Genomic DNA, 72,089 nt, shown 5'->3' with positions numbered 1-72,089 from the left:
ATTACAGAAAATACTAAGGCCAGAGATCATATGTCAATAAAGGAAGGAAAGAATACATGCCCCCCAAAAAATAAAAATAAATAAATAAAAAAAAAACATGCCCAGTATGTGAAACTCTTTTACTTCTACCCCAACTCCAGAAAGACTCACTTTAATGGTGATAACCATCATCATAACTACCATAACAGGCTCTCCTGCTTTCTTCAGTTTTTCCTCCGCTACTTGCGAAAGCTTCTTAATTTGACCCCAAGTCCTTGTGATGTTTGGCGTGTTCTCCTTGTGGGAACAGTACTCCACCTTGATGTTAGTCTCACCATCTCTGTGACTGGGGGGTCCTCTGCAAGTCTCTTTTAATTCCATTGTGAAAATATGGGAGCAATGTCCTTTTTCTAATTGTTCAGTAACTGAATTTTCCAAAGCCTCCAGTTTTTCTGTTAGTAGCCATTGCCCTATCCATATAGATTTATTTGTCATCCATTTCAAAGCGATAGGCTCTGGAGGCTTAACAATGGCCATCATCAAAAAGAATATCCTAAGTCCTGATAAGAATTTTGTCCTTTAATTTCTAAAGATTCCCTTGGACTCTTCTAATTTTTTTCCAATCCCATCCCAGAGGCACATAGCCCTTATCCTGCATCATTTGGTGGCCTGAGGGACTATATGATTTTTCAGGTATTAAAACCTGAGCTTCCCATTGCTGTAACAAATCTCTTCCCCATAAATTAACAGGGGTTTGCATTACAACAGGCTGAATAGTTCCAGGCTGGCCCTCAGGCCCCTCAAAGGTTAAAATGCAACTGCTTTGATGTACTTCAGAGGCCTGTCCTACTCCAAGCACATTGAACTGAGCATTTTCCATGGGTGAAGAAAGTGGCCAACATTCCCTGAATCGTAATCTCACATGTAGGACGTTTACCAGTAATTTGATTTACACAATATACTGCTCTGTCTTATCTGGTTGTACCTCCAAGTCCTCTTGTTCTTTCAGTTTCACTTTTTCCTATTTTCTCATATGGTATAACTAAAAGCTGTGCTATGCGTTCCCCAGGCTCAGCATTCCAAGGAATGGAGGAAGACACTACAATTTGAATTACCCCTATAAAGTTCGCACCAATAACTCCTGTATGAATTCTAACTCCTTGAGCAGTAAGACTAGATCTTCCTAGAAGTAAACCTATGATTCCAGGGGGTAAAGGGCCACAAACTCCTGTATATATTTTTTGCAGTTGCTCTCCTGGCAAGGTGCTTACTTTTTGAGAGCTGCGCAAATCTGCTGTGCTCCCAGCTGTGACGGGGAACAAGCATTGTATAGGGGTGAGGAAATAGCTCATACTGGACAGACCCCAGTTTGGATCGGGGCCTGAGATGGACCCCTCAACCTGTTTCCCTACATCAGATTTCATTCCTTGTTGAATTTTGAATGACATTGATTTGCCCAATGTCTTCCTTTTCTAGATCTGGGACACACCCCAGGCTCAGTACCCTTTTGCTTTAAAATATAAAGGCCTTGTTTTTTGTCCTTTTCTACATTCCTTTCCTGTATGACCTTTTTTCCCCCGACAATTGTAACACTCTCCTGGAAAAACCACATCCTTTTTAAGTCCAGCCATAGCTTGTGCCAGCAAAGTAGCTTTATGCAAATTTCCCCCTATTCCATCACATGCCTTGATGTAATCTACCAAGTGAACTTTCCCTTTAAGTGGCTGCAAAACAGCCTGGCACTCAGAATTAGCATTGTCAAATGCTAAGAAGCATAAAACAATATCCTGAGCCTCTGTGTCTGATACGGCCTTTCTCACGGCTTCTTGCAATCAAGCTATAAAGTCGGCATATGGTTCTTTTGGCCCCTGCTTAACAGCTCTAAAGGAAGGGTTTCTTTCCCCCACTTCCTGATGTAGTTTTCTCCCAAGCCCTTAAACATACTTTCCTAATTTGCTCTATAACTAAATCGGCCATAGTAGCTTGTGCCTGCAAAGAAGCCCCTGCACGAGTCCCTGTAAGCTGTTCCATGGCAATATTAATCACAGGCTAAACATTAACATCCATATTAGCTTGAATATTAGCTTCGTCAGTCCACCAGGTCTTAAACTGTAAAAACTGAAAAGGCAATAAACAAGTTTGGGTTAGAGAATCCCAGTCTATTGGAATCAGCTGGTAAGAAGTAGCTATGCTCTTTAATAATCCTGGCACAAACAGAGACCCAGGCACATACTGGCTGACGGCCTGTTTAAACTCCTTCAGCAATTTGAAGGGAAAGGACTCAAAAGCAACCCATACTTGCCCCTGCTGATCTTGACAGTGTACAACAACTGGAAATTGCTTTGCCTCCAAATCTCCCTCTTTTCTCACTTGTTGAATTCTGGCTTGAGGAAACCAGTTACCGTATTAGGAGCAACAGGAGCAGCCAATTTCATTTTTGGGGTAGCTTCCAACTCCTTTAATGGAGAAATATCAGGAGGATCTGGCTGTCCTTCAACAAGATACTGAGTAGGGGGCTGAGAGGCACACCCTTTCCTCATTTGACTTCTCATTTTTTTGCTCTATAATTTCTTTACATACTTCCTCACACTCCCTTTCCTATCCTGAATCCTTCTCCTCATCTTTTGTCTGAAACAGCTCCAGGGCAGAACTCACCAAAGCCCAAACAGACCACACTGGAATATAAATATCCTTTACTCCTTCTCTTTGTACCTTCCTTAAAGTAGTACCCACTTTTCCCCATTCTTCTACGCTCAATGCTCCCGGCTCAGGGAACCAGGGACAAAATTCCACAACCACATCAAAAAACTGTGTTAAGCTGTCAGTACCAGCTTTAATTCCTCCTCTTATAAGCAGCTGACAAAGCAAACCAGAACAAGCTTCTCGCTTGCTCAACCCTTGTCCCATGTTACCCCAATATTACCAAGCTCCCCCAGCTCACCCTGGGAGATTTTTTCAAGAGCTCTCTGGCTAATTCCAAGCTCCCCCAACTAACCCTGGGAGATTTTTTCAAGAGTTCTCAGGCTAATTCCAAACTCCCCAACTTACCCTGGGGATTTTTTCCAGGAGTACTCAGGATACCTTCAGCTTAGCCTCTCCTCTCTCCATTGCTCAGGCAACTCTTCATCCCAGGTTCGAGCCTCACGTCTGGGTCCACATACCAAGTACCAGCTCGGCCTGGAGACCACCACCCAGGCGACACTGAAGGCAATGAGAGGCAGACACCCAGATAGAACAGCAGAGTGGGTCTATCTGGGGTGCCAGCAGCCTATCGAGCTGAGAGCCTCAGTGGCTGACAGCATTCCAGGTTGAAGGCCCCCGAGCACATTCTGACCCACGTATTTATTCTCTCTTAACAGGTTATCATTATTAATAAACAGGTGTTCTGTATTTACTCATAACTCAAAAATGTTCCAAGTAGACCGCTGTTACCTGCTTACCACTAATTACAAACTAAAAGGTATTCTCCACAAGGCAGCCATGGGGCAGGGTAAACTTAATGTTTCTCAACAGGAGATTTTAACACCCCACTATCAATATTAGACAGATCGAGACAGAAAATTAACAAGGATATTCAGGACTTGAACTCAGCTCTGGACCAAGAGGACCTAATAGACATCTACAGACCTCTCCACCCCAAATCAACAGAATATACATTCTTCTCAGCACCACATCGCCCTTATTCTAAAATCAACCACATAATTGGAAGTAAAACACTCCTCAGCAAATGAAAAAGAACAGAAATCATAACAAACAGCCTCTCAGACTACAGTGCAATCAAATTAGAACTCAGAATTTAAAAACTCACTCGAAACCACACAATTACATGGAAACTGAACAATCTGCTCCTGAATCACTACTTGGTAAATACCGAAATTAAAGCAGAAATAAATAACTTTCTTGAAACCAATGAGAACAAAGATACAATGTACCAGAATACATGGGACACAGCTAAAACAATGTTTAGAGGGAAATTTGTAGCACTAAATGCCCACAGGAGAAAGCAAAGGGTATCTAAAATTGACATTTTAACATCACAATTAAAAGAACTAGAGAAGCGAGTTCCCCTGCCGGAGAGGAAAAGGAGCGGGCGCGCGGGGAGTAGAGGCGGTGGCGGGCAACGGCGGCACTTAGAGCCGCCGAGTGACCCTCCCCGCCCCTTCGGACCCCCACCCACCTACCCGCCCGTGGCCCACGCCCATGGCCGCGCGCGCCCGGCACAGCTCCCCGGACTCCGCGCCTCGAGTCGCCGACCAGTTCGCAGCTCCGCGCCACCGCGGCCAGTCTCACCTGGCGGCACCGCCCGCCCACCGCCCCGGCCACAGCCCCTGCGCCCACGGCAGCACCCGAGGCGACTGCGACAGCGGTGGAGGACGCTGCTGAGTGAAAGAGAGCACAGCTCGGCCACCGGACCTACTTACTCGCCTTGCTGATTGTCTATTTTTATGAGTTTACAACTTTTCTAAGAACTTTCGTATACAAAGGAGCTTTTTTAAAAGGACGCTTCCGATTTATATTTAAACCAAAGAAGAAGGATCTCGGGCAATTTGGGGTTTTGGATTTTGGCTTCGTTTCTAAGTCTTCTCTTCGTTGATTTTGGGGCTCGGATGCCCCAGCTGCTTCGGGCTCCCGAGGACCTTCTGGGCCCCCACATTAATGAGGCAGCCACCTGGCGAGTCTGACATGGCTGTCAGCGACGCGCTGCTCCCATCTTTCTCCACGTTCGCGTCTGGCCCCGCAGGAAGGGAGAAGACACTGCGTCAAGCAGGTGCTCCGAATAACCGCTGGCGGGAGGAGCTCTCCCACATGAAGCGACTTCCCCAGGTGCTTCCTGGCCGCCCCTACGAACTGGCGGCGGCGACTGTGGTCACAGACCTGGAGAGCGACGGAGCCGGTGCAGCTTGCGGCGTTAGCAACCTGGCGCCCCTACCCCGGAGAGAGACGGAGGAGTTCAACGATCTCCTGGACCTGGACTTTATCCTCTCCAATTCACTGTCCCATCTGGAGTCTGTGGCCGCCACCGTGTCCTCCTCAGCATCAGCGTCTTCCTCGTCGTCCCCGACGAGCAGCGGCCCTGCCAGCGGGCCCTCCACCTGCAGCTTCAGCTACCCGATCCGGGCCGGGAGCGACCCGGGCGTGGCGCCGGGCAGCACGGGTGGAGGCCTCCTCTATGGCAGGGAGTCCGCTCCCCCTCCGACGGCTCCCTTCAAACTGGCGGACATCAACGACGTGAGCCCCTCGGGTGGCTTCGTGGCCGAGCTCCTGCAGCCGGAGTTGGACCCGGTGTACATTCCCCCGCAGCAGCCGCAGCCGCCAGGTGGCGGGCTGATGGGCAAGTTCGTGCTGAAGGCGTCTCTGCCCCCTGGCAGCGAGTACGGCAGCCCGTCGGTCATCAGCGCCAGCAAAGGCAGCCCTGACGGCAGCCACCCGGTGGTGGTGGCGCCCTACAACGGCGGGCCGCCGCGCATGTGCCCCAAGATCAAGCAGGAGGCGGTCTCCTCGTGCACCCACTTGGGCGCTGGACCCCCTCTCAGCAATGGCCACCGGCCGGCTGCACACGACTTCCCCCTGGGGCGGCAGCTCCGCAGCAGGACTACCCCGACTCTGCGTCCTGAGGAACTGCTGAGCAGCAGGGACTGTCACCCTGCCTTGCCGCTTCCCCCTGGCTTCCATCCCCACCCGGGGCCCAATTACCCATCCTTCCTGCCTGACCAGATGCAGCCGCAAGTCCCACCGCTCCATTACCAAGAGCTCATGCCACCCGGTTCCTGCATGCCGGAGGAGCCCAAGCCAAAGAGGGGAAGACGATCTTGGCCCCGGAAAAGGACCGCCACCCACACTTGTGATTATGCGGGCTGCGGCAAAACCTACACAAAGAGTTCCCATCTCAAGGCACACCTGCGAACCCACACAGGTGAGAAACCTTACCACTGTGACTGGGACGGCTGTGGATGGAAATTCGCCCGCTCAGATGAACTGACCAGGCACTACCGTAAACACACTGGGCACCGCCCGTTCCAGTGCCAGAAATGCGACCGAGCATTTTCCAGGTCGGACCACCTCGCCTTACACATGAAGAGGCATTTTTAAATCCCAGACAGTGGATATGACCCACACTGCCAGAAGAGAATTCAGTATTTTTGACCTTTCACACTGTCTTCCCAAGGAGGGGAGGAGCCCAGCCAGAAAGCACTACAATCATGGTCAAGTTCCCAGCTGAGTCAACTTGTGAGTGGATAATCAGGAAAAATGACGAATCTAAGACAAAAATCAAAGAACCGATGGGGTCTGTGACTGGATTTTCTATCATTCCAATTCTAATTCCGACTTGAATATTCCTGGACTTACAAAATGCCAAGGGGGTGACTGGAAGTTGTGGATATCAGGGTATAAATTATATCCGTGAGTTGGGGGAGGGGAGACCAGAATTCCCTTGAATTGTGTATTGATGCAATATAAGCATAAAAGATCGCCTTGTATTCTCTTTACCTTCTAAAAGCCATTATTATGATAGAAGAAGAGGAAGAAATTCAGGTACAGAAAACATGTTTAAATAGCCTAAATGATGGTGCTTGGTGAGTCTTGGTTCTAAAGGTACCAAACGAGGAAGCCAAAGTTTTCAAACTGCTGCATACTTTGACAAGGAAAATCTATATTTGTCTTCCGATCTACATTTATGACCTAAGTCAGGTAATGCACCTGGTTTACTTCTTTAGCATTTTTATGCAGACAGTCTGTTATGCACTGTGGTTTCAGATGTGCAATAATTTGTACAATGGTTTATTCCCAAGTATGCCTTAAGCAGAACAAATGTTTTTTTCTATAGTTCCTTGCCTTAATAAATATGTAATATAAATTTAAGCAAATGTCTATTTTGTATATTTGTAAACTACAAAGTAAAATGAACATTTTGTGGAGTTTGTACTTTGCATACTCGAGGTGAGAATTAAGTTTTAAATAAACCTATAATATTTTATCTGAAAAAAAAAAAGAACTAGAGAAGCAACAGCAAACAAATTCAAAATCTATCAGAAGACAAGAAATAACTAAGATCAGAGGAGAAATGAAGGAGATAGAGACATGATAAACCCTTCAAAAAATCAATTAATTCAGGAGGTGTTTTTTTGAAAACATTAACAAAACAGATCGACTGCTAGCCAGACTAATAAAGAAAAGAAGAGAGAAGAATCAATTAGACACAATAAAAAATAATAAAGGGGCTATCACCACTGATCCCACAGAAATACAAACTACTATCAGAGAATACTATAAACACCTCTATGCAAATAAACTTGAAAATTTAAAAGAAATTGATACATGCCGGACACATACATCCACCCATGATTAAACCAGAAAAAAGTCAAATCCCAGAATACACCAATAATAAGTTCTGAATTTGAGGCAGTAATTAATAGCCTACCAACCAAAAACAGCCCAGGACCAGATAAATTCACAGCTGAATTCTACCAAATGTAAAAAGAGTAGCTGTTACTATTTCTTCTGAAACTATTCCAAACAATAGAAAAAGAGGGACTCCTCTCTACCTCATTTTATGAGTCCACCATTATCATGATACCAAAACCTGGCAGAGACACAACAAAAAAAGAAAATTTCAGGCCGATATCCCTGATGAACATCGATGCAAAAATTCTCAATAAAATACTGGCAAACCAAATCCAGCACCACATTAAAAAGCTTATCCACCACAATCAAGTCAGCTTCATCCCTGGGATGCAAGGCTGGTTCAACATATGCAAATCAATACATGTAATCCATCACATAAACAGAACCACTGACAAAAACCACGTGATCATCTCAATAGATGAAGAAAAGGCTTTTGATAAAATTCAACACCCCTTCATGATAAAAACTCTCAATAAATTAGGTATTGATGGAACATATCTCAGAATAAAAAGTGCTAGTTATGACAAATCAACAGCCAATATCATACTGAATGGGCAAAAGCTGGAAGCTTTCCCTTTGAAAGACAAGGATGCCCTCTCTCACCACTCCTATTCAACATAGTATTGAAAGATCTGTCCAGGGCAATCAGACAAGAGAAAGAAATGAAGTGTATTCAAATAGAAGGAGAGGAAGTCAAATAGTCTCTGTTTGCAGATGACATGATTGTATATTTAGAAAACCCCATCATCTCAGCCCAAAATCTCCTTAAGCTGATCAGCAACTTCAGCAAAGTCTCAGGATACAAAATCAACATGCAAAAATCACAAGCATTCCTATACACCAATAATAGACAAACAGAGAGCCAAATCATGAGTGAACTCCCATTCACAATTGCTACAAAGAGAATAAAATACCTAGGAATACAACTTACAAGGGATGTGAAGGACCTCTTCAAGGAGAACTACAAACTACTGCTCAAGGAAATAAGAGAACAGAGAACACAAACAAATGAAAAAAAAATTCCATGCTCATGGATAGGAAGAATCAATATCGTGAAAATGGCCATACTGCCCAAAGTAATTTATACATTCAATTCTATCCCCATCAAGCTACCATTGACTTTCTTCATATAATTAGAAAAAAACTACCTTAAATTTCATATGGGACCAAAAAAGAGCCTGTATGGCCAAGACATCCTAAGCAAAAATAACATAGCTGGAGGCATCACATTAACTGACTTCAAACTATATTACAAGGTTACAGTAACAAAAACAGCATGGTACTAATACCAAAACAGATACATAGACCAGTGGAACAGAACAGAGGCCTCAGAAATAATGCCACACATCTAAAATCATTTGATCTTTGACAAACCTGATAAATACAAGCAATGGGGAAAGGAATCCCTATTTAATAAATGGTGTTGGGAAAACTGGCTAGTCATATGCATAAAACTGAAACTGGACCCCAGCTTTACATCTTATACAAAAATTAACTCAAAATGGAATAAAGACTTAAATGTAATACCTAAAACCATAAAAACCCTAGAAGAAAACCTAGGCAACACCATTCAAGACACAGACATGGGCAAAGACTTCATGACTAAAACACCAAAAGCAAATGGCAACAAAAGCCAAACTTGACAAGTAGGATCTAATTAAACTAAAGAGCTTCTGCACAGCAAAAGAAATTATCATCAGAGTGAACAGGAAACCTACAGAATGGGAGAAAAATTTTTCATTCTATCCATCTGACAAAGGTTTAATATCCAGAATCTACAAAGAACTTAAACAAATTTACAAGAAAAAACAACCCCATCAAAAAGTGGGTGAAGCATATGAACAGACATTTCTCAAAAGAAGACACTTATGTGGCCAACAAATATGAAAAAGCTCATCATCACTGGTAATTAGAGAAATGCAAATCAAAACCACAATGAGATACCATCTCATGCCAGTTAGAATGCTGATCATTAAAAAGTCAGGAAACAACAGATGCTTGAGAGGATGTGGAGAAATAGGAATGCTTTTACACTGTTGGTGGGAGTGTAAATTAGTTCAACCATTGTGGAAGACAGTGCAGTAATTCCTCAAGGATCTAGAACCATAAAATAGTATTTGACCCAGCAATCCCATTACTGTGCATATACCCAAAGGATTATAAATCATTCTGTTATAAAGACACGTGCACATGTATGTTTACTGCAGCACTGTTCACAATAGCAAAGACTTGGAACCAACCCAAATGCCCATCAATGATAGACTGGCTAAAGAAAATGTGACACATATACACCATGAAATACTATGCATAAAAAAGAATAAGTTAAGGTCCTTTGCAGGGACATGGATGAAGCTGCAAACTATCACTCTCAGCAAACTAACACAGGAACAGAAAAACAAACACCGCATATTCTCACTCATAACTTGGAGTTGAACAATGAGAAAACACATGGACACAGGGAGCAGAGCATCACACACCAGGGCCTGTCAGGGATTGGAGGATAGGGAAAGGATAGCATTAGGAGAAATACCTACTGTAGATGACTGGTTGAGGGGTGCAGGAAACAACCATGACACATGTATACCTATGTACAAACCTGCACATTCTGCACATGTATCCCAGAACATAAAGTATAATAAAAAATTTAAAAAGGCAAACAAAATCCTAGAAATAAAAAATTGAAGCAATTACAAAATAGTTGAAAACTCTAACCATAGACTAGACCAAGCAGAAGAAAGGATCTCAGCATGAATATAGATCTTTCGAATTAATCGAGTCTGGCAAAAGTGAAGCAAAATATATTCTAAAACTGAATAAAGCCTTTGAGAAGTACAATGTCCAAACCAGTCACTCATAAGTGTTCCTGAGAGACAACTGAAAGTAAAAAGTTTGGAAACCCTATTTGAGGAAATAATTAGGGAAAATGTTCCTAGTCTTCCTAGAGACTTAGACTTCCAGATGCAACAGAATCACAGAACTCAAGGAAGATATATTGCAAGACAAATGTCACCAAGCCATGTGGTCATCAGACTACCTGAAATCACTATAAAGAAAAACATCTTAAAATCACCAACAGAAAAATGTCTAATTATCTATAAAGGAAGTCCCTTCAGACTAACAGTGGGCTTCTCAGGAGAAGCCTTATAAGGCAAAAGAGATTAGGGTCCTATGTTCTGATTTCTTAAAGAAAAAGAAAATTATCAAAAAATGAATTGAGATTAAGGTCCTATTTTCTGAATTCTTAAAGAAAAAAAATTTTTTTAAATAAATTTGTATCCTACTAAACTGAGTTAATAAATGAAGAAGTAATGTTTTTCCCAGACGTGCAAACACTAAAAGAATTTATCACCACTAGACTGGCCCTACAAGCACAGCTCAAAGAAGGTCTAAACATGGAAATGAAAGGTCAATCCTCACCATCATAAAAACACACAAAAATATAAATTTCAGTGTATTAGTCCATTCTTGTACAGCCATAAAAAAATATCTGAGATTGGGTAATTTATAAAGAAAAGAGGCTTAATTGGCTCACAGCTCTGCAGGCTTTACAGGAAGCATGCTGCAGGCATCTGCTCAGTTTCTGGGGAGGCCACAAGCAACTTACAATCATGGTAGAAAGTGAAGCAGGAGCTGCTGCTTCACGTGGCTGGAGCAGGAGAAAGAGAGAAGACAGAGGTGTCACACATTTTTAAACAACCAGATCTCACAAGAACTTACTATTACAGTAACAGCATCAAAGCAGATGGTGCTATGCTATAAGAAATCACCCCCATGATCAAATCACCTCCCAACAGGCTGCACCTCCAACATTGGGGATTATAATTGCACATGAGATTTAAGTGGGAACACAGATCCAAGCCATACCGCTCATAGATATTACAAAACAGTTACACACTTGAAACTAAAAAGCAACTAGGTGACAACTGCTATTAAGTTGGGAACAACCTTAACATTTAATGTAAATAGATTAAATGTTCTACTTAAAATACATAGATTGGTGGAATGGATTAAAACATAATCCAACCATATTCTGTTTACAGAAAACTCACCTATACTTATATAAAACAGACTTTATATCAACAACAGTAAACAAAGGCAAAGAAAGTCATTATATGATGATAAAGGAATCAATTTAACAAATATATAATCCTAAATATGTACATGTCAAACCAGAGCACTCATATTAAAAAACAAATGCTACTAGACCTATGAAAGAATATAATGAGAAATATATTCATGAAGGGGGGTCTTAAACACCCTGTTGACAGCACTGTACAGATCACTGAGACAGAAAATATGAAAGAAACACTGGACATAATCGTGTGACCAAAGGGACCTAACAGATATTTATAGAACATTCTTCACAACTGCAGAATAAACATACTTCTCTTCAGTGTATGGAATATTTTCTAAAATACACTATATGTTAAGCCAGAAAGCAAGTCTCAATAAATGTTTAAAATACACTGGGGTCTGTTGCGGGGGAGAGGGGGGATAGAGGGGGGTGGGGAGTTGGGGAGGGATAGCATGGGGAGAAATGCCAGATATAGGTGAAGGGGAGGAAGGCAGCAAATCACATTGCCACATATGTACCTATGCAACAATCTTGCATGTTTTTCACATGTACCCCAAAACCTAAAATGCAATAAAAAAAAAGAAAAGAAAAAAAAAAAATCAAAATCCTATCTTGTGGGATTACATCAAACTCAAAAGCTTCTGCAAAGCAAAGAAACAATAAAAAATAAAAATAAGGCTGGGTGCAGTGGCTTATGCCTGTAATCCCAGCACTCTGGGAGGCTGAGGCAGGCAGATCACCTGAGGTCAGGAGTTCGAGACCATCCTGACCAACACAGTGAAACCCCATCTCTACTAAAAATACAAAAATTAGCTAGGCATGGTGGCATATACCTGTAATCGCAGCTACTCGGGAGGCTGAGGCATGAGAATCCCTTGAACCCGGGAGGTGGAGGTTGCAGTGAGCCAAGATCATGCCACTGCACTCCAGCCTGGGTGACAGAGTGAGACTCCATCTCAAAAACAAACAAACAAACAACAACAACAACAAAAAAACCCAGTAACCTTAATTGATCCCTCAAATATCCATTCTATCCTTTCTGGTGTTTTTTCTCCTAAATGTCTTTGTAGACCTTCATGCAGTGCAGATTATCTACTTACTTTTTAATGCAAAGAACTCAGAACTGAATACATTCTCCCAAGTATTTGATCAGTAAGAAAGAGGTCACATTTATTACTCCCTCTCTTCTAATGCAGCCAACAGTCTCATCTTTCTGGCTGTCACTTCATAGAAGTATTTCATACTTAGCTTCTGGTGGACTAAACACTCAACTTCTCCCATGCTCCTCCTGATCACTCCAACCCATTAGAGATCTCCACACACTTCCCTTTTATTTAAGTATCTGTATACTTCTCTCTTTCCTTATTAGTGTCCATATTTCTCTTCCAGGGTGCAAATTTTTCACCATCTGTCCCATGTTTCTGTTCCTCTCTTCAGTAACTTTCCTAATAATTTCCAATTTTGATACAGAGTGCATTGAATCTGTAGTGTGCTTTGGGCAATATGAACATTTTAACAATATTATTCTTCTAATTCATTAACATGAAATGTCTTCTCATTTATTTGTGTTTTCTCTACTCCAAAACAACATAATACACATTCTCATCATCTTCAGTGGCACATACTCTAAAATTGACCAGTCGGCAATAAAACAATTCTCCACAAATTTAAAAAGAAAACAAAATCATACCAACCACACTCTCAGACGATGATACAATAAAAATAGAATAAAATATTAGTAACAGCACTCAAAACTATAAAATTACATGGAAATTAAACAACCTGCTACTGAATGACTTCTGGATAAATAATGAAATTAAGGCAGAAATCAAGAAATTATTTGAAACTAGTGAGAACAAAGATATAATATACCAAAATCTCTGGGACATGGCCAAAGCAGTGTTAAGTGGAAAGTTTACAGCACTAAATGCCCACATTAGAAAGCTAGAATCTCAAATTAACAACCTAATATTGCACCTTGAGGAACTAGAAAAACAAGAGCAAACCAAACTCAAAGCCAGCAAGAGACAAGAAATCATTAAAATCAGCACTGAACTAAAATTCAGATGTGAAAAACCATACAAAATATCAATGAAACCAGAAGTTTATATTTGAAAGAATAAGATTGATAGACCACTACATAGACTAATAAAGAAAAAACGAGAGAAGATCCAAATAAACACAATCAGAAATGACAAGGGGACATTACCACTGACCCAACAGAAATAAATTTAAAAAAAAAAACCCTCAGACAGTATAACAAACACCTCTGTGCACACAGGCTGGAAAACCTACTAAAAGTGGCTAAATTCCTGGAAACAAACACTTTCCCATGATTGAACCAGGAAGAAATTAAAAATATTAACAGACCAATAACAAGTTCCAAAATTGAATCAGTAATAAAAAGCCTATCAACCAGATAAAGCCCAGGATCAGAAGGATTCACAGCTGAATTCCACCGGGTGTATAAAGAAGAGCTGGTGTCATTCCTGATGAAACTATCCAAAAACCTGAAGGGGAGGAACTCCTCCCTACCTCATTCTATGAGATCAGGATCATCCTGATACAAAAACATGTCAGAGACACAAGAAAAATGGAAAACTTCAGGTTAATATCCTTAAAAAACATAGATGGAAAAATTCTCAACACAAACCTAATCCAGCAGCACAGCAAAAAGGTAATCCACCACTATCAAGTAGGGTTTATCCCTGGGATGCAAGGTCTATTCAACATATGCAAATCAGTAGGTGTTATTCATTACAGAAACAGAACTAAAAACAAAAACCATATGATTTTATCAATATATGCAGAATATATTGGGAGTCATCCACCTGGTGGGACGGCAGGTGGGTGACTACAAAGGGGACACACAAGGTAATGATAGGATAATGAAACTGTTCTATTTGGTACTGGAGTAATAAATACATAACTCATACATTTGTCAAAACCCATAGAACCATACATCAATAAAGAGTGAACTTTAATATATATAAAATTTTTAAAATTAAACAGGATGTTGGCAGAATTCCAGGATGAAATGCAGATTGTGAGGAAGAATCTAACTATATTACAAATCTATTACACAATCTCACTGAAGATGATGAAGTGGTAGGGGAAGGTGTTCAATAAAATAACTTTGGAAAATGCTGTTTTGATAGGAAAACATAAGGTTAAAAACAAAAGGAATTGTACACAAACACTATACTCCAGTTGATAAATTTCTCACGAGAAGACAGGTTAACGATTCTGAATCTGCTTTGCGTGTATGACGGGGTTATAAATAAGTGGATGGTGGCTGAGGAGAGCCAGATTTCTATCAAAGAAGACAATTACAGATGATAAGAAAGAAGGCAAGACTAGAATGAATCTCATGGAACTGGATTAGAGTTGGAGATATCAGTATTAATTCATGCTTAGCTGAAGATATAGATGGGTAGATACAGAAATAATTCTAGAAATGTGCATATACTGTGGGTATTGTGATGGTTAATACTGAGTGTCAACTTGATTGGATTGAAGGATGCAAATTGCTGATCCTGGGTGTGTCTGTGAGGGTGTTGCCAAAGGAGATTAGCATTTGAGTCAGTGGGCTGGGAAAGGCAGACCCACCCTTAATCTAAGTGGGCACTATCTAATCAGCTGCCAGCACAGCCAGGATATAAATCAGGCAGAAAAATGTGAAAAGGCTAGAGTGGCTTAGCCTCCCAGCCTACATCTTCTCCTGTGCTGAACGCTTCCTGCCCTTGAACATCAGACTCCAATTTCTTCAGCTTTGGGCCTCAGACTGGTTTCCTTGCTCCTCAGCTCCTCAGATGAGTCTGCATGATGTGCAGACATCACGCAAAATTGGACAGCTGCAGCACTACAGCCCCTTTCTAGGACATTCCTGAAGGACAGGAAGTCTGTTAGCTAACTCACTGCATCAGACTGACCTGTAAGGGTGTGTGACTTAAGGTCTTCGTGGCCTTAGGTCTTATTTATAATTTGGTATCTTACTGTCACAGAGCCCATTTTGTTAATCCTGTTGTCTCTATTTTAATATTAATGCTGGGCAGTTGTTGTCTAAACTCCAAAAGGGAGGAATTGCACCCAAGGCATGTCTAACTTCTCAGCCCATCATGGCCAGATATTTGTTTTTTAGGTTTCTCTGGAGTCCCCTTAGCCAAGAGGGGGTTCATTCAGTCAGACGGGAGGCTTAGGATTTTTAGTTTGCAACTGACAGTTTATTTTCAATCCTGTTTGTATATCAAGAAGCATGGAAAGAGTTTATGGTTTTTGTTGTTGTTGTTGGCTTTTTAAATAAAAATGAATACCTAGGTCCCATCCCATACCTGATGAGAGCAGAGGGGTCAACATCAAGACTCAAGCACAGCAACAAAGAACTGTGAAGAATAAGATGGGTAAAGAATTTTTGTTTTCTCAGTTGAAAATGCAAGTTCTTTGCAACTGTATGAAGGGGGACTCATGAAGGCTTAAGAGGAAAAGTTTGGAATCATTGCCACCAAAGATGTAAAAACAAGTTGGGTGATGAAAAAGTTTACCATGCATCTCTAAGAGCCCACTTGAAGGCAGAAAGCAAGAATTTGTAGTAGAATCAATCAACAATTCAACAGCCAGAAGGAAGAGACAAAAGGTACTAATGAGTTTCCAAAGGATTGGATGTAAGTAAGGCAGGCACTGAAGGATGTCCTGATGGGCAAGTATACTCATCATTTCCCAAGGTGGCCATAACAAACTGGGTGGCTTAAAACAATTGAAACTTACTGTCAAACCTCAGTTTCGGTGGCTAGAAATTATAAACCAAGATGTTGATGGGGCCACGCTTCTAAGGGAGGGTTCTTCCTGGCTTCCCTCAGCTTCTGGTAGCCCCAGGTACTCCTTGGCTTGTGACAGCATTAACTCCAATCTCTGCCTCCATCTCCCAGAGCCTCTTTCATGTTGTTTCCATCTGGCATTTTTCTGTGTGTGTGGGCATGAGTGTGTGAACATGTACATTAATTTCTTTCTTTTTATAAGGTCACCAGTCATATTGAATTGGAGCCTACCCACATGACCTTATCTTGTTTACATCTGCAAACATCCTAATTCCAAATAAGGTCATATTCACAGGTAGCACTTCAACATATCTTTTGGGGAACATAATTCAACCCGTAACAGCAAATTATCCTGGGAAGTTGAGAACTCAGTAGAAATTGTTGAATCAGGGGGCTGCTCAGGCTGAATAGGAAGACAAGATGGCTGAGATATAAGAAAGGGAGGAGGGGAGTTAGAGAAGATGCTGTAAGTTGTGTAAGAATCCTCACTACTACCATTCAACCCAGCAATCCCATTATTGGGTATATGCCCAATACCTAAAGGCATCATTCGACTATAGAAGCATATGCATGTATATATTCATTGCAGCACTATTCACAATAGCAAAGACATGGAATCAACCTAAATGCCCATCAACAGTAGACTTGATAAAGAAAATGTAGTACATATACACCATGGAATACTATGCAGCCATAAAAAAAGAGATCACGTCTTTTGCAGCAACATGGATGGAGCTGGAGGCCATTATCCTAAGCAAACCAACACAGAACAGTGTCACAAAACCAAACATTACATGTTCTTACTTATAAGGGGAAGCTAAATTTGAGCACCCATGGACACAAAGCAGGGAACAATAGACACCAGGGCCTACTTGAGGGTAGAGGGTGGAAGAAGGTGAATATCAAAAAAGTACCTATTGGGTACTAAGCTTATTACCTAGGTAATGAAATAATATGTACACCAAACCCCTGTGACATGCAATTGATCTATAGAACAAACCTGCACGTGTTCCCCTGAAACTAAAATATAAGTTAAAAAAAAAATCCTCATTAAATTGCTGCCTGAAAGTCTTTATTGAAAATCTGGAAGAAAATACATTAAAATGTTAGTAATGCATAACTTTAATTTTTATACTTTTTTATCTTATAAACTTTCTACAATAAGTACAGGACTTTATATAAGAGAAAAGCAATCATTATTTTAAAAATATCCAGTAACTGCCACAATCTCCTGAGTCCAGACAATCTAGAGCAGAAGGGAAGAATGAGGAAAATATACACAGCATAAAAAAATATGTAACAAAATCAAAACCTGAAACAAAGATCAACATCCAGTTAACGCTTCTGAATAAAGGGAGAGTAGATAGGAGCGTGGGCCTTCATCTCAGACAAATCTGGATTTTAATCCCAACAATGCCATTTACCAGCTAGCCAATAATGAGCTAGTTACTCTATAAAGAGTTCAGTTTTCTCATTTGTACAAATAAGATTTTACTTTCCATCTCACTGAGTTGTGATGAGAGTCATATGCAATAGTATATGAAAAGGCTAGCAAAAGGTATTTAACAAGCATTCCAACATTCTCATGATGACATGAATAACCCTGCATACAATATAGGTACTTGATAAATACACAGCACAGTTAATAGTTGAGGGCAGAGACATGGTTGGGAAGAGAGGGACTGCAACACGGGCAGAGCGAGGGGAGATTCCCACAATTTTCTTTCTAAAGACTGAGGTGTAACATCAGTCTTTAATGATGTCACGCTGCATTGACAAGTCACACACTTTGGTCTCATGTTGGCAGTGGCAATTTACAATGAGTCTAAAGGTCTGAGCACCAGATTGGTGTCCAGGAACAGACATTTGTTCCAACTCCCCCTCCCTCCCTGAGATTTCTTCAGAATTCCATTATGGCCCTATATAGAGAACAGTGGCTGCTAGGGACTGGTTTTATTTGAGTGTACACCAACTAAACATGGATTATAAAAACATATTTACAGATGTTCACAGTGCTCCTGTAATCAGAAGCAAAGACCCTTTTATCAAAAGGGATTATATCTAGGGCTATGCAAAATTCAAAAGGATCACATCCCTTTGAAAGAGTCTATAGTCCATGAAACAAAAAATTACCTAGGCCACTGGTTAGCCCCAGCGTGCCAAGATTGCCTTACAGAAATGCAAAGAGTGTGGCCCATAAAGTGGGCACATTCAGCTTCTCTAGAGCCAGAGGTCTGGAGGGTCTCTTGCTGGGGCCAGGCTCCCAGACCCTCGTGGGAGAGGTGGCTGCACTTACTGGAGTCACTCGCTGGAAGCTGGCCCCTTGGTCCTGCTGGAATAAGAGGTATTGCTTGTGGCTGCAGCCAGGTAGTTCTGCAGGAATAGTTGAGAGGTTCTCAATTTGAGATGGCCAAAGAGAAGACAGGATTCTTCAGGGGAAGAGCAAGACATGGGAGACAAATACAGAAAAAAACACGAACTGATCACACAACAGAAACAGAGCGTACAGGGTCTGGCAACCAAGACAGCAAGTTGACATCATCTACCAGCCAGAAGCAAAGGGACACAGGGGGATCAAGTCCAGCTGCTGGTCTGCCTCTTGCCCCTGGACATGGACTGGAGGAGGAGGATGTGGGCCCCTCCCGGGAGGGCTGCCGTACCCAGCGGGGCAGACTGGAATGCCTTTTCCTGCTGTTCCCACCAACTGATGCCTTATCACTCGAAAAACCACTGAAGTCTAGTGTACCACTCTGAAAGATTGTAATATATGCTCTGGAAAACATTCAGCAGTATGAAAACCCTCCCTGGGCCCTCCTGCCCTCTCATGGTCCACAACTGGTAGAAAGGTCCAGAAATCCTTGAGCCCTGGAAAGGTCCCTGTCAGTCCTTGGAGAGCTCAGGTAGCTGTATCAGAAGAACCTTCTCAAGTGTGGATCTTGATGTCTGGGGGAGATTCCCACAATTTTCTAAGACTGAAAAGTGGGGGAATCAGCAGTTACTGGAAAAAAGAAGCAATGCCCGACTGGATAGAAAAGGATTCTATGCTTTGTCAAAGTTCACAGAAGTGAAATAAGCCTATACTGTGGGATGTTCACACTATGTGCCTTTACTGCCAGTTAGGGTACTTCAGGCTGCAAGTAACCAAATACAACTGAAACTGCCTTATACAATAAGGGCATAATTATCTCATATAACAAGAAACTTGGGATTAAGGAAACTTCAACAATTTAAGAATGGCAACAAAGACTGTTTCTTCTACCTTTCCAGCATTCCTGTGTTCTCAGTTCCAGTGTGGCTGTTAACATCCGTATGTCTTCCCCGTATAATCTCTTTAAAAGCTACAAAAAGATTCCCCAAAAGCACTTTGGAAAATTTTCTGTCCCATCTCCACTGGCCAGAACCACCTCCCATGGGACTACCTCTTCTGAAGCACACAAAGGGCAGATACCAAACGGTTCAATTAGGGAGACTCAGAAGATGGACTACCCAGGATAGAGACATGACGGGCAGAAAAGGGCCAGGGATGTGTGTTCCTGAGTTGGACTACAGAGAAGGAGTTCTGCTCAGGGGAAGAAAAGCCTCATTTCCCATCAGTCACTGGTGGAATGACTAAAGATGCTAATGGACTCAACCAAAAAAATGGCCGGAGGCGTGAGACAGAAGAACAAGAAAAGGTGTGCAGGTGCACTCCATCCACAGCACTGTAGAAGGAGACATTCCCAGTCCCACGATCCAGGTAAACCCCCACCCGGTGGACAGAGGGCTCTTGCTGGGTGGGACTTCCAGGGAAGCCCGTCAAGGGCCAGCAGCCAGCAGCACTCCAATAAATTGCCCAGATTCCCACATCTGGGGACATTTTTGAACGATCAGTAATTCCCATGACGTCCTCCCGACACACCCCAACGGCAACTTCCAGACTATCTCTTCTCTCAATTTCCCAGTAATGTTTCCCTGAGGTGAAAACATTTTTCCCTAGAACACAGGGTAAGTGCTGAAATTTCTCTACATGAGCGGTCTTCTGAGGATTCCTCCATCCAGCGACAAAGTTCCACGCTGTAGAGAACACTGGCCAAGAACTGGCTGATGCTACATTTTTCACGTATCTCCCTTCCTGGGAGAAGACGAGTTTGGGATGCGCTGTGTCTTCAGCTAGGTTTACAGCCACTGTAGAGAAAATGAGAGCTGAGGTAAGTAGTGCAACAGCTGATCATCAACCCTTCCCCAAAAATGCCCATCTTTTCCAGCATGTTTCATCTTGCTCCTCCTAACAAGCACTCATGACTCCTCACTGCTGTCCAACTGATCCTCAGCCAGGCCTAGCAACCCACAGCATGGTCTTTAGCAACCTGAAGTCCTCATTTCCCTTCTGCTCTAAAAGACTGAGCCCTAAGCCGAGCATGGTAGCTCACAACTGTAATCCCAGCACTTTGGGAGGCTGAGGCAAGGAGATCACTTGAGGTCACAAGTTTGAGACCAGCCTGGCAAGATGGCAAAACCCTGTCTCTACTGAAAACACCAAACAAACAAACAAAAACCACACTAGCCCAATGTGATGGTGGGCACCTGTAATCCCAGGCACTCAGGGGGCCGATACAAGAGAATCACTTGAGAAATTATGTTAAGAGTTTGACAAATGTTTTTCCTGCTTCAACTGGGACAATCACATAGTTTTCCTTTTTTTTTTTTAACTTTAATGATATAAATTACATCGATTTTCAAATGTATCCAGTAGGCATAGGTTGCAGTGAGTCAAGATCATGCCACTGCACTGCAGCCAGGGTGACCAAGTAAGACTCCAGCTACAAAAAAAAAAAACAAACTAAGATCTAGCAACGGGATCTAATTATTTCATGATCCAAGTTTTCCCAATCAGCCTAAAATTTGGAGAGATATTTACAAATTCTCACATGTTGAATCAAAACTAAAACCAAGGCTGCTGACTAGCTGGTTCTCTGGCTACATACACAGGTGTCACATAGGAGAAAATAACGAGGTCTCTCTTCACAGGTTCCAGCTGTTTACACGGCATCTCCACAAATCTCCCCACAGCTCACCCAAAACTGAACTAATTATCCTACACCCTCTTCTATCCTCTCGGGACTGATCCACTTCATATGCAGACATAGTGCCTTCTATGTTCTCTTAAGGTGTCAGTTACCTCCACCTGAACACTCAGGCTTTGAAATCTTTATCTTCAACTCTTTTTCCTCTAAGCTTCAATAGGAATTAGTCACCAAGTACTACCAATTCTACCTCTGAAATTTGTCACTCAGGTTCTTTTCCTCCCCTACACTCCCACTGCCACTGTCTTTACTCCCATCTCCAGAATCAGTGTGTTAATAACATCCTCCCTGGCCTCCCTGCCTCCAAATTCTCTTCCCTCCACTCTCCGTGTCTTGAGTTTGAGGGCATATTTTTTTTAAAAATCAGGAATGTATGTTAGAGTTTGACAAATGTTTTTCCTGCTTCAACTGAGACAATCACATAGTTTTCCTTTTTTGTTTTTTTAACTTTAATGACAAAAATTACATCAATTTTCAAATATTAAACCAACCACGCTCTTCTGGGATAAATTCCATATTATTGTGATTATTATACATTATCCTTTTTGTGCATCAAAGGATATATAAATTGGTTGTAATTATTACATATCCTTTTAATATATTGTTGGATTCAATTTGCTAAGTTTTCTTAGAATTTAGGTATCTATGTTCATGAGAGACATTGATCTGTAATTCTTTTCTCTTGTAATGTCTTTGTCTGACTTTGCCATCATGGTAATACAGACCTCACAGAAAGAATTGGGAAATATTCCCTCTTCAAATTTCAGTAAGAGTTCATGAAGAATTGGCATTTATTTCTTAAATGTTTGGTAAAACGTTTCGCCAAGAAAGCCATTTGGGGGACGGGTGCGGTGGCTCATGCCTGTAATTACAATACTTTGGGAGGCCGAAGTGGGAGGATCACAAGGTCAGGAGGTCCAGACCAGCCTGGCCAACATGGTGAAACCCCGTCCCTACTAAAAAAAAATACAAAAAGTAGTCAGGCATGGTGGTACCACCTGGAGTCCCACCTACTCAGGAGGCTGAGGCAGAATTGCTTAAACCATTGATTGCACCACTGCACCCCAGCCTGGGTGACAGAGTGAGACTCTGTCTCAAAAAAAAAAAAAAAAGAAAGAAAGAAAAGAAAAGAAAAGAAACAAAACTAAAGCCATTTGAAAGGTTTCTAATACTAATTTCTTTCACAGAAAGAAGATTCTTCCAGTTATCTGTATCTTCATGAGTCAGCTTTGGTAATTTGTGTCTTTTAAGGACTTCGTTCATTTCATTTATATTGTCAAGTTTATTGGCAAAAAGTTGCTCCTAATATTCTATTATCCTTTTAATATCTGTAGAATCTGTAATGATGTCACCTTTCTCATTTCTGACATTAGTAATGTGTGTCTTCTTTTTTTCTGATCATTTTGATTAAAGGTCTATCAATTTTACTGAAATTCTCAAAGGACCAGCTTTTGGTTTCATTGGTTTCTGTTGGCTTTCTATATTTTATTGCAATGATTTCTGCTTTGATTTTTATTATTTCCATTCTTCTGTTTACTTTGGGCTTTACTTGCTCCTCTTTCTCTAGTGTCTTAAGGTGGAAGCTGAGGTCAGTGATTTGAGAAGTTTCTTCTTTCCAATATAGCACCATATACTTTTCTTTAAGTACTGCTTTAGCTGCATCCTACAAATTCTGGTAGGTTGTGTTTTCCTTTTGATTCCATTCAAAATACCTCTTAATTTGCCTTTTGATTTCTTCTTTAATTCGAGGGTTACTAAAAAGTCTTATTTAGCTTTTTGACATTTGGAGGGTTTTCAAAGGATATTTTGATACTGATTCCTATCAATTCCATTGTGATCAGAGAACGTACTCTATATGACTTGAATCCTCTTGACACCTGCTTTACAGTCAGCTTAGTCTAACTTGGAAAATGTTTCACATACACTGAAAAAATATGTAGTATATAACTACTGGGTGAACTGTTCTATAAATAATGGAATCAAGTTGATTGATAGTTATTCAAGTCTACTATATCCTTGCTGATTTACTGCCTAATTGTTCTGAAAATTATTAAAAGGTATTGAAAACTCCAAATGTAATTGTGAATTTGCCTATTTCTCCTTGCAGCTCTATTAGTTTTTGCTTAATATAGAAGCACTGTCAAGTGCATAAATGTTTAGAACTTGCATCCTCTTGATGGACTGACCCCCTTTATCATTAGGATATAACATTCTTTATCTCTGCTAATACCTTTGCTCAGAAATCTACTTTGATACAAATATACCCACTCCAGATCTATTAACATGATATATCTTTTTCCACTCTTCTGCTTTAAACATATATGGTTCTTTATATTTAATGTGTTCCCTCTTTTCCAGTATACAGTTGGGTCTTGCTTTTTTTTTTAGCCAATCCAACCAGCTTCTGCCTTTTGATTACAGCATTCAGACCATTTATAGTCAATGTGATTATTAGTATGATTAGATTTGTCTATTATTTTGCTGTTTTCTATTTGTCCTATATATTCTTTTCCTGCCTTATTTTTAATCATTTTTTATAATTCCACTTTATTTCCTTTATTGATTAGCTATAACTCTTTTATTTTAGTGGTTTAAGATTTATAGTATCATATGACAGACACACCTCACAGCAATAACTCAAGCATACCCTAAGAATGACCATATGGTCTAAGGAGAATATGTGTTCAGACTTCCAAGCTAAGGAACATGGGAGTGGCCAACCCAGAGATTCACTCCTTATCTATGACGGACATCTGAACATCTGAACCTCTGGCCCATTCTTGGAATGCAGGCTATACAGAATATCAAGACCCTTTGTCTTTAAATGGAGGTTATTAGGAGGAGGTTACTAAGTGAAAATGCTATCTGCATGCTTTTTACAAACAGTAGCAATTGGTTTTTGTGTCCAGCCCACTGCTCCTGGATCACCCAGCATGTAAGTTCTCAATAAACCCTACGTCTCATTCATTGACTCCCGGTCTCCTCCACCTCTCAGACACAGTGACATCATGACTGGAATCAATAGGGATCTAGCACAATTAGCCCAGCATGAGATTGGAGAAAATTCCACGAATGCCAAGACAATGGGATCAGGGGAGGGAAAATCCACAGGGGAAATCCTGGGCTGGCTGTCCACGTGTATGTAGGGCCCGATAGCCACTATCCTTGATGGGTTGGGCCCACCAGGTGAGTATGTTGTACACGATGGACAAGGGTGAGTGACAAGAGTGCAGATACAGGTAGTAAGTCATGCACCCTTAGGTACTGAAAGGCATGATAATAGCATGTCACAAGCTAAACCCATAATATGGTTTAGCTACTCCCACAGCAATGCAATCAATCCTTTCAAATAGCTAATATGTGGCTAGGGTGGCACAGTGACTGTCTCTGTGTGAGGGCCCATGCCCTCCCCTTGGGGGATGGGTAGATGGCAACCATAGCTGGCCCTACTTACCCTATAATTGGGCTGGTAGATGCACCTGGGGTCGCCCTTACCTGCCGGACACATTCTGTTCCATTTAGACACCATTCCTACTAACTGGGAGAGTGTAAAAGCCAGGCATTTCCAGAAGTGTGCATCCTGGTGGTTTTATCATTTGGCCATTTTTGTCCCCAAGTGGCAGCAATAGATACAGAGCTGCAAGTTGGAGCCTTTGCTAAACATATGGCTGCAGCCTTCAAGGATACCTGCGCCATGCCACTACTCTTCACTGGGAAACTGTGTAAAACTGCATGGCCCTGGACATCTTAACTGCCGCCCAGGGTGAAGCTGCACATTAATTAAAACCTAATGTTGTGTATATAACCCTGATTACTCTCACATTATAACCGGGGCTATGTGAACCCTAGAAACCCGTATTTCAGCTATAGCATCTCTATCTTATGACCCTATAACCATGTGGTTTAATCAACTTCAAGTGCTTGGAAAAGTTTTCTGGAAAGTATGATTGCTACTATGCTTGTCATTGTCTTTTGTTGCAGTGGTTTCTACTGCTGCTGCGGCATCTGGCAGCAATGCTCCTGCACATACCTTGCCCCAGGGAAACTGCAGAGAATGGTAAGATAAGAACGGGGAGCCACTCAAGGGTATGCTGGGCTGCAGTGTACGGCAGATGCACCTGACAGCAATTAACTCCAGCACACCCTATGGTCTAAGAAGACTGTGTGTTCAGAGTTCCAAGCTAAGGAATCCAGGAGTGGCCAACCCAGAAATGCATTCCTTATCTATAAAGGCCATGTGAACTCCTGGTCCATTCCTTGGAAAACAGGCTATACAGCAAATCGAGGCCATTTCTATTGGGTTAAATGGAGGATGCCACGTGGAGATTGCTAAATGAAAATGCTATCTATAACCTGCATGCTTTTCACAAATTGTAGCAGTTGTTTTCCTGTCCAGCCGGCCATTCTTGGACTGCCCTGCATGTAGGTCTTCAATAAACCCTATGTTTCCTTCACGATTCCAGGTCTCTTCTTTGGCCTTTCAGATGTGACGCCATCCTTAATGAAGTCAGCAGGGGCCTGGCATAAGTATACACCTTTTCATTAGTCTCCCTTCAAGTGATCTTACACCACTTCACATATAAGAACTGTATCATAGTATACTTTCATCTCCCCTCTCCCAATCTTCACACTATTGTTGTCACACATTTTATTTATAAATATGTTATAAACTCCAAAATACACCATTTCTGTCTGCTGAAACAGTCGATTATTATTAGTCAGGGTTCTCCGAAGGAAAAGAACCAAAAGGATGCATATGTGTGTGTGGTGTGTGGGTGCATGTGTGCACACATGCTTTCTGGGTTTTCTTTTGAGATGGTGTCTTGCTCTGTTGCCCAGGCTGGGGTCCAGTGGTGCAATCATAGCTCACTGCAGCCTCAATCTCCTGGGCTTAAGCCATACTCCCGCTGTGGCCTCCCAGGTAGCTGGGACTACAGGCACACACCAGCATGCTCAGCTAATTATTTTATTTTTTGTAGAGGCAGGGTCTCACTATGTTGCACAGGCTGGTCTCGAACTCCAGGCCTCAAGCAGTCCTCCTAACTCAGCCTCCCAAAGCGCTAGGATTACGGATGTGAGCTACCACATCCAGCCAGTGTATGAGATTTAATATAAGGAACTGGCTAGTGTGATTGTTGCTACTGACAAGTCCAAATCTGCTGTGTGAGTTGGCAGGCTCAAGACCTAGATAGAGTTGGTGTTCTAGTTTGAAGGTCATTAGAGAGGAAGAGCCAATGCTGCAGGTGAAGTCCAAGGCAGTACACTGTAGAAATCCATCTTGCTCAGGGGAAAGGTCAGTCTTTTTTTTAACTATTCAGGCCCTCAATTGATGAGATGAGGCCCACCCATATTATGAAGGGCAATCTACACAGGCCTACTAATTTAAATGTTAATCTCATCCAAAATCACCCTCACAAAAACACCCAAAAAATTTTTTTGACCAATATCTGGGCACTCTGTGGCCCAGTATAGTTGACATATAAACTTACCATCACAATTCCTTTTTAAAGAAATAAATAATGACACTAATATATATTTATTCACATCATTAACATTTCTGGTGCTTTTTTATTCCTTTGTGTAGAGAGATTTCCATCTGGCATTTTCCTTCTGCCTGACTGTCAATCTGCTGTAAACTCTTTCTTTTAAGCTTTTAAATTTACCTTCAAATTTCTTTATTTCACCTTTGTTTTTGAAGGATATTTTTTGCCAGTTCTAGAACTCTAGGTTAACAGTTTATTCGTTCAGGACTTTAGAGAGTTTGCTCACCTACATTGTTTCCATTGAGAAGTGTGATGTCATCTTTGTCATCCATTACTTTCCACTTCAAGTAACATGTCCTTTCTCCTGGTTGCATTTAAGATTTTCTTTTTATTACTGGCAAGTTATGATGAGCCTTGGTGTATTTCTCTTCGTATTTCTCGTACTTAGGGTTTGTGGAGCATCTTGGATCTGCGGACTTAGTTTCCATTACATTCAGAAAATCTTTGGCCATTATTTCTTCAAGTATTTTTCCTATTCCATCCCCATCCCCACTCCTCTCCTTCAGGGACTCCAATCACCATAGACAAGGCTGCATAAATTTGTCCCACAGGTCACTGATGTTGTGTTTTTTAAAACTCTTTTATTCTGTGTACATTTCATTTTGGGTAGTTTCCATTGCTCTGTCTTCAAGTTTACCATTTTTTCCTTTTGTAATATTTAATCAACTATTAATCCCATTCTGTGCATTCTTCACCTTAATCACCAGTCTTCATCTTTAAAACTCTGATCTGGTCTCTATATACCTCTTTGCAGAATATACTTATAATAAATTTTTTAATCTCCTTCCGTGCTTATTCTAACATCTGTGTCAATTCTAGGTCAGTTTCAGTTGATTATTTTCCTTCATTATGCGTCACAGTTTTCCTATCTTTTTCAATGTGTGACAATATTTGACTAGATGCCAGGCATTGTGAATTTACATTGTTAGGTGCTCTTTTTTTGTTTATTCTACCAATTTTCTAGGGCTTTATTCTGAAATGCAGTTAAGTTATTTGGAAAGAGTTTGACCCTCTTGGGTCTTGCTTTCATGATCTGTAAGGTGGGTGTGGAGCAGTACCCAGACAGCAGTACTCTCTAATGATGAGCCAAGATTTTCCTGAGTATGCTACCCAGTGCCCATGAACCATGAGTTTTCTGGTCTGGCTGATATGAACCAGCATTGTTCCTGGCCCTGTGTGAGCACCAGGAATCATTCCCTCTAATCGTTTTAGAAGCTTCTATCTCCAGCCATGGGTAGATTTTCATAGGCATGTGCTGATTAGAACTCTGTTGAACACCTAGGAAGTTTCTCCATAGATGGCGAGGGTTCTCTCTGTCCGGCTCTCTTCTCTCCAGGACACCACGCAGTACTTTGTGCACTACTTTGTTCTCCGTGGACTCCTGGCTCCATTCCTCAACTCAGCAAGTCTCCCTCGCTCTACCTCAGTTACCCCAGCCTTAGATGGCCTGGAAACTTCCTCAGGCAGAGGGTAGGGCAATCATAGGTTGACCTTGTTTGTTTCACATTTCTCAGGAATCACCGTCCTTCACTGCCTGATGTCTGGTGCTTTGAAAACTGTTGTTTGACATATTGTGCCTGTTTTGTTTTTGTGTTTTTATTTTAGTGGCTGCAGATAAGAAAATAATTCCTATTTACTCCATTTTGGCTAGAAGTAAACATCTACAACATGGTTCTTTCTTTTTTATTGAAGACACAGTCTTGCTCTGTTACCCAGGCTGGAGTGCAGTGGCGTGATCTCCACTCACTGCAACCTCTGCCTCCCAGGTTTAAGCAATTCTTCTGCCTAAGTCTCCTGAGTAGCTGGGATTTCAGGTACACAACATCATGCCCAGCTAATTTTTCTATTTTAGTAGACACGGGGTGTCATCATGTTGGCCAGGCTGGTCTCAAACTCCTGATCTCAAGTGATCCGCCTGCCTCGGCCTCCCAAAGTACTGGAATTACAGGCATGAGCCATCGTGCCCAGCCTACAACATGGTTCTCAATCAAGGATGTGCACATGATAATTGTCAGCACAGCTTCTACAGCATGTACATGCCTTAGTGCCTCCCTGGAGATCCAATGAGTTTATTTTCAGTCTGTCCTACATTCATCTTCTCAACTTCAACCTCTACCTTTCCCCAAAATACACCTTGTTCTTTAGCCTCATTGGATACCTGCCCCTCCATTTTCTCCACACCTTAACTCACGCTGCTGCCTCTGCTTAAAACAGTCATCCCCGTTTTCCACCTGCCAAACTCCTCCTAATCTCTCAAATCTCAAAACTGTCACCTCTGGTATGAAAACTTTCCCATCTCACCCCCAACAGAGCCCTTCCCTGAACTTCTGTAACATTTTATTTCTACTGCCAGCAAACACTGGCTCCTACTATATTATAGTGAGTGCTGTGTGTCTGTCTCTTCAACGTGCTTATGAACGCATAAAGAAGTGAACAGATTTTTTAATCACTAGCACCCCGTAACAGTGTGTTAAATAAATGTTTCTTGAATGAAGTATATATCCATTTATTAACCATCTTTCCTGACACTCTTACTAGCTGCATGCTCTGTTTCCTCCTACCTCTTCAGGTTTCTCTGTTTATTCTCTTATTTGAAAGATTTCTAAGGAGTCCCAAGTCCTAGAAATTCTGCTCACCTTGAAATCGCTTTAGCATTTCCTTCATCAATGGTATCTGACACACTGTTTTCATCTTTGGAGCTTCAAGGGAATAGTTCACATCCTGGAACTCACTCCTAAGAGAGTAGAGAAGACTGATCTTAGCAGACAACTAGGGTAACCAAGACTCCCACTCCCAGTCAAAGGTTCTCAGCCCAAAGTTCAGATGGCTTTTGTTCCCATTCCTCCTTGCAGAAGCGATCAGGAGAATTTTTCCTCAGATCCCCTTCAGGGTGTGCTCAGACTGACCTGTGGAGCCTAGGCCTTGTTTCCCCTCTGCTCAGCCTGTATCTTTACCATGCCACCCAGGTCCCCATAACACAACAGGAGTGCATACCTGGTCAACACATCTTTCGGATTCTGTGAAAAGAAGGAAGAAATAAGCAAGTTACGAACCTTCTCCTGGAGACCTGGGACACAACTATGTGAGCAGGTATTTTCTGACAGTTGCTTTTGCTCATGTCACATATGATTTCCTACTGCCAAAGCCAATGGATTGACAGAATCTGGTCCTTTCTTTCATGTGGCTCCTCTGCACTATTCAACGATGCTGACTGGTCCCTTTCCTAAGTCCCTACTCTTTCTCCTTAGGCACCATGACATGAACTGGCTCCTGGCTTCCCACCAGCCTCCCCAACTAGTTTCCATCACAGACCCCGCTCCTATGCCTGCCTTTTGGTGGAGTCCTCAGAAGCTCCAGCTTTGAGCTTCCGCTCTTCTCCTTCCCTTTGTCTCACAAGATTACTTTTAAATTATAATCATAAGGGATATTTTATTATGCCCAAGTCCAAAGAGTTTTTTCTACAGGTAAATTTTACTAAACTTTAGGGAACTGAAAAATCCCTAAGTTGTGACAGAAAAGAGAAAAACAGAAAATTTTCCCAACTGATTTTTCAGAGACTATTATAATCTTGGTCCTTAAGCCATGAAACAAAATATTAGAAAAAATATATAGACCCGTTTTACTTAAACACATAGATGCAAAAATTCTAAGTAACAAAATCAGGTAACTAATGCCAACATGTATTTAAAAAATACGGCTCCTCCAAAAACCTGTAACCCAGCCTAATCATGAGAAAATCATTAGACAAATTCCAATGGGGGAAGCCTACAAAATACCTGACCAGCACTCCTCAAAACTGTCAAGATCATCAAACACCAGAAAAGTCTGAGAAAATGACACATCCAAGAGGCAACTAAGGAGAGACAATGACAACCAAATATAATCTGGTATCCTAGGTGTGGGTCTGGAGAATAAAATGAACACTAGATAAAAACTGAGGAAATAGAAATAAACGACAAGCTCTAGTTAATAATACTGTACCACTGGTTCATTAATTGTAACAAATGAACCACATTAACACTAGATATTGACAATACAGGAAACTGGGTAAAGGGGTATGTGAGAACTCTGTCCCATCTTCTCAAATTTTTTGTAAATTTAAATTGTTCATTAAAAAAATGGTTAATTACCACATGAAAAGTACTCAATCTCACTAGTTATCAGGAAAATAGCTTCATCTGGACAGGAGTAATGGCTCATGCCTATAATCCCAGCACTTTGGGAGGCTGAGGTGGGTGGATCACTTAAGGTGAGGAGTTTGAGACCAGCCTGGCCAACACAGTGAAACACCGTCTCTACTAAAAATACAAAAATTAGCTAGGCATGGTGGCAGGTGTCTATAATCCCAGCTACTTGGGAGGCTGAGGCATAAGAATTGCTTGAGCCTGGGGGGCAGAAGTTGCATTAAGCCAAGATGGTGCCACTGAACACCGGCCTAGCAACAGAGTGAGACCGTATGTTTAAAAAAAAAAAAGAAAGAAAGAAAATATCTTTATCAAGGAAAGGTGTATATATATATCCATATACGTTTAGGAAGAGGGAAGGGGTGCTGACTAAGGGCAGAAGATGACATTCTGCACCCTTCAAGATGGCTAAATTAAACAACTGACAAATCTAAGTATTGGTGAGGATACAGAGCAACTGGACCTCTAACTTTACACATTGCTAACAATACTGTAAACTAGAACCATCACTTTGTACCAGTTTGAAAATGGTTTGGAATCATCTACTAAAGCTGAACACACATGTATGTTCTACGACCCGGAATTGTTCTCACAGGTATACAACTAATAGAAATGTGAATAAATGTGCAGCCAAAAAGATATGTTCACAAATATCCCTGTTTTTTTTAATAACAATAAAAACAGAAAGCATCCAAATTTTCCTCTAAAGAAAAATGAATAATATGCTTTGGTATATTAATATGATGGAATACGACAGGCACTACTGACGTTTTGGTCTAGATAAGTCTTTGCTGGGAGCTGAAGACAGGCATGTCTTGTACATTACAGAATGTTTGGTAGCATCCTACACACGAGAGATGCTAATAGTAACCACCCTCGGGTTGTGACAACCAACAATGTCTCCACGAAATGTCAGATTTTGCACTCTGAGGGAGCCAGATCACCCTGATTGAAAACACTGGTGTATAGCAATGAAAAAAATACCTACTGCATGGATTCATCTCACAAATGTAACGTGAGCAAAAGAAGCCAATACAAAAGAGTGCATCCTGTAAGATACTCACTCAAAAATACGCACAAGTGCCAGGCGCAGTGGCTCATGCCTGTAATCCCAGCACTTTGCAAGGCCGAGGTAAATGCATCACTTGAGGTCAGGAGTTCGAGACCAGTCTGGTCAAACATGGCGAAATCCCGTCTCTACTAAAAATACAAAAATTAGCCAGGCGTGGTGGCACATGCCTGTAATCCCAGCTACTTGGGAGGCTGAGGCAGAAGAATCACTTGAACCCAGGAGGCAGAGGTTACAGTGAGCTAAGATCACATCACTGCACTCCAGCCTGGGCAATACAGCAAGATTCCATCTCAAAAAAAAAAAAATGCAAAATGAAACAAGAGTATGAGAGGTCCAGAAGGAGGCTACCCTTTGAGGAGAAGGGAATAGGGTACTGACTGGGGACATGAGGAAGCTTCTAAGATGCTATGTGTGTTCTACTTTTTGACTTCAGTAGTAGTTACATGAGTGGTCCCTTTGTGATAATATGTCAAGCTTACGATTTATACATTTTTCTCCATAGGTGTCATACTTTTTTTTTAAATAGAGACAAGGTCTTGCTAAGTTGCCCAGGCTAGTACAAATTCCTGAGCTCAAGAGATCCTTCCACCTCAGCTTCCCAAAGTGCTGGGATTACAGGCATGAGCCAGTGTACCTGGCCTTAAAATGTGTTTTAATGTTTATTTTATTATGACGATAAATGTAACAACTTGTCAAAATCTGTGGAATACAGAGCAATACTTAAAGGTAAAAGTATAACAAATAAATTTACCAGCAAACAAAAGGGTAAATATAAATAAGCCAAGCATTCCAACTCAAGAAGTTGAAAACACAGCTAGAGAAGAAACCCAAAGACCAGTTTAAACAAAACAGCTGGGGACAGTGCCTCACACCTGTAATCCCCCGACCCTTTGGGAGATCAAGGTGGGAAAATTACTTGCGCCCAGAAGCTCGAGGTGCAGTGAGCTATGAACACACCACTGTACTCCAGCCCAGGTGACAAAGTGAGAGCCTATCCCAAAACCTACATAAATAAAATAAAAATAAAGATAAACAAAAAAGAGCAGATATTAATGGTTTCACTGCAGCATTATTTGTAGTGGTGATGGTGTTGGAGGCAACCCGGGTTATCTATTACTGCAGAAAGGAAGAAGTAAAATGTGAAGGATGCACATGTGAGTTAGAAGTGGGTCACGGGGTAAAAGTGAAGGAATAAATTTTAAAAATGGATGGAGAGATAAGTACAGTAAGTTCTCTCAGGCTCTGAGATTCTGTTTCGGTTTCATTTTCTGTTTGTTTTACTTTGTTTTTTGGGGACAGAGTCTTACTCTGTAGTGCAGTGGCACTATCTCGGCTCACTGTAATCTGTCTCCTGGGTTCAAATGATTCTCCTGCCTCACGCTCTCAAGTAGCTGGGACTACAGGTGCCTACCACCATGCATGGCTAATTTTTGTATTTTTAGTAGAGATAGGGTTTCATCATGTTGGCCAGGGTGGTCTCAAACTCCTGATCTCAGGTGATCTGCCCGCCTCAACCTACCAAAGTGCTGCGATTACAGGCATGAGCTACCGCACCCAGCCCCACTTTCATCTTTTTTAATCATTTCCCTAACTTTGCATTTCTGTTTGCTGATATAATTTTTTTGTAAACATTCTGCTGGTTCACATGTATCTCAGAGGTTTCAAATTCTAATTAGATGTTAAGCCTGTATTTTAAATGTGTTATTTCAGAGATTCTTTCATGACACACATTTGGATATGTACTTGGAACTTCATTGCTTAATCATGTTGCAAAACTTTTACATAATTCTTGGAAATCATTACATTTAATATTAAATGTTGTGTCTATCACATAAAACCTAGCTAGCAATTTCTTATTGATAATAACTAGTGGGTGGGTCCAGGTTTCTCTCTTCCTTAAGAGAATAGAATGTTGTCTCTTGCTTATGAAAAAAAATAGTAATGGTAGACAGAAAATGTTCTTGAGAACATCTTTCAGAGATTATTTCACCTTCAGTCACATGATACGGAGGAAAGAGAAGTTCTGAGACATCTGAGGCCCAATATGAATTATTTCAGCAAAAAAAAAAAAAAAAAAAAAACAAGGACAGTCATAACTGTAGGACCCTACCCAGAAACTAAAAGAAGTTATAAGGATACTTCACCTAAAGAGAATATAAAGGTAAAGATTAACTCAAAGGAAGGCCTTTTGATAACAAACTGGCCTAAAGACCCAACCTTAAATGCTGAGTTACAAATGTAATCTTTTGAACGTTGCTAGATATTGGAAATTATTTAAATGAAAGCACCACTCAAAATATGGGAAAAAGAACAAAGTTTAATTAAGCTGTGATTGTAATAAAAATAAGCGAGAAAGATAAGTTTCTCTTATTGTTGATACAATTATGTACTTGGGAGTTTTATGCTTGCTTTGTTTTATTGTTTAATAAAGAATTATAAATGTACAAATAAGAAGAATGAAAAAGTCTTAGACGTGCTAAGTCTCCGATCCTAGATGAACTATGAGACCATGTGAATCAACTTAACTCCTATGACCTGAGCTCAGCATACCTAAATTTCACATTCATTTCCTTTGAATGGTGAATCTTTGACTTTTTAGTTGTGTGACACCAGTAACAGAACTAGCAACAGAGATAAGACATGTCTATGAAACCCACTCACCAGGAAGGACATTCAGCTCTTAAGACAAGAGGGAGTTCAGTTATGAAGGAAGACAAGATCATCCCCACCTGTAACTGTCTCACCTGCAACAGCTCCAGGGTGGGGGCCTGCCTCTTCTCCCCAACCTCTAAGATGAGCTTCTTCAATGAAGCAATCGTTTGATTGAGTTTTAACTTGTTCTCGTTCAGCTTCGTCTTTGTCTCTTCTTCTTCTTTATTCAGTCTCTGAACAAACAGGTCCTCTTCTTCAACCAGGAAGTTGTGCATCTTTGAAAACTCCATGCTGATTCTCATTCGCTGACTCTTTATCTTATCCTACGGCCACATAAGATTTGCTCACTCCTTTTTCTGTCTGACCCCCGCTACTAAATTCCTTACACAATTCCCCAGTAATCCACAGTCCTTTCCATCTTAACCCCTCTAGAAAAGCTCCTGCCCATCCCCCTAAATTTCCGTAATTACCCCTTTATTTATACCTACTTGGCAGCTCTATACTAGTCATTATAGTATTCATTCATACTTCCTAACATTTCAGTCTCTACTACTGACAAGTTTTTAACTAAAACAAACTTTCACATCTACCACTTAGTTTAGTCCTCAGAACACTGGTTTAGTTTTGTTAAATCTTTAGGAATGTGTGTGTGTGTGTGTGTGCACGTGCGCACGTGCGCACGAGCACCCATGTATACTTCCCAATTACAATTAGCCTCCCTGAAAGCAAAGTCCATTCATCTGTTTCCTTCCATAATTCCATGGACCCAAACCGACCCCAACGTAGGGAGTATATTTAGGAAAAAGTAAGAAGGATAGGGGCACTACCTTAAAGTAGAGACATGGAGATGAAATATGTGGAACTCATATCACCCAAAGCCACTGGCAGCAGGGACAGGTACTTCCTCTCCTATCCCCATATCTACAAGGGGCCTGACAACTGATGACACCCAGAAAGCTCTTCTTTCAATCACATGCTATGGAGGAAACAGAGGTTCTGAGGCATCCTGCAAAACACCATGACCAAAAGGACCTCAGGAGCAAGAAATGTCCAACCACTTCTGCTATTACCTTCCACTGTGTAGCGTTCTTTGCTTCTGCATCCTGTAATTGCAAGACTCTCTTCATCTTGGCCCCAAGATTACGCTGAGACTGAAGAAGTTTCTCCTGCCAGCAGAAACACACACAGGTAAGAAAACATGTCTCCAACCATCATCATCTTCTTTTTTCTTTTCTTTATTTTTTTTGAGACAAAGTCTCATTTGTCACCCAGGCTGGACTGCAGTGGCCTGATCATAGCTCACTGCAGCCTCAGTCTCCCAAGCTCAAGTGATCCTCCCACCTCAGCCTCCCGAGTAGCTAGGACTACAGGCACACTCCACCAGGCCCGGATAATTTTTTTATGTTTCGTAGTGACAAAGTCTCCCTATGTTGCCCAGGCTGGTCTTGAACTCCTGGGCTCAACAGATCTGCCCACCTCAGCCTCCCAAAGTGCTGGGATTACAGGAATGAGCCATCCTGCCTGGCAACTTCATTTTTTAAGAGCTAAAAGTCACTTAATTAAAACAGAGAATGAGATTGAGAAAATACTGAAGATAGTCACAGGCCTCTGATAAGAACTATTCTGGCCTGAAAAAATCACAACACTATATTGAGTTTTCCTAGTAAGTTGGCAAAAACTAAAAACCATTAGAAGAATAACAAATATCTACTCCTGGCAGGGAGAAGGCCTCTGGCACCACAGGAGATGAAAAAGGTGCCTTTGTTTTGAGGGACAACTGGGAGGATTTAACAAAATCTAAAATGTGTATAATGCTACTTCTAATAACCTATGCAACAAAACACTAGCAAAAATAACCAATATGTAAAGAAATGGTCACTACAGCATTATTCATTATCCACTAATTAGGAATTATTAAATAAATTATGGTATACTGATACTTTGCATCAATTTCAGGTAGCTGTCTATATACTGACATGAAATACACAATAAGTTGAAAGCAGGCTGTAAGACAGTATGTATTGTATAATTCTGTATTGAAAAAACTAAACTTGTGTATGTTTACACAAGTTTAAATATGTGTTCATCTGTGTGTGTGTATTTGTATGTGAAGACAGGGGAAATCTGGAAGGATTTATACCTAAGTATTAATGCTGGCGATTTTCAAGGAATAAAAATGGCTTACAAGTTGAGAGGTGGGGTACTAGAAATCTTATACATTTTTGCTTTAATTTCTACAAGTGTCATATACCATTTTTATAATTTAAAAACCCGAGTAAGTTATTCAAAAATAAAGCAAGTCAATCAACATTGACAAATTGGGCTGAGGGGCAGCACCCAATAGTAGACTGTCAGCTGCAAGTGCAGAGATGGAGGCAGAGACAGGTTAGAGAAACACACAAGAGAAAAACCCATAGGAACTGATGACCAAATGGCTGCAGGAGGAGAGTCCACATTTAGCCCCTGGGTTCTGGCTTAAGTAACCGGATGGACTGTAGGTTATTTATCAAATTTAAAAATATAGGAAGATAAGCAGTGTGTAAATGGAAGAAGGAAAATAAATTTCACCTAAATAAATTGAGTCTGAGATGCCTGTGGGACATGCAAGTGGATGTGTTAGCAGTTAGAGTCAGGAAGGAGAGCTATGCTGCAGAAGCAGATTTCGGGATTAAAGCACAGGTGGCAGTCAGAGCCTTGGGTGAAGCTAAGGTGCGCAGTTGGTGAAAAACCAAGAGAGAATGGTTTCTCCTTTGCCAAAGGAAGAGACCATTTAAATTACAAAACTAGTGAATAGTGTCAAATGCTGGAGAGTGGCCTGGGGCAACTTTCTATAAGTCTGACTATATGTCAAAAAAAAAAAAAAAATGGAAATGATTAGACCTAAGAAATAATCTGTAAAAAAAAAAAAAGAGAGAGAGAGAAAAAGGAAAAAAATAATAATCTGTACGACTTTTTAAATTCTTCCCTAGAAAAATAATAATGACTAATAGGTATAACTTTTCATCCAATCATTTACAAGTGACAATAGTTAAAATCAAGTTAAATAACTGTCAAGGCTGATAACACCAAGTTGGCAAGGATATGGAGCAACTGGAACTCTTACACAACATCGGTGGGTGAGTGAAATGTTACCACCACCTTGGAAGAAGGTCCGGCGTAAAACTAAACATACATTAATCCTAGGGTAGAGCAATTCTACCCCTAGACCCAGGAAAAATGAAAACATGTACCCATAAATAAACATGTACAGGAATATTCACAGCAGCTTTATTCACAATAGCTAGAAGCTGGAAACAGCCCAGGTATTCACTGATAGGAAGGTGGATTAAAAAATAGCAAAAATCTCAATTACATTTGCACCCACCTATACAAAATATGAATCTCAAAATCAATATGCTGAGCAAAAGGATCCTACATAAGAATACAGACAACGGAATCACATTTATATGAAGTTCTAGAAAAGGTAAAACTTAATTTGTGTTTGAAAAAAAATTAGAATGGTGGTTATCCTGGTATAGGAAGGGTGCAGAGAACAACTGGGAAAGGGCATGAAGGAGTTCTCTGGATGGTAATATCCTTATCTTGAGAAGGGCATTTGTCAAAGCTCAGCAAATGTACAACTAAGATTTGTGTTTTTCATTGTATGAAATTTTACCTCAAAAAATACCATAGGCCAGACTCGGTGGCTCACATCTATAACCCCAGCACTTTGGGAGGCCAAGGCAGATGGATCACCTGAGGCTAAGAGTTCAAGACCAGCCTGGCCAACCTGATGAAACCCTGTCTCTACTAAAATCCAAAAAAATAGTCAGGTGTGGTGGCACAGGCCTGTAATCCAGCTACTTGGGAGAATGAGGCAGAAGAATCGCTTCAACACAGAGGCGAAGGTTGCAGTAAGCCAGCACTGCACCACTGCACTCCAGCCTGGGTGACAGAGCGAGACTCTACTTATTAAAAAAAAAAAAAAAGTACCATAAACAAATGTTAAACCTGGTTAATGATATACATGCTAAAGTATTCTGTTTGCAATTGAATTTTAAAAGCTTCAAAAGGAAGTAAGAATTGATGTATTAAGAGAGACACAGACGACAGCTATGTGATAAACAAGTCAAATGTTAATGGTAGAATCTAGATGTGGGCATACTGGTGTTATTACAAAATTCTTCCAACTTTGATGTATGCTTGAAATTTTCATGGCAAAATGAAATAGGAAAAAATAAAATTAAGTTATAAAAAGGATTTATACAGTTCTGTTAAATGGCACAGTATCATCTGTGCTATTTTCTTTCTACCATGTTTCCCAACATTACATAATCTATTTATCATCTTTAGCGGTTAACTTTAATAGGTATATAACCCTGCTACTCAGTAAGCTCTCGCATGTAATTTCACTTCTTTATTCAATTATAACTGCCACTTTATAGTCACTGTAATGAGATATATATTAGCTCCTTCAAACATGACCAGGCTTCTCGGAACGTTCTCACTTTTGCTTAATAATGAAAAAATAATAATCTACTAAATAGGGATTTTCTATTTTTAAGAAAGCCTTAACAAGTCAGTGTGCATGAATGATCTCATATGGTTCTATTATTCAAGACTCTTCCTAAGTCTTTTTGAATCCGGCCACAGTTGGGATCTAAACTGGGAGGTGAGTTAACTTGGCAGTCCTTGGGGGAAATTAGAAAACACCTTCCCTGCAACAACAGAAACTGCCAGGAGGTGGCAGGAGCGCAACACCAAGCATTTCAATCTGGGTTAGAAATACCGGAAATTTAAAAAATCACTTTCTCTTCATTTAGCACCAGAAAATTGTATATATAAAAACACAAGTATAATAAAAGGGCATACTTTTACAAAATGAAGACATTTACTGACTTGTGATCATGTAGTTCAAACAACATTAAACTTCCAAAGATCCTAGTTTCACTCTAGACTTTCAAACCAGCTGTGCATCTGTGAGCAAGTCAGCCTCACTTATTTCCTAATCAAAGCTTCCTTACCAATAAAATGAAGACAGTTGGACTAAATGTCTCTTAAATACCATCCCAGCTCTTAAGTTCTGTGAATTTCAGTCACTGTAACTTCTGCAATCAATCCAAGCTGGTAGGTCTACCTCTGAAATATACCTCAAATCTGCCTATGTGCCCCCACTGCCACTGCTAGTTTAAGCCACCACATCTTTCGTCTGGACAACTACAATAACCTCCCAATTGCTCTCCCTATTACAGTCATGTCCTTCTCTCATACAATATCCACAAAGCTGCTGCAGTGGCGTGATCATAACTCACTGCAGCCTCCAACTCCTGAGTACTTGTCTTGGCCTCCCGAGTAGCTGGGACTACAGGTGTGCATCACTGCATCCAGCTAACTTTTGTATTTTTTGTAGAGATGGTATCTCACAGTTGTCTTAGGTGGTCCTGAACTCCTGGGCTCAAGTGATCCTCACGCCTCAGCCTCTCAAAGTTTGGGATTACAAGTGTGAGCCACCACACCTGGCCTTGGAATAACTTTTCTAAAAACTAATCAGATATTGTCACTCTACTGCTCAAGATTCTTCACTGACTTTCCTTCTCACCAAGAAAATTCAAACACTTTATTGTGGCCCAACATAAGCTGGCCGCTGCCTACATCTCGTGTCACTTCTCAGGCTACCTTTCCCTTCGCTCTTGGTCCTCCAGGCATAGAGACCTTCTTCCTGTCCCATAAACTAATCCAGCTCTCCCCAGCCTCAGACTCTCTTCCCACAGTTCCTCAGATGGCTCACTCCTCATCCAGCAAGTTTTTTTTTTTTTCTATTTCTTAAGAGTTGATGAGCAAGACTCATCCAGCAAGTTTCAACTGCAATGATGTCACCTTTTCAGAGAAGACTGCTCACCTGATTGAAGCCCCTTCTTTTTTTTTTTTTTTTTTTGAGACAGAGTCTTGCTCTGTCACCCAGGCTGGAGTGCAGTGGCATGATCTTGGCTCACTACAACCTCTGCCTCCTGGGTTCAAGCAATTCTCCTGCATCAGCCTCCCAAGTAGCTTGGATTACAAGTGCCCACCACCCAGCTAATCTTTGTATTTTTAGTAAAGACAGGGTTTCGTCATGTTGGCCAGGCTGGTCTTGAACTCCTGACCTCAAGTGATCCTTGTGCCTCAGCCTCCCAAAGTGCTGGGATTACAGGCGTGGGATAGAACTTTCTTTTTCTTTTCCAGCATACCATCACTGTCTGTAATGATTTCATTAATTTGTCAGTCTATTGTCTACCTCCACTCTCAGCCCAACTGGACTGTGAGCTCCATGGAAAGCCTTTACCTGCCTTGTTCACCACTGGATTCCCAGCGCTGATTCTGGTCCCGTACCACAGCATCTGACACAAAACCAGTGCTCAATAAATATCTTGAATGAATTAAAAGAATGGAGGGATTAGCCCCTAGAGTCAGGCATAAAGGAAAAAAGAGCTGCGCTTGGAAGCCTTTTCCAAGCAAACAATTTGCATCCGGAGATTTATGAAGCTATTTCTCTTTCTCTTTTTCTCCCCTCACCATAATGGGTATAGGATGGGGATATTTTCCATGGATTTAGGGAACTTCCAGCTGTCTAACTTTTAAGACATAGTCCACCCATCTGAGTATATGATGAGAATGGGATGATTGGATATAGGGCAGCTCCACACAGGAGCAGTGTATGTTTTTCGAACTACCTTGGGGTGGGGATGGAATAAAAAAGTGGTTGGCTGGGGCAATGATTAAGCAGAGGAGGATGGAGAGATGGGCGGGTATCAGAGAATTCTGCCCAGTGACCTGCATCCTGAACATCTACTCAGTCAACCTTGGGACATTCAGTTCTTCCCAGTGTAACCCTTACCCACTTGCTCCTGTCCTGTTGGGCCTATGTTTAATCCTGAAATCCCACCTCTTCTTTAGGGGTTAGAGGACATCAGTTCAAGCTTAGCCACTTCCTAGCTCTGTGACCTTAGGGGCACATGACCTCACATCTCTGTGCTACAGTTGCCTCATCTTCAAAAAGGGAATAACAGAATCCACCTAACAGGATGTCTATGAGGATTAAAAAATTACAATATGAAAAATGCTTAGACCTGTTGAGTGGTACATAAGAAGTAATGAACCACTGATAGCTATTACTGCTGAAAATGGAAGATGTAAGGGCTCCGTTCCCCTTTCATACCCATTCACTTATATTTTCCTCGGCCCCTACCCACAAGTGTATTTTCCCTTCCATTTATCTGATGGATCCTCTCCATGTCTTTTGCTGGCTACTAACCATTGACATTTCCCAAGCTTCTCTTTGTGCTTTTTTTTTTTTACCCTCTATGTGGTCCCCCTAGGAGAATCTCATCTTCTTACCTCTTCCATGACTTCAAGAATAGGCTGAGGATTCTAAAATGTTATTTCTAGCCTCCAAGGCACCCCACCTCCTGTTTCTCTTCCTTGGACTTCCTGTCAGTTACGTCACACTCAATATATCCCACAATGAGCATGGGATCTTCTGTCCTACGACTACACTTCCTCCTGTGTACCTTACCTCGGTTAACATGACAGTCATCTACCTGCCACCTGAAGCAGAAATCTGGACTACCATCCAAAACTCTCTCTCTCTCACCCACCAAGTCTAACTGGTCACCAAGTCACTCAACTCTAGCTCATAATCACTCCATCCCTCCCTCTCCATCATCCCTGCCCTGAACTAATTCAGGCCCTTATTACCTCCGGGTTAAAATGGTACCACAGCATCCTAACTGGTCTTCTCTTCCATTCATCCATGTGGATGTCCAAGTTACCCTTCTAAAACATTTATATCATTCCCTGCCTTAAAACCCTATAATAACTTCTCATTGCCTGAAAGAGAAAAGTCAATCTTTTTAGTATGGCAAACAAGATCCTTCATGATAAAGCCCTGACTTTTTCTTCAAGCTCATGGCCCACCATCCCCCCTCCCATGCTCCATGCTCCAGAAGTACTGAGCAACCTCCAGGCCTCTCACACATCACATGCTATTCCACTCCACCACATTTGGAATATGCTGTTCCTCTGGCCTGAAATACCCTCTCCCCTACCTCTGCGCACCCTTCAAGAGCTAACATGCTTAACTCCTCAATGGAGCCTTTCCTCACTCCTCAGTGATCACTCTGACCTCAGACCTTCTGCACACTTGGTAAATACTTCAACAACTCTCACATGCACTGAAATTAATGCTCTACACGCTTAAGTTCCTTACAAGACAAGGCCCATGTCTTTCTCACCCACTTAAGTTCAGATTCTAAAACAATGTCTGGCATACAGTAAGCATCAATAAAGGTTACTGAGTGAAGGAATGAACATACACTTTCTAGTCCAGCTTTGTGTCTGTTTCCTGTTCATAGTCAGCTGGTAGAACTGTACAGTATTTTACAGTTTCCAAACATTTTCACTGTGTCATTAAATTTGTGTGTTTGGCCAGGCAAGGTGGCTCATGCCTGTAATCCCAGCACTTCAAGAGGTAAAGATGGGTGGATCACCTGAGGTCAGGAGTTCAAGACCAGCCTGGCCAACATGGTGAAATCCCCGTCTCTACTAAAAATACAAAATTAGCCGGGCGTGGTGGCACGTGCCTGTAATCTCAGCTACTCAGGAGGCTGAGGCAGGGGAATCACTTAAAACAGGGAGGCAGAGGTTTCAGTGAGTCGAGATTGTGCCACTGCACTCCAGCCTCGGCGACAGTGCGAGACTCCATCTCAAAAATAAATAAATGAAATAAATAAATAAATTTGTGTGTTTATGTACTTACTGCAGATCAATTCTGCTGGAGACCCCTGGAGTTACAGCATCAGTAATGGAAGTGGGTGGGGCTACTCTGGAAAGGATGATCAGGGAAGATCTTCAAGCTAAATAGTTAAAAGGATCTAAAGGATAGAAGATGTGGGTAGAGAAAGAGAACAGACTTGAAACAAAAGCAAGAAAGCCAGTGTGGCTGAAGCAGAGTGGGGTAAACTGATTTATGCAACTGAAGCTTCTTAACCCATGAGATAGATAGGACAGATAATCCCCAAATTCAAACGTTAAGTGATTTTCACAACTGATGGAGGAAGCTAGTAATAAAGCCCACTCTCATTATTACAAGCCAGGCTTTTTCCAAACCATCAGTTGTCTATTACATCTGCAGATATAGACAGGCGCTGTCCAATACAGCATCCATTTAGCCACACAAACACCTGAAATGTAGATATTCCAAACTGCTAAGTGTTGTAAACGTAAAATACACACTGATTTCAGACCTATTATGAAAAAGGAGTATAAAATATCCACTGAGGCCGGGCGCAGTGGTCACGCCTGTAATCCCGGCACTATGGGAGGCCAAGGGGGACGAATCACTTGAGGTCAAGAGTTCGACACCATCCCGGCCAACATGGTGAAACCCCCGTCTCTACTAAAAATACAAAAATTAGCCGGGCCTGGTGGCGTGCGACTGTAATGTCAGCTACTTGGGAGGCTGAGGCAGAATTGCTTGAACCCCGGAAGCGGAGGTTGCAGTGAGCCAAGACAGCGCCACTGCGCTCCAGCATGGGCTACAAAGTGAGCCTCCGTCTCAAAAAAAAAAAAAAAAAAAAAAAAAAACTCATTGATAATTTTCATCTCAATTTTGAATATTTGGGGTAATGATCAAATAAAATATATTATTAAAATTAACATCACCTCATTTCCTTATGTTTCTACAAAGATTTTAAATTACATATGTGGTCTGTATTGTTTCTATTGGACGGCAACGGCACACACTCTCTCAGTATGTTTTTCTTTATTCGGCGCTCCCCAAGGGCCAATTCCTTGAAAATTCTACACAATGAGAATTCAGAGCTGGTTTAACCCAACTCTGAAATTCGCGTGTTGCTTAACTTCTTTAAGCTTCAGGGGCTTTCATGCCTCTTTCCAACAGGAATGACGGCCACTTCGTGGCTCTTTTAAGAGAATTTAAGTAAACTTTATCGGGCAAAACCGTAATGGTCACCGCTACGGCCAGCTCACCCGGTAGCTCTCGACGGCTTCGTCGATGGGTGCCATGGCGTGGGTCTGGTGCTCCTGGGACTCCCTGCACACCAAGCACACGGGCCGCTGGTCGTCCTCGCAGAAGAGCCGCAGCGGTTCCCAGTGGCGGCTGCAAAGGCCTGGGGGCACCGGGCCCTGGCGCCGGCGCTGCGTCTTCTCCGTCAGCCTGGCCAGAGCCCAGTTGGGTCGCAGAGCGGCGGGCGCCGATGGGTGCCGGCATTCGGGGCAGGGGAACGGGCCGCCTCCCGGCACCCAGCTGCGGTGTAAGCAGCTGCGGCAGAAATTGTGGCCGCACTCGATGGACACCGGGTCCCGGAAGTAGTCCAGGCAGATGGGGCAGGTCAGCTCCTCCTGGAGGTCCTTAACTTCCATCCTGCTTCCCTGCCCCGCAGCCGGGGTCCGACGTGAGGCGCGGGAGAAGCCAGCTAGCTGCGAGATATCGCTGGGAAGCCAGACGACTTCCGAACCGCGACAGGCGCCTCACGTAGAAGGAGACGCCACAGCGTCTCTTCCGGGTTCAAGACCCAATAGGAACGCGCGGGCATTGCCAAACCTGAGCGCGGAAGACCGGAAGCTGCTGTGTTTCTGGGAGGGAAGCGCGCGGGGGTTGGCCCAAGCCTGGGCGCGGGGCAGGACGGGACGGTGGGCGGCTCCTCCAAACCCCTATAGAGACGCAGAAATCCCTGTGGAAGTCTAGAGGGGACTTGGATAAGGTATTAGAGCTAGACGACCTATAGCCCCTGGTGGAATCAGTGGGGGAGGTGCTTCTCATCTTGTCCATTCTTTCCAAGTTTGAGGGTTCAGGTCTGTGTTCGCCTGCTAGTCCGATTTAAGTTCTACAGTCTCAGGAGTTCCGGGCAAGCTGCAGCCTAGGGGCCTGGAAAGCCAGGAAGACTTGAAGGATCTGTGTTGCTAGGCCTGGAGTTTGGCTAACGTGGTGCTGTGTGCTTTAGGTTGGCTCTCCCTGAAGTCTTCTCTTTTGATTCAGCCGCATTCTCCAGGGAGAGGAACCCATTCTTGCCCTGGATCCCAAGGTCTAGTTGAGTTCCTAGAAAGACAAGATTTCCTACGAAGGCCCACTGACTCCCCCTGGTGTTTGAGGAGTCAAGGGTAACTTGAGAGCCAGCTTTTGGGGAAGTGAGCAGGAAAGGCAGTGTTTAGCCCACAAGCTGCTGGGGTGCTTGATTTCCCTGTCTTCCCAAGCATGGAAAACAGATGCTTGGTAGAGGAAGCCTGTTCTCAGAGCTTGAGACATACAGTGCAGTAGAGGTTCTAATAGTTAAGTTAGGAAAAGAGAATTTGGGGTTAGATGGTCTTCCCCAGGTATGAGATTTCCCACAAGTATTTTAGGTGGTTCAACTCTCAGGAGGTCTGGGAGCTTCAGGAAGCCCTAAGACAACTTTGAGTGATTTGCTGTAGGTGGCTGTCATCTAAGACAGTAGGAAGTAGCAGATCTGTAGCTGCCCTTGCTAGTAGTTCCTGACAATTCTGCCTGAGGAGATAAAGACCATGGTGTGAAAGCAATACTTGGAGAGTGGAGCTAGCTGAAGCTGTAGCTCTTGGGGGAACTGAACTGTGAAAGGCCTGAAAGGACCAAGAGAGTGGGTGACAAAGAAGTCAAGTTGTTTAAATGGGGATGATTTGGATTCAGAGATGCAATCATTTTGCTATCCCAAGAAACTTCCATGGAGGCTTTCATCAAATAATATGCTTGCCTGTTTCAGGGAATTATCTATATCCCTTAAGTGGATTTTTGATCTTGTGTTTCTGAGGTGCTTTCCTTTTTATTCTTCCCACTTTCTCCCTTTTCTTGTGAATGAGAATTGTTAAAAGAAAAACTCTGGACCAACAAATTTAACAGAAGTTATTTGCACCAAGAACAATTCATGAATTAGGCAGCACTCAGAACCAAAATAGGTTCAGAGAGCTCTGACCAGTAGTATGAACTTTTGTTGGAAGCAAAGTAGAGAAATCACCTAGGCCAACAGCTAGGTGTCTGCCTTATTTGGCCATGATATGATGAGGCATTTGCCTTATTGGGGCTTGGCCTGATCAGCTATCTGTTATTGGCTGAAGGTTGGCTGTGATTGGCTGAAACACAGCTATTTGCTATAAAAAAAATAGTTAGGCTTCAGTTTGTTTACATATTAAGTTTCGTATTTTGTTATATAGGAACTCAAGTACCAAGAGGGCCTCAGGCTTTTTGCTTATTTAGCAAAATTTTCATTGTTTTTATGTCCCAATATCAAATACTGCCTTTCCCATAATAATTCTCAGTAAGTACTATGATTAAGTGATTAGAAAAAGGAGTTCTTGAGATATCTGTTTTGGGGTTATTGATAAAAGTTCCACTGAATATCTATTTTCAAAACATTTAAATTAGACAACTAATCAATACATTTTCTTTGCAAATTGGAATACTCCATGGAGAAGTAATCTGAGTCTTTAATATGGACCAAGCAGGAAGGAATGCTGTTAACCATGAGTATTTATGGCATGTGTCTATATGTCTACCTAAGTATTAGATGAGAAGTTTCAGCATTCCTGCAAAGTATTTATTCCCTTTATGGTAATCAATTAAATCTTTTCAGGTAAATCCCTTAAAATCCTTATGTCTTCATTCCTGCCATACCAGAGATGACCTTCCTTCTTTACTGAGGCTCCCTAATTCACAATTTTCTCCATCAAAAAACGTCTGTAAGTCTGTGTACCAGCCAAGGTTCAATCAGAAAAGTGGAATCACTATGATTCTTTATGTCCGCAGGGCAAGCAGTTGAGAAGGGATAAACAGAAAGTAGGGAAGAATAAGAATGAATTGGAACCTAAGACACGAGCTGATCATTCTTTTCCTGTCTCCAACTTTAAAGATATGGGTATCCTTGCTAGAGGAGCTGACACTCTTCACCACAGGACTACACACACATATGGCTCAGGAATCAAAAAAGCTGAAGGATGACCCAACATGTGCAACCCAGGGGAAGGCTTCTTCCCCATCCCAATAAGGTGAACCAGCTGATTGGTGACAAAAGTGCATGAGCTGCAGTAGCACCTAGTGTCCCTTTCTCTTTCAAGTATAAAACTGGAGAGCTGCTTCAGTTCTCTCCTTCAAGACTTACACAACAATGTCTTTTTTTGGCCTGTTCTAACCAGAAACAAAAGGGAAGGAAATTCTGGGAAACATAATTTAGCTTATCAAAGTTGACATATTTCAAAATTACCCCTGTCCACTCTGTATGGAGTTGACATCCATACAGACCTCTAAACATACCTTCAAAATAAAGCCCACATCCTACACATAAGTTATCTCTAGAGAAATTTGAAGTTTGTTGTGCACTGAGGATAACCGCAACAACAAACTGTAAACCTAGCCCAGTTTCTGACTAGATTCATACAACTGAACCACCACTACACACTCAAGGGCACTAAAGGCCTAGCAGAAGGAAAGACACACTTATCTCCAAGCATAAAAATACTTCATACTATGAAGAGGGAATTGAAAAAAATAAGCAAAAAAAAAAAAAAACCCACATGTCCAACTTTTAACAGAAAGAAAAAAAAAGATGCATACATAAAGACAAGAAAAAACACAGTCCAAAAACAATCAGTAGAACCAGACTCGTAAGACAGACTTAGAACTATCAGAGAATTTTAAATAACTGTGACTAATGTGATGAAGGCCCTAAGGGGAAAGGTAAACAAAATGCAAGCTCACATGGGTGATTTTAGCAAATAGATGGAAACTATAAGGAAAAATAAAATGACTATTTATAAAAATAAAAAATTTAAAAAAAGAGTGACAGAAACAGAACAGAGCACCCAAGATTGGTGGGAAAAATATCAATATCAAATCAAGAAATAATGGCTGAGAATTTCCAAAATTTGTGAGGCACCAAACCAATCCAAGGAGTTCAGAGAACACCAATCAGGATAAATTTTTTTTAAAAAACTAAGCTTATTGTATTGATACCTGGTACACTGCCTAACATCTCCAGATGATCTATTATTTCTGGAAGTTTCCTTTATTATATTGCTTACTTCAGAGAGATATACCCTTGGCTTCATGTTATGGTCAAAGGTACAGTCAGTATTCTCAGAGAGAAAGGACTGGTTTCATTTTACCTCCATCCTTTGTTTCTGTCACCATACTACCATACCACCAAGTACTCCTCCTCTACACTGCCCATGGAAACTATGGGTCCAGTTCTCATGTCCCAGACTGGCCTTTTGTTACCCACACAATGAGTAAGTTAAATTGCTTGGCAGGTGACAGTCCAACGGCCACAACCAAGGAGGATTTCTCAAGGGGATTTTATTACTTGCAATTAGTAAGGAGGATACTGAGAATAATACCCCAAAGCAGTGCCTCCATGAGCAATAGTGCAAACATGGCTTTTATTAGGCTGGTTAGCTGAGTCATTGTATGTAGAGGTGGAGTCAAGGCAGCACAGTCCCAGCTGTCAATCATGCTTCTACATATGTCACATGTATAGAAAATGGTGAATAAGCTTCTCCTTGGGCTGGATTTTTAGTATGGTGATGAGGAAACTTGGCCAAAGTTCGTCTCCAACTCAGGCATCTTTGGGTCCAACTGTTTTTTGTTTTTCCTGGGCTCAGCTTCTTCCTGGAACTTTTCAAAACAAAAATTCAAGATATAAGTTACAAGTGGGTAACTTTTTCATATTGCATACCCAAAACCCCAGGGACCCTGGGTTACCCTTGAGGTTGCACCCACGTGGGACCTGTCAGAAGAGTACTGCAAAGGCTTTGAAAACAACCCTCACCGGGCGCGGTGGCTCACGCCTGTAATCCCAGCACTTTGGGAGACCGAGGAGGGTGGATCACGAGGTCAAGAGATCGAGACCATCCTGGTCAACATGGTGAAACCCCGTCTCTACTAAAAATACAAAAAATTAGCTGGGCACGGTGGTGCATGCCTGTAATCCCAGCTACTCAGGAGGCTGAGGCAGGAGAATTGCCTGAACCCAGGAGGCGGAGGTTGCAGTGAGCCGAGATCGCGCCATTGCACTCCAGCCTGGGTAACAAGAGTGGAACTCGGTCTCAAAAAAAAAAAGAAAAGAAAAAAGAAAACAACCCTCAGAAGGCTGGTCAAAACTTACAACTTGAACCCAAGTGGGTTAATTACCTGTTAAAACATAAATATCAACATCCTCCACCAAATTTAACCAAAACCCACAGCGTCCTAATAACATTCAAAATGTCCAGGGTACAATCCAAAATTAATTGGCATGTGAAGAACCAGGAAAATCTCAACTCACATTGGAGAAAAAGTGACAGATGCAGTATACAAGTTGCCACACATGTTGGAATTATCAAGACCATAAAGCAGCTATTCAAATGGAAAGTTAAAAAGTCTCAGAGAAGCAATAGAAAATATAAAGAATAGCCCCATGGAAATTTTAGAATGGGAAAATACAAAAAACATCATCGCATCATATCCAGGGTAACATGCTGTCAACATTGCTTATCACTGTTGATGTTAATCTTGATCACCTGGCTGAGGTGGTATTTGATGGGTTTCTCCACTGTAAAGTTATTCTTCCCCTCTTTCCCCATTTTAGTCTTTAGTGGGAAGTCACTATGTGCAGCCCATGCCTAAACAGTGAGTAGCTGGCGGGCATGGTGGCTCACACCTGTAATCCCAGCACTTTGGGAGGCTGAGGTGGGTGGATCACCTGAGGTCAGGAGTTAGAGAGCAGCCTGGCCAACATGGTGAAACCCCATCTCTACTAAAAATACATAAATTAGCTAGGCGTGGTGGCGCACTTCTGTAATCCCACCTACTCGGGAGGCTGAGGCAGAAGAATTGCTTGAACCTGGGAGGCAGAGGTTGTAATGAGCCAAGATCCTGTCATTGCACTCCAGCCTGGGAAACAAGAGCAAAACTCCATCTCAAAAAAAAAAAAAAGTGAGTAGTTATATTTCACCTCCTTGGAGGAGAGTATCTACATTCTTCTGCATGAAAAATTTGTCAATTATCTCCTATTTATTCAATTATTCATATTATGAACTCATGGACTCTTATTTTATACTTTGGGTTATAATCCAATACTATGTTGTTTATTTTACTGCTCAGATTATTCCTGTGTTGGCCATTGGGAGCTTTTTTTTCAGTTGACACCTGTGTCCCTTTGACAAACTCCTATCATTTTGTAGGGAAGAGGGAGTAGCACTTTCTTTCTACCACTACAAAATCCTCCAGTTTTATCTTGTATTTCTCTTCCCTAACCCTAAAGTCAATCATTTGCATTTCTCTAATGATAAATTATGTTAAACATCTTTTCATATGCTTTCTTATTATCTGTATATCTTCTTTGATGATTACCAGAGGATGGGAAGTGTAGTAGGGTGAAAGTGGAGATGGTTAATGGGTACAAAAAATAGAAAGAATGAATAGGAACTAGTGGTTGATAGCACAGCGGGGTGACTACAGTCAAAAATAATTGTACATTATGAAATAATTAGTATAATTGGATTGTTTATAACAGAGGCTGAGGTGATAGATACTCCATTTACCCTGATGAGATTGCTACACATTGCATACCTGTATCAAAATACCTCATGTACCCCATAAATATGTAACCTACTAGGTACCCATAAAAATTTTGAGTAAAAAAAGTTTTTGAAAAAGAAATAGTGCTGAGACAACTGGATATCCACATGCAACAGATAAAGTTTGACATTTATCTTACACCATACACAAAAATTAACTCAAAACCAATCAGAGACCTAAATGTAAAAGCTGAAACTATAAAACTCTTAGCTGGAAACATAGGCATAAATCTTCATGGCTGTGAATTGAGTAGTAGTTTCTTAGGTAGTACAAAAAAATCATAAGCAACAAAAGAAAAAAATGGATAAGTTAGACTTCATCAAAATTTAAAACTTTTGTGCATCACTATCAAAGTGAAAGATAATCATAGAATGAGAGAAAATATTTGGAAATCATACAAACAATAAGTATCTAATACCTGCAATATATAAAGAGCTCTTACAATGCAACACCAAAAATACAAAAAAAAAAACCCTATTTATAAATGGGCAAAGAATTTGAATAGACATTTCTCCAAAGAAGATATACAAATGACCAGTAAGCACATGGAAAAGCGTTCAATGTCATTACCCATTAGGGAAGTGCAAGTCAAAACTACAATGACATACCATTTCACACCCACTAGGATGGCTAAAATTTAATAAATAAAAAGTGTTCCCACACTGCTGATAAGAATGTAAAAATAGTGCTGCTGCTGTGGAAAACAGTTTGGCAGTTCCTCAAAAGTCGAGACATGGAGTTTCCATATGACCCAGCAATTCTATTCCTGGATATTTACCCAAGAGAACTGCAAATGTGTTCACACAACACTAAAACTAGGGCCAGGTGTAGAGGCTCAGGCCTGTTGTCCCACTCTTTGGGAGGCTAAGGCAAGCAGATCACCTGAGGTCAGGAGTTCAAGATCAGCCTGGCCAACATGGCAAAACCCCGTCTCTACAACAAATATAAAAATTAGCTGGGCATGGTAGTGCGCGCCTGTAGTCGCAGCTACTCAGGAGGCTGAAGCAGGAGAATCGCTTGAACTCTGGAGGTGGAGGTTGCAATGAGCCAAGATCACACCACTGCACTCCAGCCTGGGTGACAGACTGAGACTCCATCTCCCCCTGCAAAAAAGTGGTACACATATGTCCATAAAAGCGGTAGTCATAAAAGCCAAAAAAATAGAAACAACCCAAATGTCCAGAGACTGAAGAATGTATAAACAAAATGTGGTATATCCTAACAGTGGAATAACATTCAACCATAAAAAGGAATGTAATACTGAAAAATGCCACAACATGAATGAACCTCAAGTTATGCTCAGTGAAAGAAGCCAGACATGAAAGTCCACATTACGCATGATTCCATTTGTATGAAAGAGCAGGAAAACCAACAGAGACAAAAAGTAGAATGATGGTTGTATATTTTGAGTGGGAATAAGAGATTAAGGGTAACATGAGGGGGTAGGGTTTTTTAAGTTGATGAAAATATTATTAAATTGGTAGTGTTGATGGATATACAACTCTGAATACACTAAAAGCCATTTAACTGTATACTTCTGTCACCGGTAGAGGTCGTGACTGCAAGTTGTCCAGGTTCTTGGTGTTTTGAACAAGGAATTGGACAAAATGCCTAGCAAAGCAAAGGAAGAATAAAGCAACAAAAGAATGAAAGCAGGGATTTATTGAAAAGGAAAGTACACTCCACAGTGTGGGAGCCCAAAGCAGCAGCTCAAGGGCCCTGATACCCACCAGAAGTTTCCCATTGGCCACTTCATGCTCACCTCTTGTAAATAAGCCCACAATCAGAGACCAGGGTGAAGTTACAAAGTTACAAAGGAAGATTTGTCTGCAAACAGCCTGATTTGTTGGAGACAGACAATTTCTCATCTGCTGTGCAGAAAAGGTGGGGCAGGGGGGTTTTGCACAGGAATTAGCCTCTGGCCCTTTTGTTACTTAGGGTTTTCCTCTCAATTTCATCCTAGGAAGTCGGTGTGAAACAGCCTCAGGTTCCCTGCGTCCAGACCCTATTCTGCCTCAGGTTCCCTGCGTCCAGACCCTATTCTGCCTCAGGTTCCCTGCGTCCAGACCCTATTCTGCCTCAGGTTCCCTGCGTCCAGACCCTATTCTGCCTAACTTTAAGTGGATAAATTATAGGGTGTGCGAATTATATCTCAATAAAGTTGTTTTAAAAGGGAGTGGTATAAGGAAGAATTCCAAATGATGGCATTTGCTTTCTTCTTTGGTCACTTTGGCTGGGCTTTGGCTACAGTGGGTGAGGGATTCTTACGAAGCACTTGTGCAGCAGGAAAAAAAATAATTTCCTAGTTATTGCCAAAGCGTCCCTTGGGAACCCCTAACTTACTTGGGAATAACTTGGGATTCAGACAGATTAAACAAACAAACAAACTGCTCTTTGTTAAGAATTTCATGGCAAGAAAAACTAAGAAAAGGTGCAGGGTTCTGTAGGGGAAAAAAAATAATAAAAGGATAGAACACTGTCTAACAGAAATGACTAAGAGACTTAAGAAAGCTGATATTCGGATTGCAATTATTTGCTGAATCACACTGTGATGTCAACCTCCCTTGCTATTACTCCCGAATCAGCAGTTGAACTCTACTGCCTTTTCTTTTTTTTTTTTTTGAGACGGAGTCTTGCTTTGTTGCCCAGTCTGGAGTGCAGTGGCACAATCTTGGCTCACTACAACCTCCGCCTCTCAGGTTCAAGTGATTCTCCTGCCTCAACCTCCCAAGAAGCTGGGATTACAGGTGTGTGCCACCACACCTGGCTAATTTTTAAAAATTATTTGTATTTGTAGTAGAGATAGGGTTTCACCATGTTGGTCAGGCTGATCTTGAACTCCTGACCTCATGATCAGCCCACCTTAGCTTCCCAAACTGCTGGGATTACAGGCATGAGACACCATGCCTGGCCTCTACTGCCTTTTCTGTGTGGTGTTGAGGGTTATGACCTTAAAAATTAGGAACTCTGTCCAGCATATGAGTTGCGGCTGTGCTGGAGACAATGTAACAGCTGCAATGAAAACTGCAGAAATGGAGAATGAGAATTGAGCAGAAATCAGAGCTATTAGTGGTCAAGGAGGCATAAGCCCTTGAATTCACAGTAATCTTCTTTAAGGGTATGGCTGGGCATTTGAATAAATCTCTAGATATTAAAGGACACTGACATATATGCTTGAAGGCCAGAGTTTCTGGCTCATGACATATGCTGCAGGTCTGAGGGGCATTCACTTACAAAACTTTGATGATAGGGGGAGCAGAGAATGTGGAAAAAACAGAAAAGAGGTAAGTGAAGTCACAGAGACAGGAAGTAGAATTATCTTCAGCAATAGGAATGCCAACAGCAGTCATCAATATTTATTGAGCAGGGTAGGGGAGAGACACCATTTATGGAGGCTTCTGCTGGCTGACTCTTGAATCAAGCCCATAAAAACTGTGATGCTGACACCAGAGAATTCCAGTGAAAAGGCACAATCAGGAAATGCTTTAGACTACATGGCTCACAGGGCCCTTGAAGACCCTTCAACGGCCTCTAATTTGTCAGAGACATGAATCCCCACTCACTGGATGTTGGGAAGAAGTTTCAGTCATAGGGTTTCCTTCAGGCAAGGCGGGTGTCTTTATAATTCTGCAAAGTAGAGAATCAAGCAGAAGCTGAGATTTTTCCTAAGTATGGAAAGACCTAAATGGAAGTTCAGGAGGGATGACGGACTAGCACTCTTGTCCTTGTTCACTAGAAGGAAGCATCAAGTTGATGGGGATGGACATTAGGATAGATTTTGAGAGCAACAGAGAACAAAGAAAAGGGTTGGGAGTGGCAGTCAGAACACATCTGCCTAGAACCTGGTTACCTACCTGTACTCCCAGAAAGCTGAGGGACCTGCCCCAGAAGGAGATCATCAGGACACAGACATCAGTGACAGGAAGAGAGTGTCCTTCTCACCTGCTTCTTGAAACTGCTCTTTGGTTTCCACCACTGGGAGGTTATTGGTTGGTTCCTTGTGTCTTCTGGTGCTCTCTGAAGTGGGGAAGCATTTGGAAGATTTGTGTTTCGGGTCCTCCACCATCTCTCCAAACCCAGAAGCACAAGCTCCAAAAGAGTAAACAAGAGACAGAACCCACTGACTCCAAACATAGTCTTTAGGAAAATGGTCTTCTCAGAGGGGCGGGACAGATTACAGGTTATACTACCAAGGCAAGGCTCTCGGCGACATGCAAAGGAGCTGGGCATCTGGAACCCATACAGGTGGTACTGCAACCCCAGGGCTGCCCCCTCCAGGACAAGCCGAGCCCCCAGGTGAGCCACATAAGCCCAGAGCAGCCTGAGGCTTCCATCCCCTGAAGCATCTCTGCTGCTCTCCCTTCCCTGGATCAGGGCCTCCTCCTCCCCCTTCCTCTTTCCTGATTCTTCCCAGTGCCAGATCAAATGATACAGGGTGAAACCCATGTAGAGGGCGCTGGGTACAGCCACCAAGATGACCTGGAAGACCCAGAAACGCAGCGGGGAGAGGGGTTGGAAGGCATCGAAGCAGGCAGCCTTGCAGCCCGGCTGCTGGGTGTGACACACGAATTCACTCTGCTCATCGCCATAGACTCCAGGCCCACTGGCAGCCAGTAGCACAAGGCGGAATCCCAGGAGCACAGGAAGCAGGAGGCGACCCACAGGGGTGGAGTGGCGGCTCTCCTCTGCCAGCAGCTGCCGCAGGAACCTGCCACACATCCTATTTTGGAGCAGAGGACAAGGGATCAGTGTTGTTCACTGTCCTTCAGGGGGAGCTCCAGTCCACCTTGTCACTCCTAATCCAAGGCTCACTGAAGGCAGTATCTCCAAGTACCTGACTGCTTCAAGGATTTGTTTCCCAAATTCTCTTCCCTGTAATTCGGACTCCCACTGTGGTCTCAGTCAGAAGGATGGGGTGAGATGCTTCCCAGGGACCATTCTAAGGGTCTCAATTGACCAGAGAAATATGTCACCACCCACCAACTGCAAGACACTATATTTTGAGCCATTGAGAGTCAGAGCTTGAGTTCATCTAGGTCGGTCACTCATCCTCCCTCCAAAGCCCCATCTGGGAGGATACCTGCAGCACTACCCGACCTCGTAAGTCTAGGGGTCCCTGGATTTAGGGAAAGCACCCCCAGGGCTCTGAGGGTTTCTGTCCTGGCTCTCTTGAGAGTTATCAAACTAGATGATCATTTGGTAAATTCTCAAGTCTTGCTGTCAGCCTCGTTTTATTTCAAAGTGCAGGTTCAGCACCCTCTAAACACATTTCCAGCAGACCTGGAATTTAACACAGTGTGGGTCTGACATATTTCAAGGGTCAGGGGTTCAAATCATTTCCAGAGGCCCTGTCTAGTGTCCCCTTTCTTTCTCTCCCGTGCTCACCCCAAGCCCATGAACAGACACCTAAATCCTCTCAGAGGCGCTCAGAACCAAGCTGAGGTCTTCAGAGCTCACCACAGAGCTTTAGGGGTTTGGAAAGGAGAGAGGGGCAACAGCAGGACAAAAGGACCTTCCTAGGGCCCCTTAATTTGGAGCTTTCATATCTAACCCTAAGCACCCTTCCTTGTCATTCACCTGTCTTCACCTGCAGCTGTTATCACCAAAACAATGTTTATCCGCCCGCCTCAGCCTCCCAAAGTGCTGGGATTACAGGCATGAGCCACCGCGCCCGGCCGACACCCCTGTTTCTAAGAGTAGAGAAACAGCTTGCAAATAAAGTTGTCTGGGAGGTAGCAGATTCGGAGCTCTGTCAGGATTTTAGTCAGCGAAGCAACACCTGTGAGCTCATGAATTGGGAGAGGAAGGAAAGGTCAGGGTTTGGAGAAATTTTCTAATATCCAAACAGATTTTTTGAAATACTATCATGATTTTGGTATGAATTTTTCTTATCATCTCTTGGGAGAAAATTTCCAGGATTCTGTTGGTGGCAGAATCCATGCCGAAGAATTAAGATATGAGGGAGGGAATGCCCACCCCACTTGGCCTGGAAAACCTTCTAGATGCTTTTATCCAATGTGGCCAGAGAGCAGCCGCACTGGCATCCTCAGGCGTGCAGAATCTCGGCGCATATCTCAGACCTCCTAAGCCATGTCTGAATTTTGATAATCTCTCCAGGCGATCGTGTGCATGTCAGAGTTGGAGAAGCCTCTCGAGAACCCAGAGCAGCCCCCCAACCTCCACCACCACCAGGCCCCAAGCCAGCCCAGCAGCTCTCTGTCCCTGCACTCACCCAGCAGCTTTCAGCAGAACGATTCACAACAGGGGAGAGAAGCAGAGAGAGGAGTCCTCAGGCTGGCGCCCGCAGGGTCCTGCTGTTCCCTGGCCCACCCTTCTGCCTCCACCCACTTCCTTTCCCTCCCCTTTTCATTCCTGGCAGCCTTCATGAAGGGGAAAAGAATTGCAGCTGGAGCAGCAGCGGGCCTGCTGTTAAAGAAAGAGTTCTGCAGAATAACGCTCTGTTGTTGAGGGTGCAGGGTGTTTCCTAAGTGAACTGAAACGGATTTTCAGATCATCTGAAGGGGGGAGCAATGGCTTCAGCGTGTTTCCAGCATTGGGGCATGCAGGCAACGGCAGATAGAATAAAAGCCCCTACTCTCCTGCCCAAAGTACCTAAAGCACAAGCTTACCCACAGAAGAATGTGTGTATGCATGTATGTGTAAGTGTGTGTGTGTGTGTTTGTATGTCTTTGTGTATTCATGTGTGTGTGCTTCATATCCTCAGGCAGCCTTCATCCCAGAATTTGTGGTGATCTCAGGATGTCTTCTCCTCTTGGCTGGAAGAATAGCACAGGCTCCCTGACACAGAGTGATGGGAATCTGCTCCACATCCCTTCAGGAATCCAGAGAGCCCACACCCCTCTCCATCAGGCCCAGGGAGAACTATGACACCTGCCCCCACTGCCATTCCTTGTCCCATTGCTAAAGCCAGGATTCCCTCCAGAGATACTGCCAAGAATGGGAAGCAGCGAAGTAAGTGCAGGGAGAATAACTCACGGGGCTGAGGGTGTGTGCAGGGAGGGATTGGTCTCCTGTGTTACAAGTGACAGTTTTCAGGGTCAATGCTGGACTCTTCACAGAGGAGATGCCAGAGGCAACTTCAGGTATTAGTCCGTTTTCATGCTGCTTGTAAAAACATACCTAAGACTGGGCAATTTACAAAAGAAAGATGTTTAATGGGCTTACAGTTCCACGTGGCTGAGGAGGCCTCACAATCATGGGGAAGGCAAGAAGGAACAAGTCATGTCTTACATGGATAGCAGCAGACAAAGAGAGCGCTTGTGCAGGAAATAAAAAAAAAAAACCCTTATAAAACCATCAGATCTCATGAGACTTATTCACTATCACGAGAACCAGCACAGGAAAGACCTGCCCCCATGAGTCAATTACCTCCCACCAGGTCCCTCCCATAACATGTGGGAATTGAAGATGAGATTTGGGTGGGGACACAGCCAAACCATTTCACCTCAGTTCTGGATGCTGCCCCTTGCTAAGGCACAAGGCTCAGTCACAACAGTCCTCTCTATTCATGAGAACAACCAATTCCTGGGTGCAAAAGCATCCTCATAACCCAGGACTGAAACAGACATCCACCATACAAAATCCTATTCCCAGATGGTCTTCCTTTCCCCCAACCCTCTCCAGGACTCTGGTACCTTCTTGTCCAAAATGTCTGCTGCCAGCAATTGGCTCTGCAGGACAGTGGTCCTTGCAGCAGCTGAGATGTCCTAATTCTCTGGTGCTCTCCATGGATTCAAGGAGGGGGGTCTTGAGAACATTTTCCAGCCAGTGAAGCTTCTTGACTGAAGGGTGGCTATCCTAAGTGCCTCTGGGAAGCCTTGCAACCTTCCTGTGGTTCCCAGAATGGAGCAACCTGCAGAGCATCCTAAGAGAAACCAAGATCCAAAGAGAAATCTTCTTGGAACTGCTCTCTAAAGTAAAGGAAAAAAATAGCACAAAATAGCATATCAAAAGAGCATCTTACTAAAGTTATATTGAAAGCTTATGTAAATTATAAGATAATTCTCTCCAAAGCAAAGGAAAAATAGCACAAATAGCATATCAAAAGAGCGCCTTACTAACATTATATTGAAAGCTTATACAAATTATAAGATAATTCTAAGTGCATCGATATGTAAACTTAGCAAAGACATGAAAAGACCATTCCTACAAAAGGTCATTCAAAGCCTGTAAATGTTTAGTTCAGGTAGGGCTCAAAGTAATAGCAATGAAATACTATTTTTACCCACTTGTCACAGACTAGTTTGGGATAAAGTCATTATATCACACTTTTTTTTTTTTTTTTTTTTGAGATGGAGTCTCACTCTGTCACCTAGGCTGGAGGGCGGTGGCACAATCTCGCCTCACTGCAACCTCTGCCTCCTGGGTTCAAGCAGTTCTCTGCCTCAGCCTCCCGAGTAGCTGAGATTACAGGCACCCACCACACCTGGCTTTTTTTTTTTTTTTTTTTTTTTGAGACAGAGTCTCGCCCTGTTGCCCAGGCTGGAGTACAGTGGTATGATCTCAGCTCACTGCAAACTCTGCCTCCTGGGTCAAGCGATTCTCCTCCCTTAGACCCCGAGTAGCTGGGCTACAGGTGCACACCACCATGCCCAACTAAGTTTTGTATTTTTAGTAGAGACGGTTTCACCATGTTGGCCAGGTTGGTCTCGAACTCTTGGCCTCAAGTGATCTACCCACCTCAGCTTCCCAAAGTGCTGGGATTACAGGCCGAACCACCATGCTCAGTTGTATCACACTTTATAACCTGGGCATGCAGGCCACTTCCAACCTTTTCCATTCATCTGCTGGTGGTCTTAAGATTCCAGGGTAGCACCCTCAGCCCTTGCTCTTGGGGAGAAAAACTCACAGCACACCTCTCTCCAAAGATACCTTCTTTCTTGGCTGGTCAAAGTGCAGTGGTGTTTTCAACCAATTTATCACAACCAGTTACAAATTTCTTTGTTCCTTCTCTACTCCCACTATTTCACTTGACTATCGTTAAAAAAAAGAAAATAATTAAAAAAAAAGACACCTTCCCTCCAAAGTTAATTCTCTCTCCCCATAATTTTCAAAAACTCTGCCATTTTATACAACTTTGATGTGGGTGTAGGTTTTAAGAGTAGCAGGCCAGGCGTCGTGGCTCATGCCTGTAATCCCAGCACTTTGGGAGGTTGAGGTGGTGGATTATGAGTTCAGGAGTTCAAGACCAGCCTGGCCAATATGGTGAAACCCCATCTCTACTCAAAATACAAAAAAATAGCTGGGTGTGGTGATGGGTGCCTGTAATCTCAGCTAATCTGGAGGCAGAGGCAAGAAAATCACTTAAACCCAAACCTGAGAGGCAGAGGTTGCAGTAAGCCAAGGTCGTGCCATTGCACTCCAGCCTGGGCAATAACAGCAAAACTCCATATCAAAAAAAAAAAAAAAAAAAAAGAGTAGCATAACTGTAATTTATTTATTTGTTTTTCCTTTGAATTGTTGCATCTCAGACTAGCGAATTACTTTGGAATGTGATATGTATTATATTTCCTAAACGTTGCATCTTGAAATTCCAACCAAGTTTCCAATTTAACATCCTGTTGACTAACATTATTCAGTGCTTAACAAATGATGGATTTTTTTTTCTTTTGAGAAAGGGTCTCACTTTGTCACTACTGGAGAGTAGTGGTGTGAACATGGCTCACTGCAGCCTCAACTTCCCAGGCTCAAGTGATCCTCCCACCTTAGCCCCCAAATAGCTGAGACTATAGGCGTGCACCATCATGCCCAGCTAATTTTTGTAGAGCTGAGGTTTCTTCATGTTGTCCAGGCTTATCTAGAACTTCTGGCCTCAAGCAATCTGCCCACCTTGGCCTTCCAAAGTGCTGGGATTACAAGTGTAAGCCACTGCGCCCAGCCTTAAGTTAATTTCTGTGTATGTTGTGAGGTAGAGATTCAATCTCATTTATTTGCATATGCATATCCAGTTGTCCCAACACGATTTGTTGAAATGACTGTTCTTTCCCAACTGAACTGTCTTATCAAAAATAAATTGGCCATAAATTTAAGAATTTGCTTTGGTTCAATTCATTCACTTCAGAGGAAAAAAGAAAAAGAAAAGAATTTGTTTCCCAGTTTTCAATTCTATTCCACTGATTGGATTTATGTTTACGTATATTGTTTTTCTCTTTCAATATTTTTTAGCTTCTTTGGGTCTTTTGTAATTCTGTATGAATTTTAGGATCTGCTTGTCGATTTCTTCAAAAAGAGAAGCTGACATTTTTATAAGAATTGCAATGAATTTTTTATCAATTTGAGAGTACCACCTAGTTAACAACATTAAATCTTCTAATCCATAAACATGGAATATCTATTGTATAGGTTTTCTTTAATTTCTTTCAACAATGTCTTGAAGTTTTCCATGTAGAAGTCTAGCACTTCCTTGATTACATTTATTTCTAAGCATTTTGTTCCTCTTTATGCTATTGTAAAGTAAGTTGTTTCTTAATGTCTTTTTGGATTGTTTATTGCTAGTGTATAGAAATAGAACTGATTTTAGTATATTGATCTTGTATCCTGTCATGTGGCTGAACTAATTTATTAGTTATAGTAAGTTACTGTGGGTTCCTTAGGATTTTCTCTACACAAGATTGTGTCATCTTCAAACAAAAATTTCTTCCTTTCTAATCTAGATGTCTTTTTTCTTGCCTAATTGCCCTAAATAGAACCTCCAGTACTAGCTAGAAGTGTTGTTGAATGTAAATGATAAGATCATACTTCCTTTTCTTGTTCTTTATTTTAGGAGGAAAGCTTTCAGTTTTGTATATGTCTTTTATGCTTACCTATGTCATTATCTTTGCCACTGTTCTTTATTTCTTTATGTGGACTGACTAGTGTTCTCTCATTTCAGTCTGTAGGACTTCTCTTAGTATTTTCTGTAGGGCAGTTATGCTAGCAGTGAATTATCTCAGTTTTTATTATCTAGGATTGTCTCAATTCCTCCTTCATTTTTGAAGGATACTTTTGCTGGATGTAGAATCTTTGACTGACAGACCTTTTCTTTCTGCATTTTAAGTATGTCATTCCACTGTCTTCTGGCCTCCATGGTTTCTGACATCAGCTATTAAACTTATTGAGGATCCTTTGTCCTTAATGAGTTACTTTTCTTTTGTGATTTTCAAGATTCTCTCTTAAATTGGGTTTTTTTAATCTTGTCTTTGACTTTTGACAGTTTGATCATCGTATACCTAAGTGTGGATGTCTTTGAGTCTATCCTACTTGGAGTTTGTTGATATTCTTAAATGTATTGATTAATCATTTTAGCAAATGTGATGCGTTTGCAACCACATATCTTCTCCATGGAAACACTATTTTCTGTTAGCCATCTCCATAGATCCCTGAAGGTCAAGACCCTTTGGCCATAATTTCAACCTTCCTGATTATTATAATAATTATAACCACTTTGCCTCTGATGATTAAGTGCTGCCAAATAGCTTCTGCTGATTCAGAATCCTATGATTCCTGTTGCTATTAGGGAGTCAGTATATAAAAGCATCTGCTGTCAGCCTCCATCTACAGAAGACAAACACTACTAAGATCCTTATAATTTTTTTTTGAGACAGAATTTTGCTCATTTTGTGCAAGCTGGAGTGCCATGGCATGATCTCAGCTCACCACAACCTCCGCCTCCCAGGTTCAAGCTATTCTCCTGCCTCAGCCTCTCGAGTAGCTGGGTAGCATGTGCCACTATGCCCAACTAATTTTGTGTTTTTAGTAGAGATGGAGTTTCACCATGTTGCTCAGGCTGGTCTTCAACTCTTGACCTCAGGTGATCTGCCTGCCTCAGCCTCCCAAAGTGCTGGGATTACAGGCGTGAGCCACCAAGCCTGGCTCTTATAGCTATCAAACTCCCCCTCACCAGCACATTCATCATTGCCTTGGTGAAAATGCGTATTATCTGGACTTCCCAAGGAAAATAGTCTGGTGGTAGATTTTCTGATCTTTTGTTATAGATCTATTCTTCCACATCCATTTATCTGAGAACTGTGAACTCATAACTCACAATTTTTCATATGAGTTCTGACATCTCAACCTTATTAATGGAAGCTCTTGCTCTTTTCCAACTTTTCAAAAGTCACCCCCGTATCATTTCATATCAACCTCCTAAGAATAAACTTGCTAGGGTGTTAAGTCCTGTATCCCATAAGAATGCCCTATATTAGCAAACTCCCATATCCAGCTTTCTATTTTTAGTGCCCTCCTTTTGATCCGGGATCTTCAGAATCTTCTCTCTGGTATACTTTCCTTGTTTCTGATGACATATGTTGTCCAAGTCTTGCAGCTCCTTTAGTATCTAATCCATCCCGCTCCTTAGTAAGTCAAGTACTTCCCCAATTGGGTCATGTTAAGATTTTATCTTTGTTTTGGGTCTAGTGGCCAAAATGGGAGGTGCAAAATATCCTGAGGGGAGCCAGCATTTTCTTACAATGAATTTGTCTAGTATAAGACTTTCACAAGGTTTTCAAGCAAGAGTGGGCCTCTATCTTCCAATAAAAAGAGTGAGCCACTTCTGCAGGACCAAATGGTCCAGAATAATCTGATGATCCAAGGACCTCATAGGGCATCTACCTAATATCACCAGCCTAAGTCTCAGGGTCTTATTCTTCCCTACTGGGGTCCTGGCTTTGGTACTGGAAGCTTCCCTAAGCTGAAAATTTAACCTTCTCTGAAGTTATGCCACTCTTACAATTAAATCTTCAGCATGGTCTCTCTGCCTTCAGGCAATGGGAGATAAGGATCTCTTTAAATGCTGCCAAGGAGGCATTGTAACTCATATTTTGCTTTACATTGGTTACTTCTTATTCTGAGCTTGTCATTTTTTCTCTTTAAGGCATCATTGAAGCTCAGTAATAGCCACCTAATTCCATAGTCCTTATACTTGCAATTTGTCTTATAGCTCTTAAATGCCAGACACATTGCATCAGCCAGTGAATCTAACTCCACCTGTGTCCTAGTCGGGTCATTCTGAGTAAAAATCTTTTTTTTTTTGAGACAGAGTCTTGCTCCATCACCAGGCGTCAGGCTGGAGTGCAGTGGCACGATCTCGGCTCACTGTAACCTCCGCCTCCCAGGTTCAAGCAATTCTCCTGCCTCAGCCTTCCGAGTAGCTGGGACTACAGGTGCGCGCCACCACACCCAGCTAATTTTTGTATTTTTAGTAGAGACAGGGGTTCACCATGTTGGCCAGGATGGTCTCAATCTCTTGACCTCGTGATCCGCCCGCCTCGGCCTCTGAAAGTGCTGGGATTACAGGCGTGAGCCACTGCGCCCAGCCCCGAGTAAAAATCTTAACAGTTGCACTGCTAAAGCAAGTCAGAAACAATGCCTGCCATCAACATGGCTGCCCCCATTGCCAGAGGGCTGACAAGTAACCCAACCCTAGAATCTCATCCTCATATGAGTTGTGCTTCCTAGGACCACTCCTGGTACCTACTGTCTTAGGTTTGATTCCTTAGAGTCAGAACTTAATAGAGATTTGAATACATGTGATTTTTCAGGTTGGACCTATCAGTAAAAATCTCTAAGAAAATATAGGAAGCAGAAGAGGTAATGTAATAATAATAATAATAAAAAACTGTGCAAAGATGTGATCTCAGGTAAAGTTTAAACTTGATGGTATCCACAGGGGGCCCTGAAGCATAAATCATACCACAGATTTCATCCACTTGAGGTAAATGGGCTGGTCTGGTCTTTTGTACTTCAATATCATTCAGTTATTGGCATTGGGATGCCATTGGGGAGAGGAAAAAATAATATTCTCCCAGGTGAGTCTGATGTAAACCAAACAGACTCCATCTTAGATGTGAGCCTGACAGAATCCATCTTTTAGCCTCTCCCTCCCCACTACTCCTCCCTTCAGGTGCACAGCTGGGTCATGCTGTACCCAGAACCTTGTAACCATTGCAACTACATCCTGCTTGGCAAGTTCCCTGGCTACTGTAAAAAACCCTGGCTATTATGAATACTCCCCTTGGTAACTAGCAACCATAGAAACTTGGTAACTAACAATCATGGGAACTCCCCTCCCCTTAACTACCTGCTTTCCTCTTCTAACTTGCTTGTTCTGCTTCTGTAAAATTCTGCTTTGCCACCCCCTTCTTTCTAAGCAAGGTATAAAAAGGAATCAAGCCCCTTCTCTGGGGCTGAGAGAATTTTTGAGCATTAGCCATCTCTCGGTCACCAGCAATAAAGGACTCCAGATTCAATCTCAGTGTGTGGCACTTACCTACAACTTGCTCAGTTACAACAAGGAGAGTTCATGAGCCAATAACAGCCAACATTAGCAATAGCTTGTGAGTGGCCATGCCAGCCTAGAAAAGGAAATCTAGGCAGGGCACCAACAGTAGATAAGAATGACAGTAGCTTTCTTGTTGGAAACAATACAAGCTAGAAGACAGTGGCAAAACATCTTTAAAATAATCAGAGGAATTAATTGTGAATGTAGAATTATATACCCAACAAAAATATTTTTCAGGCCAGGCACCGGGGCTTACACCTGTAATCCTGGCACTTTGGGAGGCTAAGGTGGGCAGATTGCTTGAGCTCAAGAATTCAAGACCAGACTGGGCAACATGGTGAAACCCTATCTCTACAAAAAAAAAAAAAAATTAGCCAGGTGTGCTGGCACACACCTGTAGTCTCAGCTACTTGGGAAGCTGAGGTGGGATGATAGATTGAGCCTGGGAGGTGGGGGTTGCAGTGAGCTATGATCGCACCACTGCACTCCAGCTTGGGTGACAGAGGGAGAACCTGTCTCAAAAATATTTTTTTCAAAAGCTGAGGCAAAATTAAAACTTTTAAAGATATAAAACAGTTGGAAGAATTCATCTCCAGAGTGAATGAAAAAATATGTGCACCATAATAAATGGTAAAAGAAGTCCTTTGAGCTAGAAGAATTTAATACCAGATAGAAACCTGGATCTATATTAGAGAATAAAGAACACTAGAAATGGTAACTATAAGGGTAAATATAAGGATTATTTTTGTTATTAAATATTTTTAAAGATAATTGATTGCTTAAAGTGAAAAGATAATATATTATGGGGTTTATAGCACATATTGAGGTAAGATACATAGTACCAATTCTATAAAAGCCAGGAGGGAAGAAATGGGAGTATACTGTAAGGTTCTTATACTGTGTGAAGAGTGGCATAATATCAACTGAAGTAGACTAATAACTTGAAGATATAAAGCATAAGCCCTAAAATAACCCCAAAAGGGTTATCATTAATAAGGCAAACATGGAGATAAAAATAGAATTATATATAAACATATGCTCAATTCAGTAGAAAGTAGAAAAAGAGGAAAGGGGGAACAGATCAAGCAGATGGTACAAATAGAAAACAAATATCAACATGAGAGGTTTAAATCTAACCATACAAATCATCACATTAAATGTAAATGATATAACCATTCCAATTAATAGGCAGAGATTGACATATTAACTTACAAAGTGAGACCTAACTATATGCTGCCCCAAAATAACTTATTTTAATTATAAAGGTACAAGGTTAAAAGTAAAATAATGAAAAATATACCATGCTAACACTAATCAAAAGTAATCTATAGTGACTATGCTAATATCAAAGTAGATTTCAGAGCAAAAATATTACCAGAGATAAAGAGGATATTTGATTGTTACAAATGAATCCATTCATCAAATCCTAAATGTTTATGCACCCAATAACAGAACTTCAAAATACATAAAGCAAAAACTAATAGATCTACATGGAGAAAAAAGACAAATTCACAAAATAGTTAAGAAGCCAACACACATCTCTCAAAAAATAATAGGACAAGAAGACAGAAAATCAGTAAACAAATAGAAAGCTTGGACACTACTATAAGTCAACTTGACCTAATCGACAAAATTGACAATAGAACATTCTACTCAACAACACATTCTCATCAAGAGCACACAGATCATCTACCAAGAGAGACCATATTCTACACCATAAAACAAGTCTTGATACACATAAAAAGATTTAAGTCATACAAAATATGTTCTTTGATCACAATGGAATTAATAGTGATGGTTTCAGTCCATATCTATATATGTCAAAACATCACATTCTACATTTTATGTGCAGATTTTTGTATGTTACACTTCACTAAAGCTGCTTTTAAAAATATATATAAAGAGCATGAAAAAGCAAGCCTTGTCATCAGGGATCTATAACAAACTACAAATCAATAGCAAGGATAAACTTAAGAGAATATAGATGAAAGTCATGAAAAGGCACTTCACAGAAGAAATCCAAATGGCCAATAGACAAATGAAACATTTCCAGAGTCAACACTTCCCCCTCTGCAAAATCACTTCTCAAGAAGGAGCCACAGAGTCAGGTGTGTTCAGCACATTTTTGCTCACAACACGTGATTATATCCTTGGAAACCAAGAGTTGTGACCCCACCATTCTGGGTTACACAGATGGTCTAGCCAGAGTGACCAAAGTCCTTGTCTAAATGTCTGAAGTGGGGGTGGAAAGTGGGGAGCTGCCTAGGACCCAGGAAATAGGGGACATTTTTCAGTTGCATGAGTTTCTTCTGATTCCTCAATGGCTCCATTTATAAATGTCCCTAACCCCGGGTCAGTGTGGGTATCAGGGGAGGAGAGGAAAGTTGGTGATGGGGATTGGGGGGATGGGGATTCTGCCTGATTATTTCTAAGCTTCTGACAGCAGCCTAAAGCACAAAGACAAATTTCTCTTTCACAATCATTTTCTGAGGATTAATGCCAGAAAAGAAGCCCCCAAGGGTAAAGGGAGTTCTCATGCCACTTCTTTATTCTACCAACAATGCCCTCCTTGTCTCTCTCCTTCCCACCAGACAAGACCAGCCTCCTCCCACAGCCATATGTTGACGACACGTGCCAAGGCCTGGAGCAACAGGGCACCCAGGGTGAAGGGATCAACCAAGGGTAGGGAGTGGAGACAAATGTGAAAGCCCAGCATCTCTGCGCCCCAAGAACGACGATGAAGTCATTTGTCAGGCGTAATACCCAAGATTCACTGCCTCATGCCAAGGAAATCAAGGAGGTGGGGACAGACAAGGAGGAGCTAAGAGTGGAGGTTTAATAGGCAAAAGAAAGAGAAAAGAGAAAAGCTCTTTCTCCAGCAGCCAGAGTGGAGCTCCCAAGAGTTGCTTCCAGTTTTGTGGTGAAATGCACGGGGTTTTATAGACAAGCTTGAGGAGGCATGTCCGATTTACATAAAGCCCGAGAGATTGGTCAGACCAGGTGTTCTATTTGTATAGCCCTTGAAGAGAGGCTGGCCATCCCACCCTAATCTTTTATTATGCAGATGGAGTCTCTACTTGGCCAGTGCCATTTTGCCTGCTTTTTTACTGCACACGTGTCGACAAAGGAAAGGGAAGAGGGAATCTCCATGTTGAATATACCTGGCTTGCAGATATCCCTTTTCTATTGGCACAGCTGCTGGCATTTACCTATGCGAGCTTTAGCTTGCTTATCTATGCTTGCAGCTTGATTTATCAGGCTGATTTTTGTTAGAAAAGAAATTATTTGGCTGCTTTTTATTAAAGGGAAATTTTACTAAGGACTCTCTTATCCTCACTGTTTGCCTAAATAATTTTTTTCTAGCTCCTGTATCAATGACAGATGAGATATTTCTTCTCCCTCCCTCTTTTCCACAGCTGGGTGCATCTGTCTGGTTTCAAGGAGAGTGAGCGACACAAGGAACAAAAGTTGAGAAGGAATCAGTAGAAGAAACAGCTCAGAACTAAAAACAAGGCCTCTTCCGCAGAGTCGGATACCACAGCATAGGGCCTGGGATACTGTGTGACCTAGAGAAAAGGGAGGCAAAGCTAGCCTTGGGCCCATCATTACACAGAAATTTGGAAGAAACAAAACTGTAAACTGGTAATTTCCTAAGAGTGCACAGGTTTTAAATCTGTAATACTGACAAACAGTCAGCAAATGCATTTCTCTTACCAGTATGATTCAACTGAGCAACAAGTTGAAGTCAAAGAACAGGTAGGATCCTGATTTTATTCCATGCTCATCCCTTCTGGTTCATGCCTGGATATGCTTTTTCTTTTTTCTTGGTAAGACAGGGTCTCACTCTATCACCCAGCCTGGAGTACAGTGGTGCAATCTCAGATTATTGCAACTTTGACATCTAGACTCAAGTGATCCTCCTACCTCAGCCTCCAGAGTAGGTGGGACAACAGGTGCACACCGCCATGCTTTGCTATTTTTTTTTTTTTTTTTTGTATTTTTTGAAGTACCATGATCTCACAATGTTGCCCAGGCTGCCTGAATTTTCTAATAAATTCTCCTTCTTGTATTTTTTTTAATACGCCCGGCATCTAGCTCTGTTGCCCAGGCTGGACTGCAGTAGCATGATCTTGGCTTACTGCAACCTCCGCCTCCTGGGTCAAGCGATTCTCCTGCCTCAGCTTCCCAAGTAGCTAGGATTACAGGTGTGCACCACCACGCCCAGCTAAGTTTTGTATTTTAGTAGAGATGGGGTTCCATCATGTTGGCCAGGCTGGTCTCGAACTCCTGACCTCAGATGATCCATCCACCTCGGCCTCCCAAAGTGCTGGGATTACAGGCATGAGCCACCGCACCTGGCCTCCTTCCCGTACTTTCTAGCATATAAAGACAAGTCTTTCTGCCCATGTGAGTGTGCAGTGCTGGAAAGCTGACAGGAGGAAAATGCTGGACATGAAGAGGGTATGGGCAGCTCTTGACTCCAGTGGCCAGGTCCTCCTTCTTGACCCCTTGCTGCCGCACAGTGGGACTCCGCAGTTGACCTCCACCTCAGAGTCCTCTACATTTTCACAAATCTTTACTTAGTGACTTTCTCTACACCAGAATATCTAGGCCCAGTGAAGTCCTCCCCAGGTTTCAGGCCACTGCCCACCCCGACAATCAGGCCTTCTTCTACTATGGTTTTGAATGCAGGAAAGCTGAGTCTCTGGGATCCTGGAGCCAGGTGGTGGGGATAGAGGATACGAGAACAGCCAAGTTCAGAAAGTCAGGAAAGAAATCATGGGAATGTAAATTACTTCAACCATTGTGGAAGACAGTCTGGTGATTCCTCAAAGATTTAGAACCAGAAATGTGATTTGACCCAGCAATCCCATTATTCAACATATACCCCAAAGGAATAAGAATCATTCTATTATAAAGATACAAGCACACATATGTTCATTGCAGCACTATTCACAGTAGCAAAGACAGAATCAACCCAAGTTCCCATCAATGATAGGCTGCATAAGGAAAATGTGCTACGTATACACCATGGAATACTATGCAGTTATAAAACATAATGAGATCATGTCCTTTGCAGGGACATGGATGAAGCTGGAAGCCATTATTCCCAGCAAACTAATGCAGGAATAAAAACCCAAACACTGCATGTTCTCACTTGTAACTGGGAGCTGAACCATGAGAACACATGGACACAGGGAGGCAGGAATAACACACACTGGGGCCTGTCAGGGGAGGGTGGAGGTCGGGGGAGAGCATTAGAAGAAAAAGCTAATGCATGTGGGGCTTAACACCTAGGTGATGAGTTGATAGGTGCAGAAAGCCATCATGGCACATGCTTACATCCTGCACACGTACCCTGGAACTTAAAAAATAAAATAAAATAAGAAAGAAATCTTCCTGGTGACCTTGAAAGGCATTGTAGACTCCGCCCAGGAGAAAGAGAGCCAGTGGACTGAGGACTGCAATTGGCAGGTAAGGACGTGCTGTTTTTTACAAGCTCATGGGGCAGCCCCAAGCAGGTATGAAAAGGAGGATTAGCAGAAGTATCAGAGCCCTGAAGGGGAAATCAAAGGCAAAAGTAGAAATGCACAGACATTTCCCCATTCCCCTGGTCCACAACACATCTGCTTCCTCCTTCCCCATCATTCCCTCATCTTCTCTCCAGGCCTCAGCTCACACAGGAAGTGACAGCAGTGTCACTTCTTATCCAGGCACCCCTGACCTCTCACCTCCACACCAAACTCATCTGAGGATGATCCCTCTTTAGAAGGTATGAGACTTAGGGCTGGACGTGGTGGCTCATGCCTATAATTCCAGTGCTTTGGGAAGCCAAGGCAGGAGGATGTTGAGGCCAGGAGTTCCAGACCAGCCTGGGCAACAGAGCAAGACCCCATGTCTACAAAAATTCAAAAATTAGCTGGGTGTGTATGGGGAGCCCACCCGTGTGAAGGCTTGCAAGGCAAGCTACACGATACGGGTGGTTAAGCCTAGACACCGTGTCTCCGGGAGGAAGGAATTTGAGATTGAGAGATGAAAAGAGGCAAGGGGAGAGGCTAGTTAAAAGATAACCAGAAAGATGTGCATTCTTGAGGAACAATGTGATTAGACAGATCAAGGTGGTCTTGAGAAATTAGGTCTTTGTAAACCTCCAAAATAATCATTACCTTTTGAGATTACTGATTGTGTATCTGCCATCTTTATTGTATAGAGCATGTGATTTAGTGATCAGCTTTTCCTCTTACACTGACGTAAACCAGAGCCTGGAAAATGTATATAATCAAAGCCTTTGAGAAATAAAGTTGTTGGTGAAGCACTGACTTCTCAACCCTCCTGACCCTGCTTGCCTGTCTTCTTTCTCTTCCATGCACCCCCCATTCAGGGTCAGAATCCTCTTGCTGGTCGAGAGTTCCTGGCAGGTGTGGTGG

General features: G+C 42.1%; 3 protein-coding genes across 5 annotated transcripts; 1 reads left to right on the top strand and 2 right to left on the bottom strand.

Moving 5' to 3' along the window:
* The first annotated feature begins 4,384 nt into the window (after positions 1-4,384).
* LOC105719411 (Krueppel-like factor 4) lies at positions 4,385-6,973 on the top strand. The gene has a single exon (XM_064376350.1). The coding sequence runs from the start codon at positions 4,636-4,638 to the stop codon at positions 6,067-6,069; it is 1,434 nt and encodes a 477-aa protein (XP_064232420.1). The 5' UTR covers positions 4,385-4,635; the 3' UTR covers positions 6,070-6,973.
* A 10,349-nt stretch (positions 6,974-17,322) lies between these two features.
* TRIM4 (tripartite motif containing 4) lies at positions 17,323-45,303 on the bottom strand. Of its 3 annotated transcripts, XM_012455554.3 has the most exons (7): positions 44,792-45,303; positions 42,500-42,577; positions 35,857-35,952; positions 34,879-35,109; positions 29,873-29,895; positions 29,515-29,612; positions 17,323-20,436 (listed from the first exon to the last, which is right to left on the bottom strand). In XM_012455554.3, exons 1-7 carry the CDS (start codon positions 45,182-45,184, stop codon positions 19,853-19,855), a joined length of 1,503 nt encoding a protein of 500 aa, XP_012310977.2. In that variant the 5' UTR covers positions 45,185-45,303; the 3' UTR covers positions 17,323-19,852. The 3 variants fall into 3 exon arrangements, with proteins under 3 accessions (XP_012310977.2, XP_012310975.1, XP_012310976.1); XM_012455552.3 differs by lacking the exon at positions 42,500-42,577; XM_012455553.3 differs by lacking the exons at positions 17,323-20,436; positions 42,500-42,577 and adding an exon at positions 27,622-28,486.
* Positions 45,304-49,101: 3,798 nt separating this feature from the next.
* LOC105719465 (gap junction gamma-3 protein) lies at positions 49,102-57,699 on the bottom strand. The gene is given in 4 exon segments (XM_012455555.2): positions 49,102-49,439; positions 55,326-55,436; positions 55,439-56,103; positions 57,616-57,699. Coding segments are annotated over 3 exon segments (834 nt in total). The 5' UTR covers position 56,103; positions 57,616-57,699; the 3' UTR covers positions 49,102-49,380.
* Positions 57,700-72,089: the final 14,390 nt, after the last annotated feature.

Source organism: Aotus nancymaae, unplaced genomic scaffold (assembly GCF_030222135.1).
Source record: "Aotus nancymaae isolate 86718 unplaced genomic scaffold, 86718_ANA_hifiasm-v0.15.2.pri h1tg000015l_0, whole genome shotgun sequence".
Lineage (NCBI taxonomy): Eukaryota > Metazoa > Chordata > Mammalia > Primates > Aotidae > Aotus > Aotus nancymaae.
Note: the sequence above shows the minus strand (reverse complement) of the source record. Positions and strands in the feature narration are given on the sequence as shown.

Excerpts from the sequence above, each read along its gene's own strand:
- LOC105719411 (XM_064376350.1), top strand. The coding sequence starts at position 4,636 with ATGAGGCAGCCACCTGGCGAGTCTGACATGGCTGTCAGCGACGCGCTG.
- TRIM4 (XM_012455554.3), bottom strand. The coding sequence starts at position 45,184 with ATGGAAGTTAAGGACCTCCAGGAGGAGCTGACCTGCCCCATCTGCCTG. Across the intron at positions 35,953-42,499 it reads GGTACCATTTTAACCCGGAG|GAGAAACTTCTTCAGTCTCA; the intron begins GTAATAAGGGCC and ends TTCTGCTGGCAG. Across the intron at positions 29,613-29,872 it reads CCGAAAGATGTGTTGACCAG|GAGTGAGTTCCAGGATGTGA; the intron begins GTATGCACTCCT and ends CTACTCTCTTAG.